Source organism: Chlorocebus sabaeus, chromosome X, assembly GCF_047675955.1.
Source record: "Chlorocebus sabaeus isolate Y175 chromosome X, mChlSab1.0.hap1, whole genome shotgun sequence".
In the NCBI taxonomy this organism is placed as follows: domain Eukaryota; kingdom Metazoa; phylum Chordata; class Mammalia; order Primates; family Cercopithecidae; genus Chlorocebus; species Chlorocebus sabaeus.
In genome coordinates, this window is record NC_132933.1 from 143,907,908 (window position 1) to 143,979,996 (window position 72,089).

At 38.2% G+C, this 72,089-nt stretch overlaps 1 protein-coding gene across 1 annotated transcript; it reads left to right on the top strand.

Annotated features, from left to right (window-relative positions):
* Nucleotides 1–37,758: 37,758 nt before the first annotated feature.
* Nucleotides 37,759–47,658, top strand: FAM9B (family with sequence similarity 9 member B). The gene is made up of 9 exons (XM_037986320.2): nucleotides 37,759–38,018; nucleotides 38,767–38,883; nucleotides 39,371–39,491; nucleotides 39,671–39,702; nucleotides 41,482–41,581; nucleotides 42,428–42,539; nucleotides 43,926–44,024; nucleotides 46,304–46,404; nucleotides 46,512–47,658. The coding sequence occupies exons 2-8, from the start codon at nucleotides 38,856–38,858 to the stop codon at nucleotides 46,370–46,372; spliced, it is 561 nt and encodes a 186-aa protein (XP_037842248.1). The 5' UTR covers nucleotides 37,759–38,018; nucleotides 38,767–38,855; the 3' UTR covers nucleotides 46,373–46,404; nucleotides 46,512–47,658.
* The last annotated feature ends 24,431 nt before the right edge of the window (nucleotides 47,659–72,089 follow it).

Sequence of the window (72,089 nt, forward strand, 5' to 3'; positions counted from 1 at the left end):
TCTCACCAATCTTTCGTTTGAGTATTTAAAGATGGCACTTTATGACCTAGCCATATTTTAAAATGTGTGCTATTATGATGCTCTTCTTGATTATTGTCATATGGTCTAAGTATAAAAATGGACTCTGCCAAAACCTTGCCGTTATTAGTTTATTCATATGCCAAGAAAGCAGAAGCTTCCAGAAATGGGTGTGGGGGAGCAAAGCATCCCTGGAAAGGCTTTTGAAAACAAGATTGGATGGGAAAACTATTGATTCATGGAGAAAACTGATTAGGACAGCATTATTAGCCCAGTGGATGCAGTTTTCTGGGGAGATCAGGTAGATCAATAATAGAGAAACTAAGGCATGCATATAGATATAAAAGGGGTGGGATGAGAGAAGCAAGGTGGAAAGATGTTGTCTGAGCTCTGTAAAGAACTGGGTAGGCTCACAAGAAAACAGCAATTTGGCCAGGTTTTCCTGACATTCGTGGTTATTGACTTTCTGCTCCAGCTGTTATTAGCACATGCATGAAAACCTTGCAGTTTAACTTAGTTGTGGCAGTGCTGTCTCTCCTATTCTGAATTGGATGAGAAGATTCCCTTACCAAGATGCTAAATAATTTAATGACATTGGTATTCTGGTAGTGGTGCTGCTGGTCAAAAGAGGAAGAGAAGTCTGCAATTAATGGAAGTGGTGGCTTTTAGCACGAAAGGGATAGTTGAGAGGAAAATGGGAGAATATTTGTATGAATGGAAGAAACAAGGAGAGATGATGAGTGATTGGGGAAAGGCTTGGAGCATTGGGACGGGTTGCAGTGGGGGTGAGAACAGCACAGAATGCTGAAAAGTCAGTGCCACTGTCCTCCATGAGACAAGGAAATTGAGGGGTCTCATGGGGGAAAATGAGGGTGGCTGTGAAGTCAATACTTGGCCAATGGACATTGCAACTTAGTTCCTCAGCTGAATCATATAAATTGTCATCACCTCAATTTCTACATCCTTGTAAAAGCCAAATTCCTTCCAATGACCCACACAGCCCGCCGTGCTCTGCCACACTGTGCCAAGCATACTTTTAAGATGGCCTCTAATGATTCCTGCATCCTGATATTCATAACCTCATGTGTTCCCTTCCCTTTGAATGTGGTCTGTGACTCTCTTTTAAGATACAGAATACAACAAAAGTGATGGGGTGTCATTTCCATGAATGGCTTACAAAAGCCTGATTGTCTTGTTAGAAGTTCCTTCCTTGCTGGCTTTGATAAAGCAAGCTGCTGTGCTGGAGATACTCATATGACAAGGGACTGAGGGTGGCCTTCAAACAAGAACCTGTGAGGCCCTGAGTCCAACATCCCTCAGAGAACTGAATCCTACCAACAACCACATGAGCAGATTATTCCATGGTCAAGCCTTCAGATTAGACGCTCAGATGAGAACATAACCCTGTGAGAGACCCTGAATCAGAGGATGCAACTAAGTCTTGCCCAGACTCCTGACCCATAGAAAATGTGAGATTATAAACGAGTATTGTTTTACGCCACTGAGCTTCTGGTAAGTTGCTACGCAGCTATAGATAACTAGTATAATCCCATACCGGTCTGACAACTCCAATTTCTGTCTTCTTGGTTCTCTCCATTGCAGCCACAGTAAGGTCCTTACTTATTCCATCACTTCCTCCAGGCATTTCCCAAAAGGTCACATGATCAGTGAAGTCATTGGGATCATCCTTATTATAATTACTTCCCATTCTTATCATACATTCTTATTAAAATTATTTCTCTTTCCTGCTTTATTTTCCTCCATATTATTTATCACTATGTAATATTCTATTTATTTAACTTCTTAATTTTATTTATTGTCAGTTTTCCCCCATTCATACTACAATGTAAGCTAGTAAAAAGAGATGGATTTTTTTGTCTGTTTTTTTAACCAATGAATTCACAGCTCCTATAATCATGCTTGCCCCACAGTATTTGTTTAACGTACTGGTTGAATGAATTAACACATTTGTAAGAATGGTACAATTAAACCAAATTCTTTCCAGATAAGCTAAAAACTTTTATGTACAAATAAATGTCATCTTTCTTTGAATGTATATTACATATGATGTTCATTCAAAAACATAAATATTATGAGTATATAGACAAATACATACACATATATTACAAATACATATCTATAAGTTGGATATAGATACAAACCATTTCCCTTTGCATCTGAGGAAACAATTGCAACAAAGATGTTATTCAGGAATTCAGTTGGTATTTCTGCTCCCCAATTCTCTGTTTCACATGTTTTTTCTCTCAATTTTCAGAGTGTAGCTGTGCCAGTACAAAAGAAATTAGTGGATATGGAAAGCTGCTTTACTTTGGAAGGCAACGCCTTCGAAATCCAGGCTGTCCTTGGCATTTAAAAGTCTGATAGGTATGAAATGGAGGTTGCCACCATGGGGATGTCATAGGCCTAAGGCTTCCGTAGCAAGGTGAAAGGACCTCTGGGGTATGGGGCTGGCAGGGCCACGTGGGCAAAGGGTGAGAGAGAAATTGGGTTGATCTAATGAGGGCTTCTCTGTGGAGGGAGCAGAGCTCATTGTAATGCAGATATAAGTAAAAGCATCATCCCATGAGCCATGTGCTGCTTGTTTCTCATGAGGTGGGGGGCAGGGGTGCATTCCCATCAGAGCTTGTATAAGTTGGCTGTCCAGAGCTGGCTGGCCATCGGGAGTGTCAGACGTGGATTGTGGTGAATGAGAAAGGAAAGTTTGCATTGGCAAATGACTTTTCATGCCCTGGTCTCTTTCTAAAATAGTTTACAGAGATGGAAATGACGCTTGGAGGGAGTAGGCATCTAAATTGCATCACTCATTTGAATATGGCTTTTTCCTTCTATTTCCACAGAATACCTTAAGGGGTAGTGGAGTCACTGTCTGCAACCCTGCAAGTACAGACAGTGACTCCACTACCCTGACACTGCTGTTTCCCATCCCCACCGATCATAGCAGCAAAGACTCATGTTTGCCTAGAGTGCAAGACCTCTTAGCCTCGACACAGAAGTTGGATTTCCACTGCTCTCTGGCTGGCCTCCTCTGTTGCCACTCTTTCCTCAAACTCCTCCTCCCACACTATGTCTTTTTAACGCTGCCCCTTTGCTTTGTACTGGCCAGTGAATGCTCAGTCATAGCTGGTGAATGCTCAAAAAAATCACTCTCATGGGCAATGTGAGCTTTTGCACCCAGGACTCTGAAAAAATGCAAAAGCCGTCAATGCCCAACAAGGCATACATTTGCAGAGATAAGGGAATAATGAACTGGGTACTGGATCATAGTAAGAACAGCCATCCAGCGTTGACTCTGTGCCAGCCTCTCTGTTTTACACGCTGCATTCCATCTCATCCTCTCAGCAGCCCTTGGGGTTACTGCCATTTTTACCCTATTCCATAAAGGTGGTAACTGAGATATTGAGAGTTAGATGAGTGGCTCCCAGTGACACATTTAGTAAGTGGCATATACCAGATTCACATCAGTGTTACTCTGACTCCAACATTCACTTTCCTTTTTTTTTTAAATAAAAAAAAACACATGCACATGATTAGAAATGAAACTTAAGTGTGCAAAAGAGCTCATCAAATGAAAGGTAACAGTTTTCTGTCCTCTGTCTCTCTCCTAACCCTTACGGCCATTCCTCAGACACAACTTCTTTTTAATTGCTTTGGTTTTTAATTCTCTTATACCTCTGTGACTTTAAAAACCATTTTTATTCTTCTATTTCTTGATACGTTGGGTTTAGATAGTATCTCTGACAGATGTTATCTCTGCCATCACGGCTGTTTTCAAGCTATCTATAACACATCACAAAATGCAGAGTTGGCAAGAGATGAGCACATCAGCTCTTGGAAGTTGCCAAGTCCTGTTCATCTTTGGTTTTCTTCTTTCTTTTCTTTCTATGTTTCTTTCATTAAAATAAAAAAATTTCTATCCTCCTTTTTAAAGAAAGTTCATTACTTCATGTCAGGCTTATTACAGATATTTTACTACGAAGGTTGTCTTTTGTTTCTCCTTTTCATCAAATTAACCCATTCAAAATCTAGATTAGTAATGAATTGCTTGGAGAACAAATATTTATTAAACAAGTGTCCCTAGAGTCTTGTGGCTTACTGACTGTTTGTTCTAGCTATCAGACAATGCATTTAGTGGAATTATTCACAGACACACAAATACACACCACAAATCCAATCAAGGATAATTTACTCAAATAGCAATGTTAACATTTCTCCTTTCTAGCGGTGATCATAAAACATGGAGCAACTTGAAAGCTTCCATTCCTAGCCTTTTGGATTGAATTTGGCCCTCTATCCATTGTGACATTCAGTGTAACCACAGGCGGTAATTTGCTGTGGCTACTGCCTCTGTCTCAGTTACTGTCCCTTCTCAGCTCTTGTTTCCTGCTGCTGCCCCTTCTTGTGCCTTCAGATCTCTAGTTCTGGGTTTTGGATTTCAGTATGCCTATCTAACCCCTCTCATTTCAGTGATCTGAATGCTTTTTCCTTTTCTGTCTGTATGAGCTTAAATGTCTTACTTTCCACTGACTATTCACACTTGATTTTAGCATCCTTTCTGGACAAAGGTCTTCCCTCTCCATGTCCTATACCAGGGTTGGCAGTTTTTCTGCGAAAAGCCCAATAGGACATATTTTCAACTTTGTGGGCCACTTTAGTGTGAAGACCGGCATAGGTAATATGTAAATGAATGGATGTGGCTGCATTCCAGTCAAACTTCATTTACAAAAGCAGGTAGCAGGCTGACTTTGTCCCTTGGGCCACCGTTTACAGACCCCTGCCTAAACCTGTGGCATCCTCTCTGCTCTGGCTAGCTCCCTGTCCAGCCCAACCCAGGGGGGAGGATTCGGATAGAAAATATTATAGCTATTTCTTTTTAGTTGTGATAACTTACCAAGGAGATGACTGAGAAAATGTAAAATGTTGACCCATCATGGATCAAATCGTGCCCTGTGGCTTTTCAGCTGTATGACCCTAGATGTGTTTATTAATCTCTCAGTGTGCGCACGTTGGTGATAACATTGCCTATCATAGATGGCTGACACGGTTTGGCTTTGTGTCCCCACCCAAATCTCATCTTGAATTGTAATCCCCAGCTGTTGAGGGAGGAACGTGGTGGGAGGTGATTTGATCATGGGGGCAGTTTCCCTCATGCTGTTCTCCTAACAGTGAGTGAGTTCTCACAAGATCTGATGGTTTTACGTGTCTGGCATTTCCTCTGCTTGCACTTCTCCCTCCTGCTGCCTTGTGAAGAAGGTGTCCGCTTCCCCTTTCCCTTCTGTCACGATTTTAAGTTTCCTGAGGCTGCCCAGCCATGCAGAACTGTGAGTCAATTAAACCTCCCTTGTTTATAAATTAGTCAGTCTTGGGTAGTATCTTTATAGCAGTGATGACATGTTGGGTATGATTTCTTTTGAAAATCTGGATAATATTTTTCAGTTAAATGGATGATTAATTTTCTCTGATTGTAGAAGGTCTAACAAAGTATGGAGGCTATGATGTGTGGCAGAGAATCTAGCTTTGAAGCTACAGAGATCTGGGTTTTAATTTGTAGCTCTGTCCTCACACTGTGATCTTGGCCAAATTGCTGCATCTTTTTGAGGATAAATGATTCATCTAAAAAATGGGAATAATAATTTCTGCCTTTCAAAATAGCCATAAGAGTAAGAAGTAATGTAAATAAAGCTACTCACATAATGCATTGCACAGAATACTTGCTCAATAAATGGCAAGTAGTATTACAATAAGAAAATGTGAATGTGAGTGGAATACAATATACATTGTACTATTCGGAGGGTGATGAAAATTCTTGATTTCATTAAAGTGGTGGAGTAAACCCATTAAATTAAGAAAGTACATTGAAAGCAATTAAAAATTTATTTATTAAATTCACAAATTATAATTGTACATATTCATGGGATATCCCATTTGTTTATCCCAATACACAAATGTGTAGTGATTGAGCAGGGTAATAGGCATATGCATCATCTGAAACACATATCATTTCTTCGTGTTGGGAACATTCAGTGTTCTCCTTCTAGCTATTTAAAGCTGTATAATATATTATTGTTAACTGTACTCATCCTACAGTGCTATAGAGCACTAGAACTTACTCCTCCTGTCTAGCTATAATTTGGTATCCTTTAATGAATCTCTCCCTATCCCTTTATCCTTCCCTTCTCAGCCTTTAATATCCTCTGATCTACTTTTTACTTCTATCAGATCAATTTATTTTAGCTTCTGCACATGAGTAAGAACATTCAGTGTTCAGCTTTCTGTTCCTGGCTTATTTCACTTAATGTCCTTCAGTTTCATTCAAGTTGCCATGAATAACATAATTTCATTTTTTTAATGGATAAATACTATTCTATTCATCTAGATTGTTGGACACCTAGGTCGATTCCATATCTTGGCTATTGTGAATAGTGCTGCAGTCAACAGGAGGCTGCAGCTGTCTCTTTGATATAATGATTTTTGGTCTTTGAATAAATTCCCGTTGTGGGATTGCTGGATCATATGGTAGTTCTATTTTTTGTTTTTTGAGGGACTGTCATACTGTTCTCCATAGTGGCTGTACTAGTGTGTATTTCTACTAACATTGTGTAAGAGTTTCTCTTTGTCTGCAATCTAGCTATCATTTCTTATTTTTTGTCTTTTTGATAATAACCATTCTAACTGGAGTAAGATGTACTTTACTGTGGTTTTGATTTGCATTTCTCTGATAATTAGTGATGTTGAGCACTTTTTCATATATTTGTTGGTCATTTCTATGTCTTCTTTTGAGAAATGTCTGTTATGATCTTTGGCTCATACCAAAACCTGGATTGTTTTCTTGCTGCTGAGATGTTTCAGTTCCTTGGATATTCTGGATATTAATCCCCTGTTGGATGAGTAGTATGCAAATATTTTCTCCCATTCTATAGTTTGTCTTTTCACTCTGTTGATTATTGCCTTTGCTGTGTAGAAGCTTTTTAGTTTGATATAATCCCATTTGTTAGTTTTTGCTTGTGTTGCCTGTGCTTTTGAAGTCTTATTCATAAAGTCTTCTACTAGACCAATGCCCCGAAGCATTTCCCTTCTGTTTTTTTTCCTAATAGTTTTATTATTTCAGGTCATACACTTAGATCTTTGATTGATTTTGAGTTGATTTTGTATAGGGTGAAAAGTAAGGGTCTAGTTTCATTCTTCTGCATATGGATATTCAGTTTTCCCAGCACTACTTATTGAAGAGATTGTCCTTTCCCCAAGGAGTGTTCTTGGAACTTTTGTCAAAAGTCAGTTGACTGTAGGTGTGTGGATTAATTTTGGGGCTCTCTATTCTGTTACATTGGTCTATGTGTCTGTTTTTATGCCAGTACTATGTTGTTTTGGTTACTACAGTTTTGTAGTGTATTAATATTTTGAGGTCTGATAGTTTCACAGCTCCAGCTTTGTTCTTTTTGCTCAGATTGTAAAAGTAACTTTTTAATTCATGCTAGTGAGGTAGCAAGGAGCATAAGGTAGGAGAACATAAACAACACTAATTGTTCACTGTTTTAAATTCACATTAACCAGTAATCAGCAATCTTTTAAATAGGTTTTTGCTTACTAAAAACAGTAGCAAAACATTGCTACTTAGATTCTTACTCTGTGCTCAACTTTTGCTATATCCTGAGGAGCACAGCCCTGGCCCCAAAGCAGGGAGAAGGGGTTTCCCAATGAACTACCTAGCAGTCGTGAATAGACAATTACCCTTTGAGCACATGAAACCCAATCCTCCTTCTACTGTGCAAGGACAGCATACATTGCTTTAAGGTGACTAGACAACAGCAGTTTTGGCGAAAAGGACTTCAGTTCTCTGAGTTTTAATTTTGTCATTGGTACAACAAGAATGCTTGGTGCCTTTAGCCTCTGAGGCCTTTTTTAGTTCCAATATTCTATGGTTCCCAGCCATTTCCATTGCTGAATTCAGGAAGGTTAGATTTTATTTCCAAACACCCATTTTCATGACTCAAACAAAATTTTATTCTTGGCTCTCTGAGGCAAGGGAACCGCTTTGTTCTTTATTCTCTCTTTCCTAGTATCTATTTCAGTGCTAGCAATTTATAGGTGCCTAGTAATAAGGAGAAGGTGTCAAAGGAACCAAATAATATAGAGTTGACCCTTAGACGATGCAGGGGTTAGAGGCATGGACTACCCCATCGGTGTGGTAAAAAATCTGCATGTATCTTTTGACTCCCACAGAACTTAACTACTAATAGCCTGCTGTTGACTGGAATCCTTACCAATAACGTAAACAGTCAGTGAAGACATATATTTTGTGTTTTATGTATTGTGTAATGTTTCTAGCAATAAAGAAAGTTAGAGAAAAGAAAATGTTATTAAGAAAATCATAATGAAGAGAAAATATATTAGTATTCATTAAGTGGAAGTGAATCATTATAAAGATCTTCATCTTCATTGTCTTCATGTTGTGTAGGCTGAGCAGGAGGAAGAAGAGGAGGGATTGGTCTTGCTGTCTTGGGGTAGCAGAGGTAGAAGGAAATCTACTTATAAGTGGACCCATGCAGTTCAAGCCCATGTTGTTCAAGGTTCAACTGTACCTCAGTATTGACTAGAAGAAAAGATATTGAAATAGGACCCCAGCACTGGGATTTTACCGCCTTGCATGGAAATAGCCCTTATATATCTTGAGGCAAAATGAATTTTAGAGGCCATGCTATATTGTCCATTCTACCCTCAAACAATGACTTGAAGCTGCATGGTTTCCAGGCATGATTTAATGATGTGACCATTACCCAACCAGTACTTACTCCTCTATGACCTCATGCTTGGAAGGGCATTGGTTTGGCCTTTATTTCTTCAATTAAAAACAATTTAAAAACCTAGCATATGACTACATGTCTCCCTAACAGTTCATAACCTTTCCAGTAAAAAAAAAAACCAAAGCAAAGTATTTTGATAGACACCCTACAGTTTCAACATTTGGGCTCTCAGTGCTAATACCAAACAATAGAAGGGTTGTTTGATAAGTCATTTCACAGTTCATTTTCAAAATTTTCTATTAGCATGTGAAAAGCCAAAGTATTCCATTATCATAAAGCTGTATTAAAAGTCAATTTATATTTATGCACCTGTTAAATAATAATTAAGAAAAAAAATCTCTGCAATGTATTAACTCCCTTTGCAGTGAAAAGTAATTGGTCATGGGAGATTATCATCAGCCAACACTTGAATTTCAGACATATAACCTCTGCAGAAAAGTTTAAAAACAATTAGAAAAATGCTATCACCTGCTTTTTACAAAAGTTATGCAGGAAACGTCAGGGGACACACATTTATCTCCTAGATTATTCACCCATTTCCCCATCTTCCTGCTCTTAGTTCGGCTGATAGCGGCAATTATTCAGGGAGTGAGAATTCATCACATCATGTTCTTTGACTAAAGTCATGCCAGGAAATTATTTTCTAATCATTGGAGATCGTTTAAAATACCGTTGGCTATGGTGGACTCATTTGGCACTCGAATTGCATTTAAATCAGTCATTCCTCCATTGCTTGTTTGTCTTTTCCCTTATTTTCAATAAAAAACAAAGCGTCCTCTGTCCAGCCCCCACCCCCACCATGCCTCCTTTAAGATCTCTACTGTGACAGCTGCAGAACCCATATGGCAGCAAGGTTCTGACTCCTGTACTCGCTGGCTGTGCTGTCCCTGAAGCTCTGCACTGTGAACTCAACCCAAGATATTCATTGTCTCCATAGCAACTGGGGAAACCTTGAACGGGTTACCATCAAGACAACAGAGCAGCTACAGGTCCTGGCATTTCCTTTTGCCAAATGGGATTGTGGGCAGATAAGTTGTTTAATAGATACGTGTTGCTTAAATCAGCTCCTTGAAATCCTGAAAAACCAAGTAAAATGTCTGCATATTAGGAGTACTTGGTTTTGAGAGGCATTCAATGAAGAATCCCTTAATAAATCAGACACCTCCATTCTCCCAACAATTTCTTTTGGTATACACTACGCTGAATATGAGCACAGTACACCTGTGGAGATCTTATCCAGTTCCATTCTGCTAAGTCCTAGTGGTTAAAGATAGACCCTGTAATTGTGGAAGAAAAAGAATTTTCCACTGACTTCCTTCTGATTGTTGTGAATGGCATATGGCTATCGAAGCCTTCATGTCTATCAGTGTTTTTGCTTCTCCCTGAATCTCTGACTGTAGTTTCTATCCTTTCCTCTTTTGGATTGTAAGTGAAGAGTCAACATAATGAGGTTTTCACATCTGTTTTTCAGATAATTTAGTGTCAATTAGACATTATTTAATAGGAGGAGACTCTCCAGAATTATGCATACAATTGCAGTATAACCCTACCATGGCCAGGGACCTGATTTGGATCATGCTGACATTTTCAGGCGCATCCTGTGTTTCAGGCTCCCGTAAAGGCACTGCCTCTTGATCCTTTGATCCTACCAGCCCTGTGAACTAGGGAGAGTTGGTTGTCAACTAATGCCCCTTGGTGTGTGGCTGCCTCCACAGTGGTCTATATGGCCCACGTGATTTTTTAGTGCCCCTTCTCCTTTATTGGTACCTGTGCTATATGATGGTTAAATATTTTGAATATCATACCTAGAAAGAGGTATTATTATCCATCTTTCATAGAATCTAAAGAAAAACCTAAACTTACAGAAAAGGGCTCTTGTAGAAAGTTACCTTCTTATAATGACTAAACTGTATAGACTCACTTTTTGGATTCAGTTAGCAGTAATGTCCCAGTTACACATTTTGAGAACCATATTGCATTAGAAAACTTATGTAACTTTTACCTCTTTCCTCAACATTTAAGGATGAGGATGCTTTTTGTATTTTTACACGAACACAACCCTCAGACTCTCTACTGGAAATTACTATATATATGTGTGTATATATATATATATATACACACATATATCTGTATGTATTCTTCTTTTCTCCTTGTTGATTGTTGTGTGGTTACGTTTAGAAGAATTTAAGATTTGTGATAAGGAAGAAAGACTGTGTGCTATTGATCAAATGTCCAGGTGAGGGACGGTTATAATAGTGACAGATGGATAATCAATATAATTCAGACTCACAGAATGAGTGAGTCTGGGCAAAGATATTGGGCAAAGATATTTGCTACAGCTCCATTTGCTGAAAGGCTGAAATGCAAGTTGATGAGTAGAGTTAGAGAATATAAAATGATCTTTTGATTTAAAGGAAGAATGGACTTCATTGTCTCATTGAGAACACACTCAATATGGTTCAATTTACAAATTTAGATTGTGGTTTGATCATTTTATTTTAAAAGCACAATAGTACTTGGAGAGTCCATGCTAACCACTTTCTCCACGCCTGACAAGTAGATAAAAATGTGTAATAAATCCAGTTGCTCTGAGATGGAAAAGAATGTGCAAATCATTGGTATTTTTAGAATATCATTATACTTCCAACTCCTCGTGTGCTCTCATCAAGTGAGCACAATTCGCAATGTTAAGGCAATTTAAACAAAGTATTTTTTGGTAGAACCACATTTGAGATGGAATCCATAAAAATATGTTCAAAATGAAATTTACTAGCTCTGAAATTATAGAACTAGGGTTTACATAGTAAAAACCACCCTGAAACCTCTAATATTGATTTGAATCCCTTCGGCATTGTCTTATAATGCATGTTAGTCATTTACAATGCATGTCAATTCTTTTCCTATCTACCAATTGTCATTTCTAAAGAGTGGGAAAGACAGCCTGGCATTTGACTCTGGAAATAAACAATTTAGAAAACTTAAGGGGGAAACTGACTTAGAAATGAAATATTCATGTATGTTTTTATTGCTCATTACTTTAAACCATTCCTTGGATGCAAATGTTAACTTGCTGATTCGTGATTCTAGTTGCCTTTTCTATCAACGAGCAAGCAAAAAGGTAATTGGTGATGAAGTTTAGCAGCAAAGAAAAATCTATTCTTCACCCTCCCATATTTGCTGACTCCCTTAAGAGGATAGAAATTGAGGAATCAGATAACCTTTGAGAAAAAGCAATTGTTGAAATGTGTATTGGTGAACTTATTTGCATATATATATTATTTTGGAATGGGACTAGCAGGAAATTATACACTGCTAAAAGTGACCTACAGAGAGCATCTAGGAAAAGTTCACTTTAATAGTCAATGCAAGGAAAGTAAACTCTGTTGAACGATAGGAGTGGATCACAGATGGGTAAAAGTACCCAGATGGAAAAGCACAGTCAGTGGAAAATTGAGACTCTCAGTAGCAACATTGGAAAGTGCAGTCAGAAACTTTTGGTTGTGAAGAAACTAAACGAAGACAGAAGCTGACATTCCCTGCTGTGGTCACTGGGGCTCCTGGTCAACCAGAAGGCTAGGAAGTCAGTGGAGGGATGGCAGGTCATGACTCTGACCTCTCAGCAATCCATCCCTCAAGAAGACCTGGAAAATGAATCCTGCTCAAATGTATACAGTTTATTAGTTTATAAATCTGAAACATTTTTTGCTGAGTGGATTTCTGTTTCGGTCTTTCAAATGCACAATTGTGGAGTGGTTTTTTTTGTTATTGACAATAGAAAACTCTGTCAAGTTAAATATGGCATAATGTTGTACAGGAGATGTATAGAATTTTTTTATCTTGTATAACTAAAACTTTGTGCTTATTGAATAGCAATTTTCCATTTCTTCTCTGCCCAATTATCAGGAATCACCACTCAACTTTCTGTTTCTGTGAGTCTGACTACTTTAGAGAGCTCATGTAAGTGCATCGTGCAGTCTTTGTCCTGTGACTCATTTCATTTAGCGCAGTGTCCTCCAGGTTCATCCATGTTGTCGCAGATGGCAGAATTTTCTTCATTTCTAAGGTTGTATAATATTTCATTGTATGCATATACCACATTTTTGTTATCATTCATCTGTTGATGGACATTCAAGGTGTTTCCATGTCTTGGCTATTCTGAATAATGCAACAAATATGGGAATGCAGATATCACTTTGGGATATTGACTTCAATTATTTTGGCTATGTACCCAAAGGTGGGATTGATGGAGCACATTTCCAAATTTTTGAGGAACCTCCATACTGTTTTCCATAGTGGCTACATCATTTTACATTCGCATTTACATGCACAAGAGCTCCAATTTCTCCATATTTTGATAACACTTGTTATTGTTTGTTTTTGTTTTGTTTTGTTTCAGATGGAGTCTCATTTTCTCGCCCAGGAGGGACTGCAGTGGCACGATCTCAGCTCACTGCAACCTCCACCACCTGGGTTCAAGCAATTCTCCTGCCTCAGCTTCCCAAGTAGCTGGGACTACAGGTGTGCGCCACCATGCCCAACTAATTTTTGTATTTTTAGTAGAGACGGGGTTTCACCATGTTGGCCAGGCTGGTCTCAAACTCCTAGCCTCTAGTGATCTGCCCTTCTCAGCCTCCCAAAGTGCTGGGATTACAGGTATGAGACACCGCGCCTGGCCTATTGTTAGTCTTTTGATAATAGCCAACCTGACAGGTGTGAGGTGATATCTCATTGTGGTTTTGATTTGCATTTCCCTGATGACTAGTGATGTTTAGCTCCTTTCCATATACCCGTTGTCCATTTGTATGTCTTTTTTAAAGAAATACCTATTAAGGTCCCTTGCCTATTTTAAAATCAGGTTATTATTTTTCATTTTTGCTACTGAGTTGTAGAAGTTTCTTATATGTTTAGATATTAACTTATCAGATATGTGGTTTGCAGATTTTTTTTTTCCATTCTATAGGTTGCCATTTCACTCCACTGATTGTTTCCTTTGCTCTGAAGAGGATTTTTAGTTTGATAGAGTCCGGCCTATTTCTGTTTTTGTTGCTTATGCTATTGGTGTCATATCCAAGAAATCATTGCCTAGATCACTGTCATGAAGCTTTCCCCCCATGCATTCTTCTAGGAGTTTTAAAGTTTTAGGTCTTACGTTTAAATTTCTAATATGTTTTGAGTTGATTTTTGTGTATGCTGTAAGATGCGGGTCCAATTTAATTCTTTTGCATGTGGATATTCAGTTTTCCTAACACCATTTGTTGAAGAGATCTGTCAAGTTATTCAAAGCAGAAATAATGGAGTACTTATAACACCAAAACTCTTTGGCTAATGATTTTGCTGGCTGTGTTACGCTGTTGCCATCAGAGAAGCATGCAAGGAAGCCCCAGTTACAAGTGTACACACACACATTAGTTCATACACAAGCACACAACACACATGCACACTCTGGAGGCAACCTGTAATATGTGCCCATAGCTGCTGGAACAGCCTCAGGTTGCTAGTTCCAAAGCCATAGACTTTCTTTTTCCTTGCAGAAGATCAAGTTTTCTTCCTCTTATTTGTTTTTGCAGATTCTATAATTCCTTAAATCTGGGGATTCTTCTTCCCCCAGCTTTATTATACAATAGGACAAAGAAGCTCATAATGCCTTTTTCCTTGCTGTGCCATACTGCCCTAGACACACATAGAAACATTTTGTTTGCTTGTTTCAGGTTCATATGCTTGTAACTATAGGAATTTTTAAAAATTGATAAAACATTAGAGAAATTTTCCAGTTTCTCTTAAGGTCATCAGCTCTTACTTTCCTTGGGTTTCACTTCTCACCCTATTACCTCTGAAAACCAGTAGATAACTTATTGCCATAAATTGTGAAGAAATTCCACTACTTTTATCTGATAGAACTAGAGAGAACATTATAGATCTCTTGGTCAACATGAATGCAGGTGCAAAGATCTCTCTTCTGCCACTTCCTTTCTCTTAGGTCAGAAATAGAGAGTCTCTAAATATATACAATTTTTGTTTATTAATTTTTCCTCGATAAAGAAAATAATGAAGAGAAGCAGGGTCTACAAAGCAAAGACGGAACCATACCTTTTTACGGTAGCTATTGTAAGCCCCCATATTTTTGTCTGAAAACTGCATCTTAGAAATATTTGGCAGGAAGAGGATTTGGGTGGAGCTAGTGGCTGCATGCAATATCCTGGGGTGGATAGTCAGCATAAACCAAATAGAAATGCATCTAGAGAACTGCAGCTTTTCACGGACTCCTTTGGAATGGCGTATGAATACTCTGGCTTTGGAAAACCAGGAAGATCTCATTTCAGTATAGCAGGTAAATGCTAAATGCTAAATGAAAACTTGCTATACATTGGAGTTCAAACCAGGAGCAATGTGTATCAGTCAGTTGGTCTTAATAGAAGGATGGAATTTGAAAAACATTCCCAGTGGATATAAAGATGAGTGCAATCTATGCAGCCTGTTTGTGGGCAGAAGCTACAAATGGGTAAGTCCTTTTATACGTATGACCAGGAGACAAGAACAAAACAAAACAAAACAAATGTGGATGCTGTGGGAAAACCTGCAGAATTAGCAAACAATATCATTCTGAAACCTCAGAGGGAGAGTGAACCTCTAATATGAATCAAATCAAGAAATATAAAAGAATTCTAGAAAACTGTTCAGAATCCCAAAAAATGATGTGAGGCATTAAGTCAGAGAATAAAGTAATAAGAGGAAAATAGGGTAAGATTAAAAAAAAGTAACGAAACCAAAGGATAACATGAGGAAACAAGATGGGTGAGACAAGAAGGAATACAAGGAAACTAAAAATCCAATAGCAGTATTAAAATTGGCATCAGAGGTAGTTAAGATTGTTTTCAGGGGAAAAAATGGAAAAAAAAGACTAAACTGAAAAATTTCTTTAGTTTATGGAAAGTACTTCTAAGAAAATGGATTGACATTTTACGCACTTAAGGAGAAAAATACAATTTATCTACAAGGTATTAAAAATTCAGTGGAATTTCCATCTCTACTTGCTGATCAGTTCTCCCTTTCCTTCTTTAGGTAACGTGGCCCTTCATTTATTTTAGGAGTTCTTCTGCCTGGTGTTATCAATCAAATGAAACTGTCACCTAGTGCAAGATTAACCATGGGATTCAGGCTCATCAGTTAGGAAGCCCATTCTCTGAACAGAGTTGAGCATGTGACTCAAGCCAGACCAATGATATTGAGTCAATATTTCTTCTTGTTCTTTTTGGGTTATATTAAGTGAATTGGGTTTTGTTGCTTGTAACCGAAATACACTCACATAATCTCAGCCTCTCCTCTGAAAACACGAATATCCGAATATAATGGAGAGGCATTTACAGATTTTCAAGTAAAGCATTATAGGAAGGGTATTCTTAGATATGCAGAGACCCAGAAAAATGGCCTCCACGAATCCTTCCTGAACAATGCTTGATGTCTTAGTTCAGCTTATGTGCATTGATTGAAACTGCAGAACTTGGTCTGGTTGACCTGTTGCTTTCCGTCTACTTTGAGAAGATTTGGGTTATCTGCTATGTCCACAGCCCCCTCTGAGATGGTCAGAGGTGGTTATACTTGTTATAATGTGAGCCCATGAGACCAGTCAATGTCTTTAGAACCAAGGAAGGGGGATTAACACAAGTGAAACATTCTGCGCTTGATTTACATCTCTGCCCATAACCAGCCCTCTCAACTGGGTGTTAACAGGCTTACTGATGAAATATTGTTGAGAAATTTAGGTCTGATATACTTAGAAAAAGTAGGCAGAAACAGAGAAAGCAGAAGCCACGGAGTCATAGAAGACAGGAAGCCAGCAGCACACTTGATGGAAAGGCACAGAAACCTATCTTGAAATGCTTGAAGCTGAAAAGGGAATTTATTCTTTCACAACTGAGAAGTTCAGGAGGATTCTGGTTTTAGGCACAATGCATCCAGGCGTACCAATAATGCCATCTTTGTCACTCTCTGTTCTGCCTTGTGTGTTGGCGTCATTCCCAGGTACGTTTCCCTCAGCCTTCATTCTCTAAATCCTAAGTCAGCAAGAAAAAGATAGCTTCTCTTTTCTAAGAGTTTCAGCAAAAGTCCCTGCAGAATGCTGCGCTGCCTCAGACACACCCATCCTTGGACCGACTGTGATTTCTTGGGAAGTTGCACTCTGCATAAACAGGTTTGGATGGAGTATCCCAGCTGAAGCTCATCCTTCCCCATGGCCTGGGGACAGGGGAGATCATAAGGGAGCTGTTCCTTGTAGGAGCTGTTCCTACAAGATGAGGAATGATTATCCAACAGGCAAACACTAATGAACTTCTGGACCCCTTCCATAAGCCTAAGACATAGGTTCTTAGGTTTATGGAAGAAGAGAGATGAAGAGTGGAAAGGCATTGATAGAAATATTAGAAGCAGATAAAGAGAGTGTGTCTGAATCATTAACGTAAGTTTTACAGGTGGAAGAATTGCACAACTTTGAGCACATATTGATTTAAGCTGGTTGACTGGGAAGATGGCATTTCATGGTAGTCAATATCAGGATTTCTCCACCTCAGCACTACAGATGTTTGGGGCAGGATCATTCTTTGCTGTACAGGGCTGTCCTATGCGCTGTACAGTGTCGAGCAGCATCCCTCGGCTTTCACCTGCTAGAGGCCAGTGGCACACCCTCCCCAGTGGTGACAGCAAAAAATGTCTCTGGACATTGCCAAATGTCTTCTGGGGGGCAAAACTTGTTTCAGGTTGAGGACCACTGCTTTCTATCTACAAGCGGGATAACTGGAGTTTGTGACTGTTTTTTAATTGCCTCTTGGCTTTTGTCTTTTTGACTTCCCCATGTATCATTATAATAAACCCAGCCAACTGTGGTCACCCTAACAGTATCTCAGCTGTATCTTGAAAATTATATTTAGTGACAGGTTTTATTTAGTGTTCTTTGCTTTGAATAGGGAAGTACTCTGGAATACCCATAATGGATGTGATCAATATTCAAGTCTTTATTACGTCACCTTCCATGCAGGGTCGGTGAATTCCTATAGACTATTTCTACATATTTGAGATTATTCTCCATGTACTGATTTTGGCTTTTATTTATTTATTTATTTTTATTTTTTTTTGAGACGGAGTCTTGCACTGTCACCCAGGCTGGAGTGCAGTGGCATGATCTCAGCTCACTGCAACCTCTGTCTCCTGGGTTCAAGTAATCCTCCCACATCAGCTTCCCGAGCTGCTAGGATTACAGGCATGCACCACCACACCCAGCTAATTTTTTTTTTTTTTTTTTTTTTTAAGTAGAGATGGGGTTTTGCCATGTTGGCCAGGCTGGTCTTGAACTCCTGGCCTCAAGTGATCTGCCCGTCTCAGCCTTCCAAAATGCTGGGATTATAGGCGTGAACCTCTGCGCCTGGACAGCTTTTGGCCATTTTTAAAGCTTTTTTGGGGGGGAATTTAAAAAAAAAACAGTAAACATATGTTATTTATAAAATTATAGGTGCTGATTTTTAGAAATATGTGCAATTTTGAATATGCCGTGTTATTATCACACGTAAAATATTCATAGCAAAAATCAACTATATTCAGGCACTAACAGTGTGAGTGTTTATTATCACTATTTTTGTACTTTTTGGTATTTTTCCAATTTCCAAAATAAATTTGTCACTCAAAAAACAAAATAAGATAGCTGAAGAAGGGAAATGGCTACCCAGGTGATACCTGAAAATGCCCAGTTGAGGAGCAGACCTGGATTTCTGGCCACATGGCTTGTTAGGGGAGTCCTGGCTTTCTCTGTGCACCTGGAGGGGATGAAGGTGATAGAGTTTCCTTGGCAAAGAGACCTGCATCGGGGCTTTGACAAGCGTGAATCCTCCTTGTTTTGTCTGCTGATTAATGAGGAGACGCTGCCATCTTTCTTTAATTTCTTTGTCATGTGAGCACTGCCCAGGGATAGTGTATCATTACCCATATATATATGAATGAATTAGTTACACTGTGATCTTTTCCTAAACTATTCTAAGTTCAGTTATCATCATAGAAAGCCAACACTCTGGGATATTTTGCAATATTTCTAAATGTAAAAAGAATCTTAATTAACAACTGTTTGAGTATTTACACACTTTCTTTGTCCCATGCCACATGTTTTTTTATCCAAATAGTATGACGAAGTCTTGCCCTCAAGTCAAGGAACTTAATTTAATTGGGATGACAGACCAATGTAAATTACATAGCATAGCATCAGTCATACAAATTAACGTGTAGTTGAACCTTACAGCTTATTCTAAACTCTAGACATTATGCAAGTCCAGAGAAAGAAAGGTGATAATGCTAAAAGTATAATTCAAATATAATACAAATTGAGTTAAAGAAGAGAAAGCGGCCGGGCGCGGTGGCTCAAGCCTGTAATCCTAGCACTTTGGGAGGCCGAGACTGGCGGATCACAAGGTCAGGAGATCGAGACCATCCTGGCTAACGCGGTGAAACCCCGTCTCTACTAAAAAAATACAAAAAACTAGCCAGGCGAGGTGACGGGCTCCTGTAGTCACAGCTACTCGGGAGGCTGAGGCAGGAGAATGGCGTAAACCTGGGAGGCGGAGCTTGCAGTAGGCTGAGATCCGGCCACTGTACTCCAGCCTGGGCCACAGAGCGAGACTCAGTCTCACAAAAAAAAAAAGAAGAAGAGAAAGCTAATCATGGGAATGTGGACACCCCACTCATCTGGGAAACTCTAGATACACATCCAGAGAAACCTAGTGAAAGTCCACACCTGTGTGTTTGCTCTTATTTTGTAATACTTTGCAGACAAAGTTTGTTGCTTGGGCATCAGCTGTTTCTGTCTTGGGGCTCAGGCAGGAGAGGGAATTTTTGTGCAGGTCTGAATGGATGGGCTAGTCAGCCTCCCACCAGGCCTTCTGACACTTTCCACACTATGAATATGATCAGATTTAATGAATCAGAAATTAAAAGAAAAATAAGTTTTGTGGCTAATGAGCATTTCAAATGATATGCACTTTTTATGGATTTGATGATCTTTGCATAATTACTGACAGCTCAAATCCTAAGGATTCAAGGAAAATGAAATTCTCTCTTCAAGTTGATTAAGAAATACATAATGTAGCTCCTAAGTCACACATGGTAAAGCCTTGTATTGTGAATGCAACGATGCTTGTAATTGACCAATAATTGCTTAGTCATGGTAACTAGATCTATGTCTACAAGGCTGGCAAGAAACTACTAAAATGGGTTTATGTACTAAAAATATAATTTGATTGATTTTTTAGTCTCCCCTTCAGTATAGCTTCTTTCTATTCCTGAGTATAGGCATTCCTCAAGGAACTGCCTTTTTTGGTTGTAGCTTCCTTTTCCTCAGTTTGCCCTTTAATGGGTATGGTTAAACCCAAGGTTTCAAATATCTTAGTTGACTCCCCAATTTTTGCCTGTAACTAATTAGCTCAACATCTATGTATTGAGTATCTGTAATGAGCCAAGATATTTTCTAGGTGTAGAGGAAACAGCAGTGGGCAGGACAAAGTCCTTGCCATTGTGAAGCTTACATTCTAGCAGGGCTATTCGGAGTATATGAGAAACTGTATAAATTAGTATTCCCTCCTTCTCTGCATCTCTACCTGCCATAAATGTACTTTAGGATAATGAGGCACAAGAGAAAGAGAGAAAACTATTTAAGTCCAGGGAGTGAACTTTCTGCTTTCTATGTGGGTATTTCTACATACTTCCAGAACATCTCCATCTGGATATCCATAAGACACGTCAAATTCAACCTGCCCAAAAGCAGACTTTCCAATGTTGGGAAAAAACCACAAAAGAGTCTACACTGTCTGGTTTCATTTATATAAAGTTCAAATTGGGCAAAGCTCATCTGTAGTGATAGAAACCAAATTAGAACTTACTTTTGGGGGATGCAGGTAATCAGAGGGTGCTTCTGAAGTGCAAGTAGCATTTGTTTCTCGACTGGGTGTTACTTAAATGGCACTGGTCACTTTGTGAAAATTCAGTTAGCTGTACACTTAAAATTTTTTCATTGTAGTGTAATGTACAGAAAATGCACGTACTTCATGTATAAAGTTTGATGAATTTTCACAAATAGAACACAATCATGTAAACAGCAACTGAATGAAGAAATAGAACCTTCCTAACACCTTAGAAACACCTCTTTGCACCTTTCTGGTCACTAACTTCCATCCTGCCTTCAAAAAGCATAAGTTAATTGTGTTCCTTTTTGTACTTTATATATGATAGAGTATGCTGTCTTTTGTATCTGACTTATTTCACACAGCATTACTTTTGAAATTCATGCATACTTGTGCATGTGATATACTGCTCACTCTTACTGATGAATAGCATTCCACGGTGTAAATATAACACAATATATTCATCCATTCAGGGTTTGACGGACATTTGGATTGTCTCTACTTTTTTGTCATGATAAATGCATCTGCTGTGAACATACTGTACATGTCTTTTGGGGAACATATGTCAGCATATCTGTTGAGTATATTCCTAGGAATGGGATTGTTGGGTTATGAGATATGCACGTGTTCAGTTTAATTAGATACTGCCTAACAGTTTTCCAAAATGCTGCACCAATTTATACCGTAGGAATGTATAAGTATTGTTGCATAACTTTGTCAACAGTTGGTATTGTCTGTCTTGAAATTTAGACGTTCTGCACAGTTTGAATTTGTACACTTTCCTGTATATATGTTACATTTCAGTAAGAATTTGTTTAAAAAAATAAACTCCTAGATCTTCACCTTTCCTGTAAAACTTTATCCTTCTTTTGCTCTCTTTTTCTATAGTAATGGCTCACCACCATTCTTGGCTTCTAGGCTAAGCTTCCTTGAATTGTCCTACTCATCTCACATTCTCTCTTTTTATCTAAATCAAGTGCAATCTTATTGATTCTATTACCAACGCATCTCTCACAGACCACAGGCGCATAAGTTGACCTTTCCTGGGGATTCAAGGAATGCTTCAAAGAGAAGAGACCCTTTGAAGTTGTGCTTCAAAGGACAAGTAAGATTACAAGGTAGGCGAGGGTCTCATAAAGGCATATTTGGAAAAGAGAACAGCATGTGTAAGTGTGCAGAGGAAAACAATGATATGGTGTGCTCAAGGGTACCATCTGCTTTTCAGTGTGACTGACGTTTGGGGAAAGATGGGAGATGGGATTGGAAAGAAGGGCAGCAGATTGTGCAGGAGGTTCTATGTAATGACAATCAGTTTGGACTTTTGTGATTACAAAATGCGGGTAACTAGTAATGCTTTAAATAGGAGGAGGACTTGATTGTGCTTGCATTTTAGAAAAATCGACATCACAAGAAAATGAAAAATAGATTAGAATGGCAAAGCTGTTCTCAAGGACACCAATTAAGAAACAATTACAATATTCTAGATGATCCATTTTGAAGATCTTAGCAAGAACAGTAGCAGTGGATATCACAAGGAGAAGGAGGACATGTGGTGTGAAGATGATGGAATTGAAAAAAGTTAGTGACTGGAAAGGTGATGAAGAGGTAAGATGGTATGATGATTCTAAAATTTTGGAGGGTGGTTGATTAAGAGGGTGATGGTGCCATGAACAGAGATTGCGACTGGAGGGTGATGCAAGTAAGGGAGGAAGAAAAGATAATGCCTTGAGTTTTGGCTATTGTGGGGTTGAGATAGGAATAAAACATTCAAGTGGAGAAGTCCAGTAAGCAGTGTAAAATACCAGCTTAGGAGGAGAAATGGACTAGGGGCACGTCACTGGAAACTGTAGACATTCCATGGGTGTTGGAAATGACAGATGGAAGGAGATCCCTTAGAAAGGATGAGAGCAAGAAATGAGAGTGGAAGGTCGAACCCTGGGAAGCACCAACATTGAAATGGCAGGCAGTGGAATGGGATCTCATGAAAGAGACAAAAGTAAAATGGCTTGTTGCCTAGACAATCAAGGCAGTAAAAAGTTCCCAAAAGATGGGAATGGCTAACAATGTCAAGTATTGTGGAAAGGTCAAGGAAAATAAGGGCCAAAAAGCAGAGCGGTGGTTTTGACAAAAGCAATTTTAATGGTGTGGTTGGGGTGAAAGCCAGGTGGCAAAGATCAGAAGAAATGGGAGGTGAAGAAATGATGACTAAGCAATGCCTATTCTTTCAAGAAGCTTCTCTCTGAAGAGGGGTGATATAAATAAAGGGTCAAGGACACTTTTCCATCTTGTTTCCCTAAAACATGTAACATAGTGTCATACAAATAGCAAGGATTCAATACAAGAGTATCAGAATAAAACATATTATCTCTGTTCCTTTTGCTTGTTTATTGTAATGATTTTTACTGGTTAATGGGTATGAGATCACCATTTAAATATATTCTCATGTCAGTAGTTCATAAATTAGAGTTCTGAACTTATATAATCTAAATTCATACACTTATAAACCTCTGGCTGGCTTTTTCAAGAAATATTATTTAGTGCTTACATGTAAATATTTTGTGGGACATCCATATTTCATTACATAAAGAAGCACATTTCATAGTGACTATTAACATTATAACTGAGGAATGATTTGAATTGAGGAAGATTTTGAAAAGGCAAATGTAGAGAAAGGAACATTGATTTAAAATTTTCACTAGAACCATTTCAACATTTTAGAGGAGGTAGAATCCACATCAAGGTGGAAGTTTCTCTTTTATTTAGGAAAACACCTAAGAAAATTGTTCTTGTTAATGAAAAGTAAAGCTCCTTGCCTGGATTGAAAGGAGGAGGCTAAAACAATGGGAGATAAAAAGTCTTGGTGTACTAGAGCTACACTAATTTTCATGGTTTCTTTTTGGCCCAGGGGGCTTCAGAAGTTCAAAGGCTCAAAAAAAAAAGAAGGACTAGAAAGTGTAATTTATTGATGGTGGAGTTTGTTTTGTGTAGTTGCCGCTGAACCTCTAGCACCTAGAACCACGTCTGGCAAACAAGCTTCCAATAAATATTGTTTTGATGAATGAAAGATTCTTTATAGAGTAAGGGCAGGTCCCGGAAATACGAAAAGATTCTAATAAGGAATTTTCTGGGTGAGAATGGCTGATGGGCTTTCAGTATGGTGGTACCTGATGCTCAGTTTGAAGTATTATAGTCTTTTTATTCTTTGCTACCCTTCCCTTTTTAAAAATCCCTGAATCTTTAGCAAGTTCTGTTAGATGTAATAGGGTTGCATTAGTGGTGCTATAGGAATAAGGACAGGGCCCATGTGTCTGCAAGAGGTGAAACTGAGCCAAGCAGGTAACAGATAGATAACATGTAGCAGAAGTACCCCACCTACTGTGAAAACAAGCAAGGAGCAGTGACTCAGGGCAAGAGGTAATGGACAATGGTCCAGAGATTCTCAACCCCAACTCTGGAATCTGAAGAGATATTTCGTAGGAACCCGAGGTCCCCACAAAAATGAGGTGCACATTTACTCACCTGGATATCAAGGAAAACAGTGACACATGATATATGTAGGCTTATACAACTGGAATTTTAAACACAGCCACCTGCATATGCATGTCACCATACACTCACTGCTGTCCCCACTCAGCCACAGACTCATCCATACTTCGAAGTGTAGGGGAGCAGGGAGGGATCTAAATCGTGGGGCCCTCAGTTCTCTTTATCATTGTGGTGTTATGTGAGAGCAATGTAATGGAAGGGGCACACGGAATTCTCCACTTCCCGAGATCTCAGTGCCTTGCCTGTTTTGTGCAACATCTTGAAGCAGAGTTCCTCTGGATTACTAAAAGATGAGGGAGAGCGGGCTTCCCTCTCACCACCTCCACAGCCATTTCTCACGGGCATCATGAGCTGAGTTTAAAAACCACTGGATTCATGATCCATTGCTGGTAATGCATTTACATTGTAATAGATGCTTTCTTAAGGCTGTATTTGCCAGGCGTGGTGGCTCATGCCTGTAATCCCAGCACTTTGTGAGGCTGAGGCAGGTGGATCACCTGAGGTCAAGAGTTCAAGACCAGCCTGGCCAACATGGTGAAACCCCGTCTCTACTAAAAATACAAAAATTAGCTGGGTGTGGTGGCAAGTGCCTGTAATCCCAGCTACTTGGGAGGCTGAGACAGGAGAATCACTTGAACCTGGGAGGCAGAGGTTGCAGTGAGCTGAGATCACGCCACTGCACTCCAGCCCAGGCGACAAGAGAGAAACTCCATCTCAAAAAAAAAAAAAAAAAAAAAAAAGACTATATGTACTTCTAATGCCACCCCCAAAATTTCAACTACTTGGTGGGATGTGAGTGGTGCTGGGGAGGTAGTTTGTGGAGAAAGAAATCTCAAAGTATTTCTTAAACTCTATATGGATACAAAAGACAACCTGCCATGTTGGGAAATGTGTATGTTTGGCTTGGATAGGCCTCTAATTAACTGAAAGAGCAAGTCAATGGAATCTCTGCACCTTGATGTCTAGCAAGATGGAGAATGTGCCTTGTTTTCAGATACAGTCTGACTCCTTAGCATTATGTGAAGCCAGATGATTGGGCAGAGGGTGTTGGTGGTGTTTGTTCTCCTGTGCACCAGTCTCCTGAAGGGGCCCTCAAGAAACTCCCTAGAACTCCTGGGGCTTTCAGAGCATGAAGTGAAGCTCTCTGAACTAGTGGATCTCCAAGGTCTCATCAAGCATTAGCAGTCCAGGACTGATTGTTACTCCATCCGTAGGTGCTTGATCTACCTGCATAGCACCTACCTAGGTTAGATTAGAGTCCTCTGAGTTAGGAACTAGAGAGTTTTATTTTATGCTGGATAGGTGAAAGTTGATTATCTCCAGTGATATATTTTGGCTCTGTGTCCCCACTCAAGTCTCATCTTAAATTGTAATTCCCACATATCAAGGGAGGGACCTGGTGGGAGGTGATTAGATCATGGAGATGGTTTCCCCCATGCTGTTCTCATGATAGTGAGTTCCCATGAAATCTAATGGTTTAAAAGTGGCAGTTTCCCCTTAGCTCTCTCTGTCTCCTGCCACCATGTAAGAAGGTGCCTGCTTCCCCTTTGCCTTCTGCCATGATTGTAAGGTTCCTGAGGCCTCCCTCCCCACCCATGCAGAACTGTGAGTCAATTAAAACTCTTTCCTTTAGGGAGTCTCTCTTTGTGGCCCAGGCTGGAGTACAGTGGCGCTATCTCAGCTCACTGCAACCTCCTCCTCCCAGGTTCAAGTGATCCTCCTGCCTCAGCCTCCCGAGTAGCTGGGATTACAGGTGCCTGACACCATGCCTGGTTAATTTTTGTATTTTTTGTAGAGGCAGGGTTTTGCCATGTTGGCCAGGCTGGTCTCAAACTCCTGACCTCAGGTGATCCGCCTCCCTTGGCCTCCCAAAGTGCTGGGATTACAGGCGCGAGTCACCAAGTCTGGCCTCAGGTAGTTCTTTATAGGAGTAAGAAAACAGACTAATATATCCATCCACCTCAAACACCGGGGGACAATCATTACCAAAAACGTGAAGCATGGTGTGGGTCTTATTGTCTTGTGTATAATTCATCAAAAGAAGGATTGCATAAATTCCACCTATTATTTGAGGCCCCGATGGAGTAGAAAGTCAACAATTACCTTCCTTTTGTTTTTCCTAAGAGCCTTATTTTCTGTGCTAGGGAGTGAGTTATACACAATGATGCAGAATGAATGACTTTCCCTAATATAAGGGATGTTTTTGAAGGATATCTGAAGAAGATAGGATACAGGAGTGTTTGGCATTTTAATCAGATGATATGTCAGATTTTGTTCCTTAAGCAATCAGTCAAGCGGAAGAAGAAAGAAAGCAAAACAAAAGCCAGTTTTTGGTAGATCGAAGAAAAATAAAATGATACTAAATATCTAGAAATACACAAACAATAGCAAAACATAGCTAGACAATTCTTTAGCCTCAAACTGTACATTGCAAGTCTGTAGTGAAGGGCATAAAATTATGCTTAAGGGAGAAAAAAATATGTGCTTTCACGTAACTGGATTCAGGAGACAATAGGACTTCCGTAAAAGACAAAGAATGAGGATGACCTGGGACAAAAGTGGAAAACGTCGACAGGGCACATCCATTCAGTGACACTGCAGGTTTGTTCCTCTAAGCACAGTTTTAGCTGTACCCCACAATATCCAATATTTTATAATCGTTATTCACCTCAGAATATTGTCTAACTTCAACTGTTATTTCCTCCTTGGGCTTTTGTTATTTTGGAAGTATGTTGCCTAATTTGAAAATAATTGGAGGTATGATATTAATCTTATTTTGTAATTGATTTCTATTTTAATTCCTTTCTGTTCTGAGAACATAATCTGTAGAACTCTCATAGCTTGCGACTTGCTTTCTGGTCAAGTATATGATCTATCCTGGTGAACTTCCCAAACACTCTTGGAAAAAATGTGTATTATATAGTTGTATTTTGTATATATGCCTTCTACAAATGTTAATTCAGGCAATGTGGTTAATAGTGTTCAATTTTTTTGTCTTAGCTGAGAAGAATGTAGAATGTTCAGGCAGTCTTCAAAGACACAGTCAAATGATGAATGAGGATAACTGGATAATTTTTCCAACAAACAAAAACACCTGCTTTTTCAACAATGCCAAACTAAACCCATATTTTTGTTACTGAGGTAAGAAATAAGGATATTTGATTTAGATTATGTAAATTGACTACCAATTAAACTTCCAATTTACTTTTCCTGTTAAGTTATGGTGAGAGAATTATTCTGTACTTTATAGTTGAAAATATCTATTCTAAGGACATCAAATACTGGTACCTAAGTATCTGTATTATGCCAAACTGAAAAAAAAACAGAAACTATTTGCATAAAAATATATTTTACACTTATAACAGAGAGACATCTTATAATTCTATTACCAAGCTGCTCCTGGACCATATAAAATGTGACACAATTTTCAAAACTCTTACATGATAAATTTTTCTTGTTCTCTGTTGTATAAAGTAGTTAGCATAAGTACATTAACTAGACATATATTGTTAATGGTGGTCTAATACTACTGAAATATATGTTATGACAATGTCTATTTGTTATATGCTGTCCCTAATTTTGCCTCCATCTCCTCAACTTAAAGTGTTTTTCTGGCCACCAGAGAAATGCAAATCAAAACCACAATGAGATACCATCTCACACCAGTTAGAATGGCGATCATTAAAAAGTCAGGAAACAACAGGTGCTGGAGAGGTTGTAGAGAAATAGGAACACTTTTATACTGTTGGTGGGACTGTAAACTAGTTCAACCATTGTGGAAAACAGTGTGGTGATTCCTCAAGGATCTAGAACTAGAAATACCATTGGACCCAGTCATCCCATTACTGCGTATATACCCAAAGGATTATAAATCATGCTGCTGTAAAGACACATGCACATGTATGTTTATTGCAATGCTATTCACAATAGCAAAGACTTGGAACCAACCCAAATGTCCATCAATGACAGACTGGATTAAGAAAATGTGGCACATGTACACCATGGAATACTATGCAGCCATAAAAAAGGATGAGTTCATGTCCTTTGTAGGGACATGGATGAAGCTGGAAACCATCATTCTGAGCAAACTAAGACAGAAAACCAAACACTGCATGTTCTCACTCATAGGTGGGAATTGAACAATGAGAACACTTGGACACAGGATGGGGAACATCACACACGGGGGCCTGTAGTGGGGTGGGGAGATGGGGGAGGGATAGCATTAGGAGATATGCCTAATGTAAATGACGAATTAATGGGTGCAGCACACCAACATGGCACATGTATACATATGTAACAAATCTGCATGTTGTGCACATGTACCCTAGAACTTAAAGTATAATAGTAAAAAAACAAACAAACAAAAAAAAACAAAGTGTTTTTGTTGAATTTTATGCTTCACGAGATATTTTTTTTTAAATGCACCTTCCCAGCACCATTTGCTGAATAGGAGGTCCTTTCCCCATTGCTTGTTTTTGGCAAGTTTGTCAAAGATCAGATGGTTATAGATGTGTGGTGTTATTTCTGAGGTCTTTGTTCTGCTCCATTGGTCTATATGTCTGTTTTGGTACCAGTACCATGCTGTTTTGGTTACTTTAGCCTTGTAATATAGTTTTAAATCACATAATGTGATGCCTCCAGCTTTGTTCTTTATGCTTGGGATTTTCTTGGCTATATGGGGTCTTCTTTGATTCCATATTAAATTTAAAATAGTTTTTTCTAATTCTGTGAAGAATGTCAATGGTAGTTTGACATAGCAAAGACATGGAACCAACTCAAATGCTCATTGATGATAGACTGGATAAAGAAAACATGGTACATGGTACATGTACACCATGGAATACTGTGCAGCCATAAAAAGGAATGAGATCATGTCCTTTGCAGGGATATGGATGAAGCTGGAAGCCATCATTCTCAGCTAACTAACACAGGACCAGAAAACCAAACATGTCATGTTCTCACTCAGAAGTGGGAGTTAAACAATGAGAATACATGGACACAGAGAGGGGAACAACACACACCAGGGCCTGTTTGGGAGTAGGGGTGTAAGGCGAGGGAACTTAGACAATGGGTCAATAGGTGCAGCAAACCACCATGGCACACGTATACCTATGTAAGAAACCTGCACATTCTGCACATATATCCCCCCCCCCATTTTTAAGAAAAAATTAAAAAAATATATCTTTTGGAAAGAAGAAACACATGTAGAAATAAGTTCAATTTTTACACTTGAGCAATTGTGGTCAGGAAATTTTTTTTTTTTTTTAATTTTAAATACTTTCACTTAAGAGCCCCCTTCTAAATGTGCAGTTATTTCTAATATCATGAACTGCTACAGTCAATAAACTGTTATGAAATGACAAAAAATGCACCTTCCTTCTTGTTCAATTGCACAGTTACCGTTCTCTGATATAACCTTAGAAATGTCCAAATTGTTTGGAATTTAGAACTCTTTATTATATAGCTGCACTACATATAATTTGGTATCTTCCCCTTTCAAGCACTACTTTCCTGTTGCAGTAGCAAGTAGACTGTTTATCTCAGGGGTGCTTTGCCTAAGCGAGTCAAAATAAACTAAAATTTGATATGATGCCAAAGAGGAAGGTTTTCATGAGATCTGTCCATTTTTATGTTTTATGTGCCAATATGCTGTCCATACAGAGAGTTCATTTTGCAAACTGTGAAATGTTGTGGACCATTTTTGGATCTTTGAGCTACATAAGATTGCTCCAAAGTCACAAAAATCCTGCTACATTAAGAGAATAGAATATATATTTAGTCCCAAAGCATAGGTAGCTCCTATTGGATGGCTGTCTTTGCAAGCACTTGGCCTTACCTTTGGTATTAGAAGGAGAACGTAGCTCAAAGGCAGTGGTATGTATGAGGAGCCCAACCTCTGTGGCCTGTTTAACAGATGCCAGCAGTATTTCTCAATGTCAGAAACTCATTCACACTGGATGGCTTTCTAATTGATTGTGACACACGAAGCATGTTTATCAGAGCCCAGCGTGTTTAATGCTTTGGAAATAAAAACCACGTTGCTACTAGTAGTTAACCTTTATACATGACTCAGTTTATTGAAGAGGTCATTCAAGACAAAAAGACTTTTTGTCGTAAAACCCAAATATTTAATACATTATAAGGCAATGAGTTGTAATGAAGCTTGGTGGTTCCCTGCTAGGGAACTTTTGGGTATTTATAGGGTAATTTTTAAATTGTCTTGATTATTAGAGGATTACACTGCATCTTATGCGGAGTAAGGTAGTGTCCAACAAATACATTGAACAATGCAGCATGACAATTCAGGTGGCATTTGACATCAAAGTAAGTGAAAAACTGTTCATAATTATCAGAAAATACAAATAAATAATTTCATGTAAAGTAAAAATATTTTCCCCACAATTTTAATATACATTGGACTTTTCCAAGATTTAACTCTTATATAATTTGAGGGTAGATTGTACACCGTTTTGTTCATGAGTTTACCAAGAGTATTTCTCCATTTTGAAAGATTAAGTCCACAATATGCCATTCATGGTCACTGAGTTGCCCATAAAAAGTAGCTGAAGTCAGCCTGAATTGGTAACTGCTGTATTCATGATGACTCTGTGTATATATGCAAGAATCAGATATTTACAACATGTTTTTAATATAGACATGTCAGATAATTATACATTGAAGAATATATTAGTGTCCTTTTAAATTTCACTTTTGTTAGACCATGTTTTTAATGTTGTTGAAAGTCTATATTTACAAATTTATATTACTTCTCAGTTTCCTGTAACATGTGAGCAATGCGTTTTAGGGAATGGAAAAGTAACCAACTTTCCAATAGATAACTATGAAATCCAAACAACATACTTCAAATGTTGAGACAGTGTTGTATTGGACAAAAGATGGACACACAGACAGATAGAAGAAACTGAGTACACAAATGTCGTCATACAAATGTCATCAGTTGGGTTGTAGACAAAGATGCAAAGAAACAATAGGGAAAGGACTGTCTTTTCAACAAATGATGCTGAAACAATTGAGCACTTATTTGCCAAAAAAGTTATTTCACCTAAGCCTCACACCATATACAAAACTTAACTCAAAATGGATCACAGATCTAAATGTAACATGTAAAATTACAATGGAAAATCTTCATGACATGAGATTAGGCAAAGATGTCTTTGATATGACACCAAAAGTATGATCTAAAAAGAAAAAAGTAATAAATTGAACTTCACCAAAATTGAAAACTTCTGCTGTGTGAAGAAATCACAAATACAATAAAAAATGTTTGCAAATCAAGTGGTCTAGAAAATATGGAATACAGTAGAGATGAAAGAGGAAGGTATTACTGCTGATGGGAGCTTCCTAAGTCAAGCAATTGTGTGTGAGCTTAATGTGTGTGGGATGAAGTCTGAGATCTCCTTGCCTGAATGAGAAGCCTGTATTATAGATTGGAAGTGGGAATGGAAATGATGTTTTTAGATGACACTGATGGGTGTAGCTTTTCTTGCATGACTGTCAAATAATTATGGAGTAGAGGGGATTGAGTTAGTGTATGACCCAACCCCCTCATTTATTGCTGAGTTTACGGATGGTGACATCTTGGTTGATAGCATTTGGCTGATTAGTGTCTGAGTGTGGTCCAGCCTCAGCCTCCTATTTCAGATACAGCAGCTTCTCCATAGTATCTGTGACTTAGCCCAAAATGTGCCCATCACCTCTCTTTTGGCCATAGTTATTGTTTTCAAGAGGTTTCAACTAGGCAATGGCTGTCTGGGGAGTCATTAAACCTGTTGAACTGATGTTCTTTCTTCAGCATAATACTACCATATGCTGATCAATAAGGCAGGTGTTGAAAAATGATATAGTTTAGCCAAACTGTGATGGGAACACACTGTAGTAGGTAGAATAATGATCTCTCAAAAATGTCTAGATCCTAATTCCCAGAATCTGTGACTATATTAGTTTACATGGCAAAGGAGAATCAGTCTTGCACATGGAACCAAGGTTGCCAATTAGCTAATCTTAAATGGGGGAAATTATCCTGGATTACCTGGGTGGGTCCAATGTAATCACAAAGGTCCTTAAAGGAAACAGTGGGAATCAGAAGAGGGAACCAGTGAGCTGGCAGCATGAGAACGAATCGGCATGATGTTGCTGCCTTTAACGATGGAAATTGGGGCCATAAGCCAAGGAGTGTAGGAAGCCTCTAAAAACTGGAAAGGCAAGGAACTGATTCTCCTCTGGAGACTTCAGAAGGATCTGGCCCTACTGACACCTTGGATTTCGCTAAGTGAGATGCATTTGGGATTACTAACAGCCAGAACAGTAAGATAATCCATCTTTATTGTTTATGACACTTACTTTGTTGTGAGCAGCAGTGGGAAACTAATAGACTACTGTATTCATCAGAATTGATTAACTTCTGAAGGGTTTAGAAATACTTTTGCTTTGTCTCTCTTTTTCCTTCCTTTCTCTTTATTTGCTTCTTACATAAGCAAGAAATGCATATGGAAAAATTAGAAAATATAAACAATAATGTATTATAAAATGTATCTAAAATTCCCACACCCAGGGATGGCGAGATGTATCATTCTAGTGTTTATTGTTCCATGCTTCTTCCTGTGCTGATATAGAGATAAAAGACATACTCATGCATACATCTGCATGTTTTCACCCATGCACATTCATATCCATGCACATGAATGCACGCATATGTGCACATGCCCACACACAAGCATTCACCCTTGCAAATGTGTAAGCATTCGTACACACATACCAAAGTTGGGATCCTGGCCCCAGAATTGATTTTTAACAACTTTGGGTATTCAGAAAACCCACATGCCCCTCATATTTTGGAGATTTGCCACCTTTAGGAATGTTTAGAGGAATGTGCCCTAGCTGCTGAAAGTGCTTTAATAAGCATTTTGATTAATGATAGCATGGATGTATTATAGGTATAGCATCTCATATAACTTGGAGGACAAAGAAGCGTTCATTTACATTATGCCATCTAAGTTCTATTACTTTGTAGTCATACTTGATAAAGAGTTTTTGTTGACTTCTGAGTTCCATTCTTTGTAGTAACCTGTGATTGTGCCGGGAGAAAGCACATCAGAAACTCCATCATGTTAACAAGGAATTATGGAGAACTTCAGGGGTTACATAAAGACACTAATTCACTTAAAATATACAGACCAGTGTTGTCTGCACATAATTTAGAAAGGAGCTAGCCTCTACTATACAAATCAGGAATCTGTTTTTCTATGCGGAGAAAAAAGTTTTTTTTTAAACTAGCAGGCCAGAATCCTGTACCAACGCCTCTCTGGGAAGCCCAGGCAATTATTTGCAACCTTGTCTTTCATTAGCATAGTGCAGAGCATTTAGGACTCATAAAAATGCCACTTAGCAGAACAATGCAAGTTCAAGTACTCTGTGAGTTGTGGCTTTTTCGTTATTATTTTTCTGTTTTAAAGACAAAAAGCTCCATTAATTTCAATTTTGTTGGATTCAATATGGTCAGTGTACATTGAGTGCTCCATATTATACAGATACCTGCGAAACTGTTCTTGACCTTCAGATGTAGTTTAATGGGGAATATGACTTCCCAGATAACTGCAATAAAAGGCAAATTTCCCATGACAGATAAAAGCTCTAAATGGGTTGCAAAGAGAAAGAGTGTCTCACTTATTTAAAAGCACTGGGTGAACGGCTGCATTAAAGAGGAAACATTTAGGGTAGGTTTAAAATTCTGATAGGATTTGTCTGCCTAGGAAGGAACGTTAATAATATCAGAGGCATGTGGGGTAAAATTTGGTTTTCCTGGAGAGCAGTCAAATAAAAGGAGAGCCATGTGACAAACTTGAAACGTGTTTGAAGTCCTAATCTGGAGGTCTTTGGAGGTTGGCATTTGGAAAATGCTAATCTACCTTTGTTCGGATTTGGAACATTTGTGCTTTGTGAAGAGCTCGACTTTGTGCCTGACATGGTTTGGCTCTGTTTCCCCACCTAAGCCTCATGTCAAATTGTAATCCTCATGTTGGAGGAGGGGCCTGGTGGGAGGTGATTGGATCACGGGGTCAGACTTCCCCCTTGCTGTTTTCGTGATAGTGAGTGAGGTCTGGTTGTTTAAAAGCATGTAGCACCTTCCCCTTCACTCTCTTACTCCTGCTCCGCCATGTGAAGATGTTGCCTACTTCCCCTTTACCTTCCACGATAATTGTAAGTTTCCTGGGGCCTCCCCAGCCATGCTTGCTATACAACTTGTGGAACCGTGAGTCAGTTAAACCTCTTTTCATCATAAATTACCCAGTCTTGGGTTCTTCATAGCAATTTGAGAATGGACTAATACAGTGTCCAAGCCACTCATTAGTCTGGTACATCATTTTCCCTGACCCCTTTCCTCATGGACCCAGTCACAACATATTTATGCCTCTGATTTTCTGTATCTGGATATAATAATTTCTTTTAAATTATGTTTTAATTTAATTTCCCTATAATCTAATTCCTTAATACATTTAGATTGTTTTAATAAAACAAATGCTAGTTTGCACACAAAGATAAACGAAATGTTAAAGCATGATACAAATATTCTTACTGGGAAAGTGTTCACATCAGAATTTGTTAAAGGAATGTAAAACATAGAAAATATAAAAAAAATCTTTCTGAAATTTTGAACTTAGCCTTCTCAGATTCCTACTAACTGCAACCAGGTTTAGGCTCCCTTTATACCAAAACCAAACAAACTAACAACAAGAAAAGACAATACAAAAGAAAGATAGAATTTTGAAGCACTCTCAAAGACTTCAAGGAGACATTGTTAAAGTTTCATTTTAAGAACTGTGAAGAAAAGTAAAAGGAGTTTATGTTATTTAATCTGTAGAAAAGTAGCTGAGGTATTCAGTACAATATCATGGGCCAAGACTGAACTCATTCTCTGAGTGTGGTGCATAGCTTCTAGGGCAGGAATTTAAAATGATCTGGAATTTAAAACAGCCTGAAACAGCTCTAAGCTGGCTTTTTGCAGTGCTCTGGGCAACAGTTTCCAGACCACAGTTCCCTTTCTCTCTTCTCAAATACAATACCATTATGCTTTAATGCACCAGAATGGAACATTACCTTCCATGCTTTACTCACACTGAATGTGAAAAAGAGATCCTGTGAACATTTATTTTAAGTTATGAAGATACTTTGAAGATCACTTAGTGCTGGCTTTCATATTAAACAAACAAACAAAAAACCAGGCCAGGCGCAGTGGCTCATGCCTGTAATCCCAGCACTTTGGCAGGCTGAGGCGGACTTGAGGTCAGGAGTTCGAGACCAACCTGGCCAACATGGTGAAACCCCATCTCTACTAAAAATACAAAATTAGCCGGGCTTGGTGGCGGGCACGTGTAATCCCAGCTACTCTGGAGGCTGAGGCAGGAGAATCGTTTGAACTCGGGAAAGGGAGGCTGCAGTGAGCCAAGATGGCGCCACTGCACTCCAGTCTGGGCAACAAGAGCAAAACTCCATTTCCAAAAAACAAACGACAAACATCACACACACAAACACATTTACAAGCAGGCGTGTACACACACAACAACAACAAGAAAACTTTTCTCCTATTTGCTAATGTAAGTCTTTCTAATTTTTAATCTTTTGGGAAACTGTAGGTAGAATAGAAGACAGTAACAGCCAAGGAATTACTATAGGATGTGATGAGGGTTCGTTGGTTGAAAGTGAAAGAAAATGCTCACTCTACTTCCAAGAGAGCAATTTAAGATACTATGCCTGTGTCCAAGACAATACATTTGTATTTGGTCTCTCCTGGACAGACAGAGTTTAAACTCCCATATCACTCTTCATTTTCATTGGTTGTTTTACTTTTATTTTCTACGGTTTTGGGTTTAGGCATGTTGATGCTGTGTTAAGCACAAAATGATTTATGTCAGATTGTCAGAGTAGATCATGCCCTTCTCTTGTTCTGTATACTCTGCCTTTAGTTTATTCATTTATTTTTTGCATTATTTTACATTTGCGAGCTATCAATTCCCAGATCCATATTTTCCTTTTCTTCATATTTGTCTGACATGTATTTTTTGTATCATTTTGTTTTAGCTCCATTCTTACATACAGCATATACTTAGATTTTTATTTTGATCCAAGTTGGAAGTCATTTCCTTTAGATTCTGAGTTTATCTCATTCATATTTCTTGCTCAACAGATTCACTTGGCCTTAATTTTGTTCCTTTATGTTATGTTATGGTCTCTGGAGTATTTTCTTTATTTTCCAACTTTTACTACAGGATTTGTGTTCTTTGTGTGTGCTCTTTTTGGTTATATAGACATTTAAGGCTGTGGATTAGTTTTCCTGATGACTGCCTTTATAATTTCTTTTCTTTTCTTTTTTTTTGAGGTGGAGTCTCGCTCTGTCGCCAGGGTTTCACCGTGTTAGTCAGGATGGTCTCGATCTCCTGACCTTGTGATCTGCCCGTCTCGGCCTCCCAAAGTGCTGGGATATAATTTCAATAATATAATGAAACTCCGTATCTTGATTTACAAACTTTAGGCAATATTTATTTACTCCTAACTCCAAAACAACTCTCCCCCTATTATAGGGGACTGGAGGTGGGAAAAAGCTGAGTTAACGATAAGTATTAAGGCATTAATTTGTGGGTGAAGGTTGTGGCATATGTCTGGATAAGTCTGGAGCATGAGGGTTTGTGGGCAAGTCTGGGGCATGAGGATGAGAAAGAAAAGTAGTGAGGAAACAAAAATGGTTATGGGCAGGGCACGGTGGCTCATGCCTGTAATCCTAGCACTTTGGGAGGCCAAGGCGTGCAGATCAACTGAGGTCAGGAGTTCGACACCAGCCTGGACAACATGGTGAAACCCCGTCTCTACTAAAAAAAAAAAAAAAAAAAAATTAGCAGGGCTTGGTGTTGGGCTCCTGTAATTCCAGCTCCTCGGGAGGCTGAGGCAGGAGAATCATTTGAACCCGGGAAGCGGAGGTTGCAGTGAGCTGAGATCACCCTGCTGCACTCCAGCCTAGGCGATAGAGTGAGACACAGTCTCAAAAACAAACAAAAACGATAAAAGCACAATCCATTGATTGAAAAGGATGCAGCTGGGCATGTTGGAAGCACACAGGGCATGGGAGGAAGCCTGGGCCCAACCCATAGGATGATGGCCATTCTAGCCAAAGGGGCAGGGGTGGCTGGAAAGAGCCCTAGGGCGAGGTTCTAGGCCCTGTCCACTTGGCCTCCATACCAAGTCCTGTGTCCCTCCCCAGGAGCAGAAGCTGAAAGAATGTGGGAACAGAGGCCCCAAAGGGCCAACCCCACCTCAGTCCACAGCAACCACTTGCTGTCACTTAGGGGAAGGGGGAGGGCGTGCCAGCAGGGGGCGTGGCCCCACACGGCCTGTCACACGCATGTGCACTGAGTCGACCAATCTGCGAGGAGCGTAGGAAGTCCTGTCGGCAGCTCTCACGAGAACTGAGTACCTGTTTTCTTTTCTTTTTTGTTTTTTGTTTTTTGAGACGGAGTCTGGCTCTTGCCGCCCAGGCTGCAGTGCGGTGGTGCGATCTGGACTCACTGCAACTTCCGCCTCCCGGGGTCAAGCAATCATCCTGCCTCAGCCTCCTGAGAGGACCCGTTTTCTAAGAGATCCTAGTGGTGCTGTTGTCTGCAGGTTATTTGAGGGCGCCACATCAGGGGTCCCTCAGGTGAAGCACTCGCGGTGGGGAGGAGGAAACGCAGGCACGAGGCCCTCTGGGAACCAGGGTGTGAAGCGCTGGGCCGCCCGCTGACCTGTGAGGAAATGCCCCTGGCGTGGTCGCCTGGGGCCTGGGTCAGGGCGAGGCCCTGAGGGTAGGCTGGGGTGGGCCAGGGCAGGGAGGGAGCTGGAGCCGCCTGGGTGATCCCTAGGGCCCAGGAGGGCTTGTGCACGTGTTGCGGGGAGGTGCGGAAGGTGGGGGGAAGTGGGGGTGGGGCGGGGGTGTTGTTGGGGACAGTCTGAGTGGGGCCCTCCTGCCTGGCCTCCCGTCAGGACAGGACACTTGGGGTCATCAGGGGTCCCCTGTGCATTCAGGCGGGTGAGTGACAGTGCAGCCCCTGACATTCCTCTGGAGGTGGCTGGGGAGATCCTGTGTCACCCGGCGGCCCTCCCAGCCACACGGGGTCGCTGGGGGACCCAGAGGTAGGGCTGAGTTCTGTCCCAAAGGTGCGGCGAGGATCCCGCAGACGCCGTGGAGTTCAGGTGTGAGGGGCAGCTGTGAGCTCTGCAGCCAGTCCCGGGGACGGGCTGGACGGGCCAGGACAGGAGGGGACACTGGCATCTTTTCGGTCCCCTCCTGCTCCCACAGGAGACCCAGGGCGTGCCAGCCCCACCCTTCTTGAACCTGTGATCCCAATGGCTTTCCTTTCCGATGCCAGGTTTCCTTTGCTTCCTTAATGTGCCTTTGCCCTCATCAGGTTCAGGGATCACCTGTAGCTTCCCAGGACAGCCAGCCACGGATCCTGTGGGCAGGAGGGCTGCCAAGGCCCAGTTGGAGGCTCAATTTATGGCGGCCCAGGGGAAGAAGCATGCAGGTAAATACAGCCCAAGGTGACCCGGAAGAAGGTGCACGCCCAAGAGGACGGTCTGTCTGCTTTCTGTGCTGGGGGCACAGGGGTAGCCCAAGGACCCGGGCCCCTTCGTGGCTTTGGAGTCCATCGTGCACGTGCTAAGATGCCCCAGGTTTTCAAAGCAGGCTCAAGGGCCTTAGGCTTCCCGTGAAAGGCTCCCCTCATAGCGGGGTTACAGATGCTCCCAGAGCAGCTCTTCTCCATGAGTGCAGTCATGACATCCAAGGGGTCTGACGTGTAGTACGTTGTTTACTGGGACTTGAACCCGAAGGGCTTCCAAAAGTGCCTTGATAAAATGGTCAGAAGCCGGTGATTCCATGTACAGCTCTGCTTTAAAGCCTTAATTGGCAGATAGCCAAAAAAAAAAGTCTACAACTAGTACATTTCTCCACAAAAAGTCCACAACAGTGTCTTCCTCTAAAAAAGGTTTGTCTTTTAAATTTTAATGCAGGAAAGGATCCAGTCAGTGATGAATGTGAGGAAAGAAACCCTTTTACAGAAACAAGGGAGGAAGATGTAACTGATGAGCATGGGGAAAGAGAACCTTTTGCTGAAAAAGATGAGCACACAGGGTAAAGTGTTTAAGTCACTTTTGCCTGTCGGATAGGGTCTTTTAGGAAAAGTCACCTTTGGACCATGTCATCACTGTTCTATTCTGTGCAGAACATTTCACATAAGACATTTCTTTTCCCAACAAACATGGCATTTTGTGTAGTATTATGCTAAAATTTTGATGTAACTTTTTTTACAGGGCTAATACCAAGAAGCCAGAAGATACTGCAGGTATGTCTTAGGAGTTATCTGTCGTTTATGAACATTGTTTTCAATCATGCAACTGTTGCAGTAAGTTATATGAATTAGTGGACGACAAGACTGTCTTAAATGGCTTATCATATGTAGCATTTAACATACGTATTTAATGTAATCTGTTTGATAAATTTTTCTTACCTCTTTGAGTGTTGATGTGGAATGTGAGAATGCTTCTAATAATGGTGAAGTGAGATGGATGGCTTTTCTTTCATACACGTGGAAATTTAATTGTTTGGAGAATATTAGAGGACATTGGAGGAGAAACAGCTCTATTTGTTCCTTTTAGTGTACGCAGATTAAGTCATATATCAGGTTTTTTTTAAGCTTTCACTTTAAGTTTGGGGGTACATGTGCAGGTGTGTTATATAGATAAATTGCATGTCACAGGGTTTTGGTATACAGATTATTTTGTCACCCAGGTTATAAGCATAGTACCTGATGGGTGGTTTTTGATCCTCACCCTCCTCCTACCCTCCACTCTCAAGTAGGCCCAGTTGTCTGTTGGTCCCTTCTTCCTGTCCGTATGTACTCAGAGTTTTTAATATGAGTTTTTCATGTTCTTAATTTAGCTATTCTATTGTCACAGCTTTCTGATTTTGTTTTCTTTGAAGTACAAGAGAAAATTGAATTCTCTAAAATCATTTTCTATTATTATTCCAGTAATAAACTGTGTAGTACAAAAGTAAGGACAACTTTTCTATCTAGTGAGAAACATGTAATTGGATCCAAAAACTCATAAACTTTATATTGCTGTGTGAAATATTAGTTGCACTGTTATAGGGACCATATTTTCAAAAAAGTTTGAGAAAATTTCTGTAAAGATGATGGAGACAATACTCTTATTTTTGAAAAGCTCAATTCAGTTTTCAGCTCTTCGATAGCGATGATTCATACAAGCAGTGTATTTGGAAAGCTTTGCTCTGCTTGGTGACAAAGTGCCAGTTTTGTGAGCTGCCTAATACATTGGGCGTTATAGATGGAGACTGTATGTAAAAAATATTTGCATTATGGTACAAATCTTTTATGATTGCTGAAAACTGTTTCTAGCAATTGATGGTAGATCTCTGATGTGAAATCATGTTTAGGAAAGCATTCCTTGCAGTATTACAGTTTTCTGAAACATAGCACTATGGGTACAAATGTCATATAAAAAGCTGCAAGAAAATATTTTAAAAGTGTTTTTGAGTGTATTTCTTTACCTAAACCTAAATTTTCATACTCATGGCCATGGCTTCTTTTATTAAAATACAGTTAATAGCATCAATCACTAGATTGCTTAAAAATGCTTTTCTTACTGTGTATTAACTTATTTCTACCCTTTGGATGGTTTTATTATATGATACTTTTTTGTGTGCTTTACATAATGAGTTGTGCAGTATTTCATGGAAACATCTCCTTTGAATTGTAGGACATTTTGTAAATGTAGAAATTAAAGTCTGTGCTTATAACCCTTTCTGCACATTTAAAAAATAGAAACTTTCAATTATTTGCTTTTTTTCATCATCCGTCAATTAAGTGATTTACAGTTATACGAATTGGAATTGAAATACGAATATTAATACCTGAAATGTTTTACAGAAAATAAGTGAGTAAATCTTGCTTTTTGAAATGATTTTTGAATTTTATATTTTAAATATCCTTCTTGTATTGCTGAACCATAATGTCCCATATTGATGTCAGTATATGCAAATAAACTGCTTTTCAACATTAACTTTTAATCCATTTTCATTTACTATCTAACTGACATTAAAGAGGATCTTACTGCAAAAAGAAAAAGGATGAAAATGGATAAAGCTTGCAGCAAAACAAAGAACAAAAGTAAAAGTGCTTTGAGAAAAAAACAACTTAAAAGGTATGACTGTTGGCTTTCTTGTGTAATGATATTTATATCATTTCTTTGTATTCGTTGGTGCAAATAATTTCAAAAACTACCCTGTACATATTGGTGTCTCTAGTGAACAATATATTTTACTTGATTGTTCTCTAAGCAGGTAAGTTTCTTTAGTTTTATAATCTCAGTTTAACAGAATCAAGAGATATTACCTAGAAGTCAATGAAGATGACCTCTTTTTGCCTTCCAGATAAAAATAGTCTTCCTGTAAAATTAATGTTTATCCATTTCTAGAAATATGGTAGCTGCATATAAGATAAATGTTCTCAATGTTTAGTCTGTAGATCCTTAACGATACTCAATTATGTAGAAAGGGATAACCTTATGTTGTAAATAAGTTATCTATTTTAGTTAAATTGTTTTCACTATTTCTTTTACAAAATCATTGGTGTGCCAAAGTGGAGAAATAGTTAAGTGAAGCATTTCTTCTGGGAAATCTTACGGGATGAATGGCTATGATATTCTTGAACCTACTTATGAGAACCCATATGTTATTCAGTAAAAGGAAATGAAAAGTAAACTGCTCTTAGAGAAAATGAATGTTTCTGGGAAACTTATAGTGCAGTAAACCCTCCTTTGTCTTCAGCAGGTAAAGAATATAAGATAGCTGCTCTAGTAGTCAGGAAGGAAGGAATCCTTTCAGAATGAGAGCAACTCATTTCACCTTTTTCCAAAAAGAAGATTTCAGCTGCTATTACTCCCTTGCTACTTTATAGGATAAATTGTGTCAAGTCAGTTTTGGTTTGAATAGGATTAATTTTTCATCTCTCTATGAAGTTTGACCGTGTTACTTATTATGTGTTACAGGCAGAAACGTGATTATAGACATTCTCTGAAGTTGCTGAATGTCCTTGAAGAATACATCACAGATGAGCAGAAAGAGGAAGAAGAAGAAGAGGGAGAAGAAGAAGAACTAATTGTTGGTATCAGGCTTAGCTTTATGTTTAACCTGTTGTATCAATGTCTCAGGGAGTAATTGTTCATGCAGAAATTCAGCAAAGAAGGAAGAGTGCATGAGCCCAGAGAGGGGGCCCGTTAGTGGACTCATGTATCAGGGGAATATAATTGCCATGCAGCATTAGGGGTCCAACTGAAGTCAGCATCATAACAATGAAGAAATTGAAGTGAGCCCAGTTGGAGTATTTGTGTAAGAGCAGCTGTAGGGTTGGAATTTCCTGGGTTGGGGTCTAGCCGAGCAGATTGACAGAGGGAGAGTTGGGCAGGGAGTAGATGCAGGGATGAGGATATGATGACTGGCTGTGGAATTTCAGCTGGGACTGAGTTACCTGAGCACATGGGTGGGCAATGGGCAGTAAGCAGTGCTCCATTCAGTGGGTGTCAGGTCCCGACAGACTCCTGAGCTATAGTACTGAAGTGAGTGACCTACAATGGCAGGGAGGTAGTGGCTGTATGGTGGGAAGATGGAGAAACAGCTGACTACAGTGGTTCAAGGGCTGGGACTATGCAGCCACACTGCTTGGGATCCAACTCCAGCTTGACCGTTGCTAGCTCGGAAACCATGGAAAAATTATTTATCTCTGTGCTAGCTCGGAAACCGTGGAAAAATTATTTATCTCAGCTTGACCATTGCTAGCTCAGAAACCACGGGCAAATTATGTATCTTATCTACGAAAGGAGACATGGCAAGAGTACCTACGTCAGAGTTGTTGGAGGATCAAAAGGTTTCTATGTAACGGGTTTATTTAAGTTTTTCGGGATGTGATCTGACCTACGGTTGCTCCTTATCATTGCTATTATTAATATTACGTAGGTGTTGCAGTCATTGGGAATGACAAAATCTAGGGGATGACTGTGCGAGTGAGTGCCACATAGAGGAGAGGAGAACACTGTTGTTGGAGATTAAGTCAAGGTGCAGAAAGGCCATCATTATTGGGTGGTTCATCTATGTGCCTGTTGAAATGACCAAGATTTAATACATGCTTAAAATCCTAGAAAGAATGTTTCTTAGTTAATTTCTGTATAGATCTTACCTATCTGTGGTCAACAAATTGTAGGAAGGTTCATCAAATACTCTTCATTGGAAATCAAGAAATTAGGACATACGTGTTGAATATGTAAAAGTAAGAAAATTATTTACTTAATGACTGATGAAAAAGGTTAATACATCATTTTTAGCATGTGATTGGCGAACACAATTGTTTAAAATTGGTCCTAAATGTTGTCTAAAAGAAAGTGTTCAGAAGTATTGATTTAAAGAGTATTCCTTTAAAGCTAATGGAGAACTGTGTTTTGTAAGTATTAAAATTTACCCAATTTTTATCACTATTTTGTTGTGGGATTCTAGAAAATATTTCAAGAACAACAGAAGAGGTGGCAGCAATATAGAAGTGTTAGGAGAGAGAGGCTGAAAGAGATGAAGCTGCTACGTGACCAATTCTTAAAGGTCTGTTCTATTTGGTAATATAATACATTATAAAATACACCACGTGCATAATAGTAGAAAATCTGTTTGTTTCTGAATGTATGGAAAGACATTTTGGTTATACATTTTAAATTACTTACCATTTTCACTTCTAATGTATTGTTCCAGATCTAATAGTATTGGTAAATGTATTTTTAGGATTCATGAATAGTTTGTAGGAGTTATTTAGAACAGGAAAAGGTAAAGTGGAAATTTTACCTAGAAATATACATCTTATGTATAAAATTGACACTTTATTAACACATTAACTTATTTATGCCAGAGGTTGCAAATTGTTTTTGTGTATGAAAAATCAGACCTTGGCAATGACCTTGAGCAGTAGGATATACATGATTCCCACAAGGTTAGCGTTCCTATATGGAACACTAGGCATAAATGGGTTTTAATGAAGATACTATTTTCAGTTTTCAGAACATCAATGACAGATCTATGGTGGAAGGCAGGAAGTCCATAAATCCTTTCCGGATATCTTTTTTACTTGTGTTGTTTCAAGAGTTTTAGTTAAATAGGAAGTAGGCAAGTGTAACTACTGAGTGTCTCTTTTATTTCCTGCTGTAATACAGGAGCGTTTTAATGGCATATTCACTCACAAAATTATTAGTAATTGTTTTACATGACAATTTATAATCATAAGAGATGGTTCAGATGTATAACAGAATGGGAAAGCCAGCAGATTATTAACACGTTGTGAATTGTGAATTATCTGCTGTCGTATAGCATGTTAGCAAATTATCGTCAGACAATAACCTCTTCTTCATGTAGATGTAGATAATTTAGGAAGCAATGGAATTCTTTTTTGGGAGGCCAGGTATTCTTTTTAATAACCTTGTGAAAAGACATGTTCATATGTCACTCCTCTACACTAACTGAGATGTGTTAAATAAACTGAGAAAAGAGTTTGAAAATAAAATTTTCAAGCAACTTGAGGATGATCTATACACAGTTATTTAAATAGAAGTTACAAGTAGAGAACATGTTGCTATAATGCTCCCCAGATACCATTTATTAATTGGTAGGAACATGAAACTAGAAGTTTTCCTGTCAGTATTAATGTTCCATGTTACCACTTACGGTAGGAACTTTGCTATCATCTTGGACTCTTTTGAGTCCATTATCCTTCCCATGCAGTTATCATGAGACAAGTTTTACCTCTGCAATGGTCCTTTAATTTCTTTCTTTAAATTCCCACTGCGGCTGCCCTAGTTCAAGACCTCATTCTTCCTTGCTTGTACTATAACTCTTTTCTGAGTTCTCTCTTCTCTTCTGAGCCATCCTTCACTGATCGGCAATATTACCTTCCTACAACCCTCCCCTTCCTAAAATGCTTCCTAACCCTTCGCTCTTCCCAGCCTGTCAGTGGTGCCCCGTCTCAGTTCTTAGATGTTCAGAGACTCCCCTTTACATGACCCTCTCTTAGGCTTGTTTTGCAGTTGTCTGTCTTTCCTCCCACTTCCCCAGGCTGACCGCCTTCCCTGAAGGAACTCACTGTTACTCCCATGCTTTGCTCATGCTCTTCCCTCACAATGCTTTTAAAATCTTTTTTTTTGACTGATTGAAACCTTTTGCCAACTAAATCAACATCAGTCTCCATTTTTGGCTACATGTCTGAGTGAGTTGCCCTTCCATAGCAGTTACACGAGTTTTGTATTCCTTTTTTTTAAATTTGTGCATTTGCTCATGTCACAGGAATATGGAAGATTATGTATTCATTTTTTATGTCTTCCTCAACATTAACATACAACATTTTAGGGAGTAGGAACTGTTGAACTATTTGTTGAGTAAAGAGTATATATTTCAAACATAGTTACATTTTCTCTAACTTGATGAGGTCATATCACCGACCATTTTATCCCTTCAATGGAAACCATGTTACGTAGACTCTTGCTGATAATATATGGGTCACTACCTGCTGAAAAAATATAATATTTCATGATATAAGTCTGCCCGTCTTTTTCTGTCTTTGCTCCATCTTGACCTTAAGATGTTCTTCAACCCATTGTATTTAAGCAAAGTACATGACTGTTGAACCTGCTAAAAAAATATGTCACTGAAATCTGGCATTAAAAAATTTAAGTGGGTATTTGGAGCTCCATGTATTGATTATAGTTTGTTCTATTTGAAATGAATAGCCAGCATCCTTTGAATATTAAAAGCTGTTTCCTTTTGACATTTAATTAACTCTGTTTAAAATGTGAGATGTAAAGTGGTGGTTTGTCAGTGAACTAGACTTTTTCTTTTAGACTCTTGAGGACTTTGAAGACCTTTGTGACAGAGTTTTTTCTGATGAAGACAGTGAACTTGACAACTAGACATGTTTTTAAATAAAATTGTGTCGGAGACTGTAAGTAGTGCATATTTAATATTAAAAACTCAGGATTGATGTAAGCACTGGAATATTTTATTTGCAGAAATGTGTATCACAGTTACTTAAATTTTTTTTTGAAACAGCTTTTGGAAGAGTTGGCACTTACTCAGTTGTCTCTTCAACCTCTGTTATTCTGATGACTGAAGAAAGAACTTGAACCTATGTTATATGATACAAGCACAACTTGAGCTACAGTAAACTACATGACAGTGTTTTGATAATTGTCATATAAATCAGTATAGCTCCTCTGTCATTTGTCTGTTACATGCCAGACCTCGTTTCTATGATCTGTTGAATGAACCCTAGACACTTCTGTGAGAAAGCAGCAATTGCACAGTTATGTACACGGTCAATTAAATTTTAACATTAAAGATAATTTAGATTTCACTTCACCTCTGTGGATCTGTATCAGTTCCAAAAGTGTAGAAAGCACGGGCATAGAAAAGTACATTTTTCTCTAATAAAAGAAGACAAAGCCTGCCAAGTGCAGTGGCTCATGCCTGTAATCCCAGCACTTTGGGAGGCTGAGGCAGGTGAATCACTTGAGGTCAGGAATTTGAGACCAACTTGAACAACATGGTGAAGCCCCATCTCTACTAAAAATACAAAAATTACCTGGGCGTGGTGGCACACACTTGTAGTTCCAGCTACTCAGGAGGCTGAGGGAGGAGGATCGCTTGAACCCGGGAGTCAGAGGTTGCAGTGAGCCAAGATTGTGCCACTGTACTTCAACCTGGGCGACAGAGCAAGACTCTGTCTCAGAAACCAAGAAGAAGACAAAAGCTGTCTTAACTGTGCATTCTTTTGTATTTACTCATTAGGATAAAGAGGCAATTCCAATGAAAGCAGGACTTCAAAAAGTAGATATACTCTATGGCCATATTAAAATTATTAAGAGCACCTTACTGTCTGTGTTCTTGAAAAAAAATTATACTACTGTAAATGATTAAGGCAACTGAGCAAGATATATTAATGTCAGTGCTGAGCCACTGGTTTGTGGGTTTGTCATTTCCACAGATATCAAAATGCCATTTAGTTTGTTTTGGTCCACCATTCAATGATACCTCCCCTCAGCACTGAATGAAAGTATTTTATTAACATTTATGTATGCTTACAATTATTTCACATCTGTGGCAAGGTGAATTATGTAGAGTGCTTTGTTTATTCAGTTTAATATTCATGGATTATGTGGAAGTTTAAGTATATGTGCATCTAAAAACTTGAATGATGAATTCGCCTACCTTTCCTTTTTTTAATGTGCAGTTTTCACATGCAACAACATATAACAACATGTAAAAAAGATTTTTACATGCATGTAAAAACGTTTTGCATGTAACAACATGTTAAAAAGATGTACATGTTTTTACATGTAAGATTCCTTTTTACATGTAAAAATTTTACATGTAACAACATGTAAGAAAAGAAATGTTCATTTGGAAACACTTTATTTAGTAAATATGAAATTCAGAATATATATGGAGTAAGCGAAGTAAATGTATTCTTTTGCCAGGTTTCTGAAATTCCATTCATGAATCCTTCAAAACACAACACTCCACTGGGAGGAGAGGAGCGACTTCCTCTCATTTTTCCTTGTGCTTTTTATGTTAATTGGCCCCTATATACCACTCATCTTTTCTAGGTTTTCCAAGTTTAAGAAAAAAAACCATTTTCATTCAGATTGTGTTTTTCTGCCTGCAGTCACTTATACAGCTATAAGTGAGTCCCTATGGGGAGCATTTATTCCTAAAGTTTGCATTTTCATAAGGGATTTTCCTTTTCCCAAAGCATGTGTTGGTAGTACTAAGTACTATTAAGTACTACTTCAAGTTTCTAAGAAGATCCTTATTTGAGATTTCTTTCAGTAGTTACAGAGGCAAAGCAAGCACTGCAGAGGTTCATGTGCGAGTTCTGTTGTACACACTGGGCTATCTGACTACTATTTACTCTATAGTGGAAGGACAAGAAAGAGGCCACAAAGTACTTAGTGATGGAACAGTTGATATTTATGCCACCCCTTACTACCTCAAATGAGTAACTGTGTACTTGAAGTCATATTATTTTTGGAGACCAGGTGTCGCTCTGGCCCAGCCAGAGTGGTACGATCATAGCTTATTGCAACCTTGACCTTCTGGTCTCAGGCGATCCTCTCACCTCAGCCTTCAGAGTGACTGGTACCACAGGTGTTTGCACCACACCCGACTTATATATATATGTATACAATATATATAAAATATATAGTATAATTATATAATATATAATAATACAAATTATACACACACACACACACTTTTTTCTTTCTAGAGATGCAGTCTCCCTGTGTTGCCCAGGCCAATCTCAAATTCCTGGCTTCAAGTGGTATTTCCACCTCAGCCTCCCAAATTGCTGGGATTACAGGCGTGAGCCACTGAGCCTGGCTGCATTATCTCACTTTTATGTGGAATCTAAAACAGCTGAACTCACAGAAACAGAGAATAGAATGATGGTTACCAGGAGCTGGGGGAGGTGGAAGGTTGGGAATATGTTGGCCAAAGGGTACAAGATTTCAGTTAGGAGGAGTAAGTTCAAGAGCTCTATTGTAAAACATGGTGACAACAGATAATGATAATAGTGGATTTTTAAAGATTGCTAAGAGGGTAGATTTTAAGAGTTCTCACCACAAAGAAAATTATACTTAAGTGAAGTAAGGCAAATGTCAACTAGCTTGACGTAGCTATTTCACAATATATACATATTTCAAAGCAACCTATTGTAGACAGTATATACCATTTAAATTTGTCAATTAAAATAAGTTAGTGAAATGTTTATAATTAAAAATAAAAACTTACACTTATTGCCCTGCAGTTCTGCAGTTTCATGTAAAGTCTGGAATGAGTGTCTTTGGGTTAAAAATCTAGATGGCAGTGGGGCAGTGTCCCTTCTGAGGGTTGTAGGGGAGGACTTGTTTTCTTGCATTTTTTGGATTCTGAAAGCTCCTATCATTCCTTATCTCATGGCCTCTTTCTTTGTCTTAAAAGCCAGTATTTTGGGGGGTCAGAGCCTTCTCATGTGGCTGTCTGGTTCCTTCCTCCTGCCTTTCTCACACTTAGAAAGACCCTTGGGATTCCACTGGACTCCCCTAGAGATAACCCAGGATAATATCCATGTTTCAGGTCAGCTGATTGGTACCTGTCATTAGCACCTTCCAGTTCATTTCCTCCCTTGCCTTGTCGTCTCACACGTTCACAGGTTCCAGGGATGAGTTCCTGGACATCTTTGGAGGGTACTTATTTTGCCTACCAAATACACCCTTTCTTTAAATGCACCTCACCTGTAAAATGGCATTGTTTTAGGTGGGCACAGCAGCTCATGCCTGCAGTCCAGCGCTTTGGGAGGCCGAGGTGGGAGAATCACTTGAGGCCAGGAGTTTGAGACCACTCTGGCCAATATAGCAAGATCTCGTCTCTACAAAATAATTTTTTAAATGGCACCATTATAAAGAGGGAGGTAGGATGGATTCCATCTTCTTCTCAGCCCTTGTCCAAAGGTGTTGACTTGCATAAGCCGAGAAGCTACAGTGACAATAAAAAGCTCATCCTTGCTACCCCCAAGGAGAAACACCGGCTCCCATAAGCAAATGGCATGACTGTACGTCTTTGTGTGTGTGTCCGTGGGCTGGGAAACGGGTTCGTTGAGTTAATGGAGGCTTTGAATTCTGTACTCTCTTCCACCTGGCTGCAAACTATATACAATGGTTCAAGGGATCCTCTCACTTCAGGCCTCCTGAGTACCTGGGAATACGGGCATGTGCCACCATGCTGGCTAATTTTTTTGTGTGTTTTGTGAAGACATGGTCTCGCTGCATTGCCCAGACTGTTCTTGAACTCCTGGTCTCAAGTGATCCTTCTGCCTCAGCCTCCCAAAATGCTGGTATTACAGGCATGAGCCACTGCATCCAGCTGACCTATGTGCTTTGTTTTTTTATTTGATTATTTCATTTAATTTTAATTTTTATTTTTATTATGAGACAGGGTCTTGCTCCGTCACCCAGGCTGGAGGGCAGTGGCACAATCATAGCTCACTGCAACCTCTGCCCCCGGCCTCAAGTGATCCTCCCATCTCTGCCTCATGAGTAGCTAGGACCACAGGCACACGTCACCATGACCAGCTAATGTCTGTATCTTTAGTAGAGAAGGGGTTTTGCCATGTTGAAATAGACTCTCTTTATTTAAAACATATGTCTATCTATTCCTGAGTACAGTTTAAAAACATCATTTTTTGTTATTTGAATTTGTAAGAGTCTTATGTGTAAATAGAAAAGAAAATCTTATGATAAAATTAATCATAATTAAAATTAAAATTATTGCATAATTAATATATTAATATAGTTGCTTAACAAAATGTTAATATTCTCTTAAAATATCATTACTAACACATAATCCACAAAATCCTACCTTGGATTTTATTACATAGTTTAGAAGTTTTATTGCTTATTCTAATTTTTGTAGTACCATAAATGAATTTTAACATCTCTAAGCACAGGAGAAGATCATATACGTCATTGCCCTTACCTTACAGCTAATAAATGATTGATCATTTCAGAAACCAGGCATTTGAAGCTGTGTGAACATGAACCATTCATCATTACAGATACCCCTGATCACATAGATACATAGTATCCAGCAATTGCAACTTACAAAGTGTATCAGTCCAAGATCTGATAGGTTCTGCAAATTTAGATGACTCATTTTCCAATATTTTTCAAGTTGCAGCCCCATGTTTTCATACATGTCATTTCTGATTACCCATTAAGCATGTTCTGGTAAATTGTTTCTCTCGACTGCTCATGCAGTGTTTTGAACTGGTGCCATAGTAGATTTATTTTCTTCCCTTCAGTATAGACAGATACATGTGCTTATTTCCAAACCTCATCAGCTACCACTAAGGACCAGGAAGCAAAATCTAAGTGACTGAAAGCGGTTTCAAGTTATTCTTTGATTGGCTTTTGGAGTGAGTTTGATGCAATCTCCTCGCTTTTCTAGCCAAGGTGATTTGGCCAAGTTATCTGTCTTCAACCATTCCCGTTTGGGCTGTAATGCTGTTTTGCCAAACACGGAAACACTAATGTAGATAGCTCACACTTACAGTTTCCAGAAATTTTTTTCACACAGGGAAGTTTTCTTAATGTATAAATCTCTTTTTTTTTTTTTCTAAATCCACAAACAAGATTGAATAATATATCACATATACATTTTAATACATATTGTAAATATTTGCATATGAATATATACAATATATGATTATTGTAAACCATTTTATTTTCCTTGCATTTCTTAAAATCAAAGCCAATGAAAAACATTTTAAGTACAATCATATAATTTACTGATAAAAGAAAATTATTTTCCCCTCTTCTGTAAATTTACAGAGCCTGGGATTTTCATCAAATAAATTTTGGATACCTTATAGCACTAGCATAGTCCTTTTTTAAAACATGTTTCTGGAATTTGGCTATTATTTTTAGTAGAGACAGCATCTCACCATGTTGCCTAGGCTAGTTTCCAACTCCTGGCTCCAGTGATTCTCCCACTTCGGCCTCCCAAATTTCTGGGACTACAAGGAATGAGCCACCGTGTTGGCCCAGCATAGTCCTTTACAAAAAAAAGGCCACTGTAAATATTTGCTGAGATATTGAGTGAGTGGATGGATTAACAAATGAAGTAACCAATGAAGCGGTGTCAGAACTTAGGAGAAATTCTTTTTTTTTTTTTTTGAAGGAACATTAGTTAAAATGTACTAAAGAGCTCCATGCAATTTCTCCAGAATGATGGACATTGCCCTATAGACATATATGAAAAATGCATATGTTTATTTATAACAGATATATAACTTTTTTTATTACTGTATTCACTTTATGTTGTACTTTTTTTTTCTACAAATGACTACAAAAGCCTGTTTGTTATAATACAATTTCTATAGGCACTTAAACAAACGAAATACCTCCATCCTTATTTGTGTTCAAAATTTGAAAGTTGCTATTTTGGGGTCATTTTTAACTATGTTCATATCTCTGTTTCTGAATTTGACTTGGTAATGCTTTCTTATTTTTTAAATTTATTTAATTTTTTTTCTTTACATGGGTTATTGGGGAACAGGTGGCGTTTGATCACATGGTATTTGGTAACACAGGAAAGTTCTTTAGTGGTGATTTGTGAAATTTTGGTGCACTCATCACTCGAGCAGTATACACTGAACCCTATTCGTAGTCTTTTATCCCTCACCCTCTTTTCACCCTTTCCCCCTTAAGTCCCCAAAGTCCATTGTGTCGTTCTTTTGCCTTTGTATCCTCATAACTTAGCTCCCACTTACGAGTGAGAACACATGATGTTTGGTTTTCCATTCCTGAGTTACTTCACTTAGAATAATAGTCTGCAGTCTCATCGAGGTCACTGCAAATGCCATTAATTCCTTCCTTTTTATGGGTGAGTAGTTTTCCACTGTGTATATATATACCACAGTTTCTTTATCCACTCGTTGATTGATGGGCTTTAGGGTTGGTTCCATGATTTTGCAATTGCAAATTGTGCTGCTATAAACATGCGTGTGCAAGTATCTTTTTCGTATAATGATTTCTTTTCCTCTGGGTAGATTCCCCGTAGTGGGATTGCTCGATCAAACGCTAGTTCTACTTTCAACTCTTCAAGGAATCTCCACACTGTAATGCTCTTTTAAAATATGTGCTTTTGATTTCTTGCTTGTATATTTTTGTATTTGGAAATTGATTTAGAAAGTATATATAATCCATAGAGACCCCAGCCCATTTTTAATGATTCATGTTACAAACCCTCCAATAGCTTCCTGTGGGTTCGGCATGGTAGGAAGTACAGGTGAAAGAAGACAAATAAGACAGAACTGGTATTCTGGAACTTGAGAAAATGAAGAACCCTGGCAATCACAATGCAGTGTGAGAAGTGTTATTAGAAATGCATTTGCGGGACCCCTCGGGGCACATGTCTGTCTCCTAGTGCAGCCCAGGAGGTATTGTCATGGAAGGCATCCCTCTTAAATCATCTCCCAGAGGATGGCATCTGATGAGGTAGGACGCATATTCCAGGCAAAGGAGGCAAATGCACTGGGTTATTAAAGTATTGCAAATAACTCCTGCACACTTCTGGGACAAGTATAAATTGGTACAAATCCCTGAGGAGAAATATTTGGTAACATCTGCCAATATTAAAATGTATTAATGATCAGATATGGGACCCAGCTCTCCCAGCTGTTCCATTTTTGAGAACGCTTCCTGCAGAGACACTTGCACCCGGGTGATGTGGCAGATGCACCGTTTTGTTCATGGCAGCCCTAAGCCTTCGCACAGAGTTGCAAACACCCTAGATCTTCCTCAGGAGAGGAAGGATTCAGTAAAATACTGTGTGTCCAAATGGTGGGAATGCCATGACAATCAAATGATAAGGAAGATTTTCTAAGATATGATGTTAGGTGAAAAAAGTGGGTTGTAAATGGATGTGTATGATATACCATATATTATGTGAATAAGGGAAAATATATATATGCCTTTACTTGTTTCTTGTAAATGTATAAAGTCATATCAACGTGTATGTAAGAAGCTGACAAAAATATTTGTCTCAGTGTGTGGTGTTGTTATATGGGACTAGATGCAGGCCTCATTGGGGTGAAGGATGAGAGGGAGAGAGTGGTCCAAGAAACAGCTACAGACCTTCTCCAAGCTTCCACAGTCATCAGATCATGGCCCATCCCATTTCATCCGAACTCCTAGACATTTCTCCCTGCCCCACAGTAGAATATCTTGTATATATACAGATGCGCGCGCACACACACACACACACACACACACACACACACACATTCATGTGCCTGGCTTATGGCCCAAATAAGATCCATGCATAAAAATTAAAGGTAAAATTTTTCTTTTAAATATGTACTTTGTCAAACTTCTGCAACAATTATAAAAGCCTTAAATTATGAATGGAGTAAAGGAAGTTTGTTATTATTATCAAACTCTCCTAGACACAATTATATTTTTATTATGATTTTTCTTTTAACTCATAGTGATCTTTGTGTGTCTTTTTACATTTTTAAATATACAGGGCCATTGAAGGTTTTCTTTTGGTATTAACTTTTTAATTTTTGTATTATAGTTAGAAAACTTCAGATTCTTTGAAATTTGAGAAGACATACTTTATGTCAAGTGGGTAACCAAGTTTTAGGAAATTTTCTGGAATGCTTGAAAAGGTTGTGTGTTCTCCAATTATTTGGTGCAGTTTTCTCTATATGTCCATTACAAGGAGCTTATTAAACTATTAAATCTTTTATATTTATATTAGTTTGGTCTCTATGCCAGTCATAGACCATTCTCACAGCTGGTGAGAATATGCTGAATTATCCCAGTATGATGGTGGATTTGTTCATTTCTATTTTTATTCTGTTAATTTTTCTTTTATGTATATTATATATAAATGCCATTTAATTAGATGCATATAGATTTAAATTGTTATAGCTATCTGAGAACTTAACAGATTTTCCCATAGGGATAACTGTTTTACCCATAAGAATGACTTTTGCATTAATATTTAATTAATCTGATGTTGATACAAGTAAGCCTTTTTCCTTGGGTTAATACGTATATGGTATTTTGTTTTCCATCTTCTTCTTTTCAAACCTTTTGTGCCTTTATCTTTTCTTTATAGAGTTTAATCTGTTTGTATCCATTGTGTTTATGGATGCATTTCTATCATCTTATATTGTACTTTCTATTAGTATACTTGCTGTTCATATCACTTTTATTCTATCTTGTTTGTGTTTGTTTTATTTTAGCTTGATTAGTACCATTTTATTTTGTCCTTTACTGGGTCAGAAGTTACATCCTCTAATTTTATTATTTTATTGGATATTATAGAAACATTAAAATATATATTTTTGAAGTATGTACACAAATAAAGTGAATGAGTAACCTGACTCTTCAGAAAATATAAAGACCACACAAAGTGGGCACATAGCTGTGGAGGGACAAAGGTGATGCTGTGGCACACAGACTGAGCACACAGAGCTGGATCTCTTCCGCAATGATGTATGTCTGTGTGAAGGATGCCAAGGCACACTCTAAGATAATGTTTGTGTGTGGGGAGGGGGGGCAGCGTGTGCGTGAATGCGTGCATGTACACCTGATGCATGCTTAGGAATATGTGTATATCTATGTACATCATTGTTTTTAATTCAAAAAGTACATAGCTTTCATTTTCACAGGAAGTTATGATGCAAAGAACATGATTCATACAGCAAATATCTTTGGCACATTTGGATGACTTTTTAAGGTAGCATCTCATTTTTTAACCAATTTAGCAGCTGTCTGCATCCTAAAAAGCTGGATTCAACTTTAAAACTTCCCCAGTCTAGTATAGTATAGTGTAAACAGATCAATCGCCATAGGAGGGGGATTAAACAGGCATATTCTGAGCAGGTGACTGGAACGCAAAACCATTTATAAAAGCAGAATTGGGCCTGTGTGTTTAAAAGCATAAAAGAAACTGTGAAATATCTGAAATCCAATAGCTAAGAGAAATTTCACATGGAGAGACTGAGAAACTTCTGCAATAATTATGAAAGCCTTAAGTTATAAATGGAAAAAGTGTTGCAGAGATTTCCGTAGTAATCTCCAAAAATGAATCTGTTGCCCACTGAAACTCGGGACAGTAAGGAAGCACAAAGTTATGGCAAGACTGGGCTGATTCTAATTCCATTGGCCATGCCTAACTAAGCATTTCATTAATTCTTTAGTGAGAAGAGATTTGAATTACAGTTGACATCAAGAAGTAGTTACATTTCTATTTGCCAAGATCAATCATTCAGCAGCATTTAATAATTGATTCAGTAATATGGAGTTGGTCATTCCTAAATAATGTTTTCTGTTTGCTTTGTAAATTTCTGAAGCAAAAGGACAAAACAATTATTAAAAAAAAATCAAAGGTCAGTATCAAAAAGGCAAAGTCAAAATTCTACAAGAGTTTGGTGCTGAGCCTGGGTGGGCCAGATACACTTTATTGCTTTTGGAAATGGTTGTCAAGTGATTCGTGTAGGAAATAGTGTAGAAATATTCTGGAAGGGTTTTCTCTGCCTTTATGTGAAGATTTCCAGTTTCCAGGAGCCACGGAGCCTGATTCAGTTGTCTACACACAGATTATTATTATTATTATTACTATTATTATGCTACTGAGTTGTTTGAGCTCATTATAGATATATGATATATATATATATATTCTGGTTCTTAATTTCTCATCAGGTGTATAGTTTGTAAATATTTTCTTCCATTCATTAGGTTGTCTCTTCGTTGATTTTTTTTTTTTTTTTTTTTTTACCATGCAGAAGCTGCTGAGCTTCATGTTATTCCATTTGTCTACTTTGCTTTTACTGCCTATGGTTTGGACGTCTTACTCAAAAAGTCTTTGCCCAGACCAGTGTCCTCAAGCATTTCCCCACAGTTTTCTTCTAGCAGCTTCATAGATTGTGGTGATAAACTATGAGCATGTAGTTTTGACTCCATTTGCCAGTGTGAGGACAGAATGCTTTGTGTTTTCATAAGTTTTCTGTGCAAAGTTGATTTGATGACAGTGGCCTCCTAAGAAGGAACTTTCATCAAAACACTGAGGTCTCTGACCAAGCAGACAATGAAAACACTCCTTAATGTGGGTCTTCAGTACCATATAAAAGGTGCAAATTAGCAACCTTTCTGTCCGAGTATTGAGCTACAAGATTCAGCTCTGGAATATTTTATGGTTTTATGCGTTTTTATATTTAATGGAGGAGACACATTTTTGCTTGTAAAGGAATAAACTCGTGTCTAATTATATATTAGGAAAATGAGGTCATTTCCTTCTATGTGGCAATATATTCACATATGGGGGAAATGCCATAATATATGGGACAATAAGATGGATAATACTATACTAACAAATATAATAAAATGAATAATATGAAAAAAAATCAAGAGCTAGAATTAACTTTAAATACAGGGCAGATATATTTTTATCAGCTTTCTGGGCTAGCACTTTTCCTTACTCCTCTCCCTGAAGGGTCCTCAATTCTGTTTCTATTCTGTGTCTTTTTTCCCCTCTTCTGTGGACATGTGTCCAGGGCCCCTTGCCGCCAAAGTCCTTCAACTAGTTATTCTCCAGCAGAACATTTTTCTGCCAGTGAAAATATTTTCTTTCAGGAATTGACTGAAAGCTGTTTTCATATAAACTTCCCTATGTGAATTGAGCTTATAATTATCTTGCTCTTCCTTAGGATTTCTGCAGAGCTTATGCACACCTAAAGCGTGCCAATTCACACTTGGTTCTGGGCTCTATAGTAAAGTCACAGAAACATGACACCTGTCATGAATGCAAGCTAGGAAGTGGTCCCTAAAGCAGGGAATGTGTCTCGAATGCCTCTTCAGTCCTCGTACAGTGTGTAATACAGTGCTGCTTCCACAGCGTTGAGCAGCAGTCCTTAAGAGGGTGGAGTTTAGAATTTGATCTTTGCAGCCCTGAGTTTTAATCCTGACTCTATAACCTATAAGCAGTATAAGAAAGGTACCCAAACTGTCTGTGTCATTTGTCCAGTGGGGACGCTACCCATTTTACAGGGTGTGATGGTTAATTTCAGGTGTCAACGTGACTGACTGCCTTAAGGAATACGTCAGGAACTGGTAAAGCATTGTTTCTGGGTGACTGACTGCCTTAAGGAGTACGTCAGGAACTGGTAAAGCATTGTTTCTGGGTGAGCCTGCACATGTATTCCCGGGAAGATTGGCGTGAGCTGGTGGACAGAGTGGGGAAGATGCCCTCAATAGAGACAGGTGCCATCCAGTTCTCTGAAGGCCCAGACAGGAGAAACAGGGCAGAGGAAAGCACTTTCCTCCCTTTCTCTCCTGGAGCTGAGACTCTTCTTTTCCTGCCCTTGGACATCAGAACTTCAGGCTCTTTTTATACTGAGAATTACACCATCCACTTCCCTGGTTCTGAGGTTTCTGGGTGTGGACTGAGTCACACTCCTGGCATCCCAGGGGCTCCAGCTTGCAGATAGCCTGCCCTGAGACTTTTCACCCCCTAATTCCCCTAATAAATCCCCTCTCATCTATCTTTGCTGATCACCTGGTGGTGTCTCTCTAGAGCCCCAATTAATGCACAGGGGTAATGTGAGGGAGAAATGAGGACGTGCTTGGGGAGCATTTCACACCCTGCCTGACACATGCCCAGGTCCAATGGGCTGCAGCTGCAGTTATTCTAGAACTTGGCATCAGTGTTCAAAACAGCAGAAGGCCTTACCTCTGATACCCAGCCATGGTGTTGAGCTTCTCCGGTCATTTTTCAATTCTAGAGTGTTTTTGAGAGCAATTCTATGTCCCGTGTATCACTGACGTGGGGCCAAAGACAATCCGTACGCGTGGGGATCTGAAGCTGGGAATGACCAATGGGTCAGAAAGTTCTTAGGAGTCAGGAGCAGAGGAAGCTGCATGGTCAAGGGGAATCGACGTGAGCCTTCCTGCCATGTGTCCTATTTCCTGTGGTCTAATGAGACAGAGACATATGTATGTAGACATCATCTCATGCTGAGCTCTTTAATATGTACAAGGTGTTTTCAAATTTTCCCACCAACTGTCTTTGACAGCTGAGAATCTGCAGATCACCTGTTGTTCATGACTGTTGTCAAGGGGATCCTCCCTTTAGGGACACAGGAAGATTTGCCTAAAAACATCAGGAAGCTTTGATATCTATTATTTTATTATAAAGGCCAACTAAAGCTTTAGAGTTATATTACTTCAGGTCTTTACTCATCCCACTGTTTATTTTAAGCCTGAGCTTGTGGGTAGTGGGAGAAGGAGGGAAAATGTTTAAACTCTTATTTATTAATTTAACTGTGTATGTAACACGTGGAATCAAGAAAGACTTAAAGGAAGATGTAGTATTTGTGAATGCTCCAACAAATTAAAAGATTATTTATATTATTGATTTCTGATTAAATCACTTATTGTCTATAATGAATTAAAAGTTTGTGAAAATAAATTCAGTGACATTTTTGCATCTATAATTTCAAAATCATAGTAACTTTCCAAAGCCAAAAATTCCTGAAACACAAGTCTGCCAATCATCACAATAAAATATGAAACCACAGTGAAATAGCTCATCAGAATGCGTTCCCAACAAATAGCAATTGAAGCTTCAACTGCCATGAAATCATGAAAGAAACATGGTGTAAGAGCCATGGATAATTTTTTCAATGCCAAAAGAATCATCGCAGACTGTTTTGGCTTGCAGAGCTTGAGGGAAATAAGGCATTAAAATAAGGTGTATGAAATTAATTCTTGAATGTAATTTTGAAACACACTGCAGAATTGCTCCCTAATATACACCAAACCCAAAAGTGACCACTGACAAGATTCAGTTTATTTCAGTTTTATGCTGTCATTATGGAAAAAACTATAGCAGAAAGTTCACCAGTTTCCCTTTGGAAAGAGATATACAACCACAGCCAATAGGCTTTCCTAAAAGACAGCAGGAGCTTTTCATGCAGACTTGTTCCCATTCATAACATACAAATATTTATTGTTCAGGGTCAATACAGCCTTGCAAATAAACAGGCTTTGAGTTATACCAAGCATGCTCATCCTTATATGGTATTTCCATATAAGAAATGCAAAAGAAATACACCACAAAATGATGGCGTTCAGGACATGGGGCAACGCCCTATTTCTGTGGTATAGTGGCCTAGGTTTCGTAGGATTCCATAGGAGGCAGCTACAAGGTCAGCATGCAAAGCTCTGAAATCCCTTCCTAAGCTAATGAAGTGAAGCCCTGACCACACCAAGGAAGGGATGAAGTAGAACTCATCTGTTGTTTCTCAAATGATGCTACCATCTCTTCTAAGCCACCATTAATTTTAACATCTTTAACGCTATAAGAACAATCTATGTAACAAGTGAAAACTGCCTATAAAGTTAGTGCTTTACATCTCAAACCCTTAAGTTTAATGTGCTGTTCATTATAAGATTAAAGGACATGAGTTATTCTGTCTGCGTAATTATTAACAACTGGAAATTAAATCGTGATAATTTTGTACTTTATTCTTCTTAAAATGATAATTTCCTTTCTCCTTTTGCCTGAGAAGCATGCTTCAACAATACTAATAGCTTACCTTCTAAAATAAATGATCACATATAGAATAGATATTTCATCTATAATATATATTTATATTTATACATTATATATTTATGTAATATATAAATATAAATATGTTTATATGTTTTATAGATGTCTTTAAATATTTATATATAAAATCTATCTATGAAATCTATCTATATAAATATATAAAATAGATACATAAATACATAAATATACAAATATATAGAAATTGTATGTACATAAATATCTAGAGATAAATATAACATTTATATATACACATTAGAAATACACCAATCTTTTCTGCATATAGTAAAGACCTGTGTGTTCATATAAAAACCTGCATATTTATATAAATATTTATAAATATAGATTATATATGTGTATATATACATTTTATATATATACACATTAGGAATACAGTAATAAATTGTACTATATATAGAAAAGACCTGTGCATTTATATAATTATATCTAAATGTAGATTACATATATACACATTAGAAATACACAGGTGTTTTCTATACATAGCGAGTTCGGCTATATTATTCTCTCATTGCAATTATTGACAGCTGGGTATTGAATCGTGATAATTTTGTACTGTATTCTTCTGAAAGTGATAATTTCCTTTCTCTTTGCCTGTGAACCATGCTTCAACAATAATATAACACCTTATCTTCTAAAATAAATGATTATATATCATACATACATATAAATATATGTTTTATATATTTATATAGAATATAAATATTTCTGTATAAAAATATAAAAATAGACATGTTAATATATAAATATATAGCAGGTTCTAGTATATATGGAAAAGACCTGTGTATTTCTAATGTATGGAAATATGAAATGTACTTTCTGTCTCCTCAGTTGCAAAAATAAAAAGGTTTTTTTCAAGTGGATAGATTTTGCTCTACTTTGAATTTTTCTTCTCAATCATATTAGATTGTAGGGAGGGGACGCTGAAAGGAAAGAGGATGGAGACGATTCTTCCATCGGTTTCTATAAATGAAAGGTATTTTAACAATGAAACCTAAGTAGGTAGAATCCAGTTCTTGGTACTTCGTGTATGTGCTAGCAAGATTGCATAATCTTAAAAACTGGATATCCCTATGCAGAATAATAAAACTAGACTCCTATCTCTTGCCATACACAAAAAGCAAATCAAAATGGATTAAAGACTTAAATCTAAGACCTCAAATTATGAAATGACTACAACAAAACACTGAGAGAAGTTTCCAGGACATTGGTCTGCGTAAAATTTTCTTAAGCAGTACCCTACAAGCACAGGCAACCAGAACTAAAATGGGCAAATGAGATCACATCAAGTTAAAAGCTTTTGCATAGTAAAGGATACAATCAACAAAGTGAAGAGCTAACCTACGCAATAGGAGAAACTATTTGAAAACTACCCATCTGACAAAGGATTAATAACCAGAATATTATATAAGGAGCTCAAACAACTCTATAGGACAAAATCTAATAATGTGATTAAAAATGGGCAAAAGATTGGAATAGACATTTCGCAAAAGAAGACATACAAGTGACAAACACACATATGAAAATGTGCTCAACATCACTGATCATCAGAGAAATGCCAATTAAAACTACAATGAGACATCATCTCACCCCAGTTAAAATACCTTATATCCAAAAGGCAGGCAATAACAAATGCTGGTGAGGATATGGAGAAAAGGGAACGCTCAGACACTGTTGGTGGGAATGTAAAGTAGTACAACCACTATGGAGAACAGTTTGGAGATTCCTCAAAAAAATAAAAATTGAGCTACCATATGATCCAGCAATCCCACTGCTGAGTATATACCCCAAAAAAGGAGATCAATATATCAAAGAGATATCTGCACTCCCATGTTTGTTGCAGCAGTATTCACAATAGCCAAGATTTAGAAGCAACCTAAGTGTCCCTCAGCAGATGAATGGATAAGGAAAATGTGGTACACATACACAATGGAGTACTATTCAGCTATAAAAAAGAATGAGATCCTGTCATTTGCAATAGCATGGATGAAACTGGAGGTCGTTATGTTAAGTGAAATAAGCCAGACACAGAAAGACAAGCTTCACATGCTGTCACTTATTTTGGGGAGCTAAAAGTTAAAATAAACTCAGAGAGATAAAGAGTAGAAGGATGGTTACCAGAGGCTTGGAAGGGTAGAGGTGGGATGGCGGGAAGTAGGGATGGTTAATAGGTGCAAAACAACAGCTAGAAAGAATGTATAAGACCTGGTGTTTGGTAGCACAACATGGGTGCTATAGTAAAAAAATAACTGTACATTTTAAAGTATTTAAAAGTATAATTGGATCGGTTGCGACACAAAGAATAAACATGTGAGATGATGGATTCCCCATTTACTCTGATGTGACTATTATTACCCTTTGCATGACTCTATCAAACTATCTCATGTACTTCATAAATATATATACCTACTATGTACCCACAAACATTAAAATGAATAAATATAAAATAAAATGTAAAGAAACCATGTGGCTTTGATACTCTGTTTTTCTGAGCCATAGTTAGTAAATACGTAAAACTGGGGTGCAAATATAATTTATCTCACAGATTATTGTGAAGTTAATTTAACTGATAAACGCAAAGAATTCTGAATAGTGTCTGGCTCATAATCAGTGCTAAAAATCTTTTATTTATGAGAGAAGGGAAGAAATGAAGTTTCTATTCTACTGAAAAAACAAACAAACAAAAATTCTAGAAATACTGCTGGAACTTGGTCCTGAAGGATGTGTATACTTTGAATATTTAGAGTCATGATTTAGGGGCCTTGTCTTTTAAACAAAGAAAAAGCACATATACATTTGGGGAACGTGATAGAAAAAGTGAGCCATCCAGTTGGGCTCTCATGCAAGGATCCCGCAGTAAGGAAGGGAGATTAAATTATAGAGGCAGTAAATGCTTTATGGAGTTTGGAATGTGTTCATTAGACAACGGTGAGTGATAGAAGGTATTTGATCAGGAGAATAGCTTAGTCAGTGCTTTGTAACAGGAAGATTAATCCTGTCGCAGAGTGCAAGCTGGATTGAAGAGGGGAGAAAGAGAGAGAGAGAGAGAGAGAGATCAAAGAGACTGCACAGGATGTTATGAATATATAAAATCAGGAGACTATGGCGAAGCTAGTATGGTAGTCCAGTCATGAATTCATGAGGGCCAGAACTAAGGTAATAACAATGTGAATGAGGAAGAAAGAAAAAAATGAGATGAAGAATTGAAAGAAAGATTATCTTTATTAGTTTTCTAGTTTCGGAAGCTAGAAATCCAAAATGAAGTTTTGGCGGGGTCATCCTCCCTCTGAAACCTGTAGAGAAGAATCTTCCTTGCTTCTCTCTTTTTCTTAGCTTCTGGTAGTTTGCTGACAAACTTTGACATCCTTTGAATTGTAGCTGAATCGTTCCAAAACTCTCTCTTCATTTGGTAAAGTCTTCAGATATCCCTCTATGCAGATCTATCTTTATGTCAGATGACACCAGTCATCTTGGATTAGGGCTCACCTTAATGTGTCATTTAATTTGATTACCTCTGTAAAGACTCTTTTTTTTTTTTTTTTGAGACGGATTCTCCCTCTGTCACCCAGGCTGGAGTGCAGTGGCAGGATCTCGACTCACTGCAGCCTCCGCCTCCTGGGTTCAAGCAATTCTTCTGCCTCAGCCTCCCGAGTAACTGGGATTACAGGCGTGCACCACCACGACTGACTAATTGTTGTATTTTTAGTAGAGACAGGGTTTCACCATCTTGGTCAGGCTGGTCTTGAACTCCTGACCTCAGGTGATCTGCCTTCCTCGGCCTCTCACCTCCCTTGGTGGCTCACGCCTGTAATCCCAGCATTTTGGGAGGGCAAGGCAGGTGAATCACCTGAGGTCAGGAGTTTGAGACCAGCCTGACCAACATGGTGAAACCCCACTTCTACTAAAAGTACAAAAATAAATACAAATAATTTAAAAAATAAAATAAGGCCACATTATGAGATACTGGAGGCTAGGATTTATATATATGTATTTTTTTTTCTTTTTTTTGGAAGAGAGGGGAAGGGGATAAAATTCAAACTATATTGGTACCTAAGTCAGTATGATGCAGATCCATACTCATTGTCTGCAATTACTGCATTCAAAAAAATCTGTAAGCTGAAAATTAAGTAATATCTCATTTGGCAATAAACACAACCAGTGCCAATGAAATCATATTATTGTTCTTTGTCTCACCTGGTGTGAATGTGAACATAATTCGTCACAAAAAAAATTGGTACTTGAATACGTGGTGCTGCTCCTCACCCTCCTGGAAAAGTTACTTAATATATGGTGTAGAGCAGGGGTCCCCAACCCCCATTACTGGTCCATAGCCTGCTAGAAATTGGGCTGTGTAGCAGGAGGTGATCCGTGGGTGAGCAAGCAAAGCTTCATCTGTATTTACAGCCTTTCACCATAGCTTGCATTACCGCCAGAGCTCTGCCTCCTGTCAGATGAGAGGTAACATTAGATTCTCATAGGAGCGTGTGTCTTATTGTGAACTGAGCATGCGTGGGATCTAGATTGCACACTCAATTTGACAATCTAATGCCTGATGATCTATTACTGTCTCCCATCACCCCCTGCAAACACTTCCACATGTGAGGTCTCAGTTGGCCAATGTTTAGAGAGAAGATTGGGACCCTGCCATAGCTTGAATATTTTTATCCCCCCAAAATGCATATGCTTTAACCTAATCCTCAATAAGGTGGTATTAAAAGAAAAAAACTTTCTATGATCATTAGCTCACAAAGGCAGTGCCCTTTTGAATGAGATTAGTGTCTGTATAAGGAACTAAAAAGACTGGAGTTCTTCCCTTCCGTCACAAGAGGCTATAGCAAGAAGCCACCACCTATGAAGCAGCAAGTAATCCTTCAACAGACATAAAATCTGCTGGCTTCTGGATCTTGGACCTCTAGAACTGTAAGAAATATCTATTGTTTATAAGCTACCCAGTTTATGGCATTTTTGTTATAGCAGCCTGAATGAACTAAGACCCCAAGATTTGAATTTGAACTATCAACAGATAATCACATAATGCTTAGTTGTCTTTCACTATGAGCAAGTCGCAAACAAATACATACAAAAAAAGTAATAGTTTCACACCATAAACCTCTCCCTTATTTTTTATTTTACCATTTATTTGGGTTGAACAAACTCTTCTATGAAAATCTGAACTTGATGTGCCCAAGTGATCAGAATGTTAAATTTTGAAAAAAGAAGAGAAAAGGTAAGAAAAATAAATTGATAGTTGAGGATTTGAAATGTGGACAACTGAAAGTGACCTTGCTCACAAAATCAGATTCCAGGGAATAACCAGTTCCTGACTTGCAGAGAGAGGATGCTATAAACACAGCCATGGGCAGAAAGTCTAGCTTCTATTTTGTGGCTGGGATATGGGCATGTTATGTGCTCACATAAATTTCTTGCTTAACAGTCCTGTCTCCTTCTGCTTCTCTGCATTCAGCCCTGCAAAATAATTCAGTGAGTGGCAAGGGCCCACTCAAAATACCAAGGAAGCAGAGGTAGAGTGTTAGTAGTCATTGCTTGAGAAAGTACTAGAAGTGAGAGCAGGAAACGGATCAGAATCCACCAGACAAGCCGGTAAGGAAGCATACACAAACTATCCAAGATCAGGGCAAGTAAAGAGCCCAAAGCTAGGTCAATCAGCATGAACCAGGAGGATATAAATAGTAGCGGTATACGGGGCAAGTCTATTCTAAGGCACACAACAGCCTAGTCAATGGGGAAAGAGAGGAACAGTGTAAAGCTCACGACAGATGCAAGCTCTGGAGAAGGAAGGCCAGGGTTTGCTTCCAATAGAGGCTTTGGCTTGCTTCATGGGAAAGGTGGGCTCTTCCCCAGTGTAGACAGGCTGAGGCTCATAGCTGGAGTCATTTGGGAAAATCTCTCCCGAGGAAGGAATGGGGTGGGAGAGAAGAGAGAGAGAGGTACTCCCTAATCTGCGCTGTAATTCAACCCATAGATCTTAGAGAAACACATTTGTACAGATGCATTAGTCATTATTTTTCTAAAAAGACAGTTGAGGATAGTTGTATAAAATCAATTCACTCCACATTTAATGCATTCAAGTCTGCTTAATGCATGTAATGAGTATGCTAACCACCCTGAGCCTCTCTCCTCCAACTCAACCACACTTCATAATAGGAACATTAGATAGCCCACAGACCTCATAATTTTCCTTCCATTTCCTTTCACTTAACTCATTCAGTGAGCAATTCTCTTATTTTTCTCTGGAGGTGTCTTCGCCTCACTCTCAACTTTGTTTTCTTCTACTGACCTATCTAATCATGAGTTCCCAGGAAGGCATATAACTTTCCCCTGCATCACTGTCTGAAGCCACGTTTTACAGTCTGATGGAATGCAACCCTCTTCTCTAGGTAAAAGAGTTTTAACATCATTCCTTCTTTGCTTATCTTTTTGTGAAGCTGTAAGAGAAACTCTTAAAAAACATAGCAATGACAATAAGAAAGTGGCCATTTTTCTTGTGTTAAAATGAAGTCCCAAGGAGTATGGTGGTTCTGTGATGCCATTGGGGAGTTCATTTTGCATCTGTTTTTCTACTCAGCCTCAGCAGAGTGTGTGGATGTCATCTCATGATTGCAAAGTGGCTGCTTCTTTTCTAGTATTGTGACTACCCCAGGCAAGCATGGAGAAAAGTTGATGATAAGCTAGAGCTACCCAACTCAACTTAGTCTGCTGCCATTTTAAAGATTACTCCCAGAAGCTTCACTGTATGCTTTTTATGTATCTCTTAATGGTCAGAATTATGCCACATGGTCATCTGAAGGTGCAGAGGAGCTTATTATATTTAGGTTTTAGCCAGAAATTTTTCACTCATTATAAAATAGAATCACTTTTGATAGAGTAAAAGTGGCAATAACTATTGGGTAGGGAAATGGCTATCTTGCCATAGACATAAAATAAATCATTAAAAGTATACAATCAATGAAAAGACTTGGTAAGTGGTAAAACTAAGTAGTTCAGGTTGATATGAGAGCATATCATAAGGCAATGTGATGTAGTCTGAGGTCTGAGGAAGAAAGCTTAATAAACATGAGACCAGAAAAACAAATAAGAATTAATTAGGTAAAGGGGTATTGTGGGATATGGATTTATAATTCTGGCCAGAAAGAATAATACAGGCAAAGAAATGCCCAGACTATGAAGAAGTGTGCCATTAAACCTAAATGTAATAAGCTCTGCATCTTCAGATGACCATGTATTCTTATATTTAGGACTACAGTCCACTTGGGGTGAATTTTTTTTTTACGTGGATTGACTAAGGTATCTAAATTTACCCTCTTTTATATGTTTTTGATAAAAATACATCTTAATTTACTATCTTTACCATTTTTATATGAAGAGTTCACTATCGTTAATTATATTTAATTGTTGTGCTATAGATCTCTAGAACTTTTTTCTTCATATATGTAACTTTATATCCGCTGGACAATTCACCATTTCCTCCTCCCTCCTAGCCCCTGGCAACTACAATTATACTTTCTATTTCTGTTTATGTCTCATAAAAGTGAAATCATACAGTATTTATCATTTTGTGACAGATTTATTTCACTTAGCATAAGTCCTATTTTTCCTTCTAGCAGGTTTATGGTTTTAGATACTACATTTATGCCTTTAATTTGTTTGTTTTGAGTGAGTTGATTTTGCATATGGAGTAGAATAAGGGTCTAACTTGGTTCTTTTGTATGTGGATATCCAATTTTTACACCACCATTTGTTGAAGAGAATGTTTATTTCCATTGTGTTGTCTAGGCATCCTTCTTAAAGATTGTTTGACCAGCTGCAAGAAGGCTTATTTCTCAGCTCTCTAGTCTTTAATTGGTCTACACATCTGCCTTTTTGCCAGTATTACATTTTTTGATTACTGTAGCTGTATAGTATGTTTTGAATCAGGGAGTTTGAGACCTCCAACTCTGTTATCCTTTCATTGTCAATACATGCATGTCCTTAGCTCAAAAGTGTGTCTTTTGTAAAGAGCATATAGCTGATCCTGTTTTTAATCTGTTTTGCTAATTTATGCCTTTTCATTGAGGAGTTTAGTCCATTTATATTTAAAATAATTACTTAAAAAGAAAGGCTTTCTGTTGACATTTTTTTCTTAAGTTCTTATGTAACTTTTTGTTTCTCATTTTCTCCCTGCTGCCTCTTACTGTGTTAAGTTGATTATTTGTAGAAACATGCTTTGATTCCTTTCTCATTTCCTTTCATGTATATTCTGTATAGTTTTTCTTTTTTGTTAGCATAAGTATTACAAATTACATACAAAAATAATCTAATTTATTTGAAAATGAAACCAAATTAGCTTCACTTGCATAGAAAAACTCTACTTCATTACTACTTTTACTCCTTCTCCTTTGTATTATTAATGTCATGAATTATCTCTATTTATTGGGTACCCATTAGCATAACTTCTAGATATTTTTGTGCTTTTGTCTTTCAAATTTTCTAGTAGAGTAAAAAGTGGAGATACCAAAATTACAATAATGCTGATTTTTCTGCAGTCAGCTTGTAAACCCTAGGAGAGGGAGCTGCTTTTAAAATTCCCAATTGTCAAAAAAAGATTACAAGAAACGCAAAGAAACAGATAAAAATGGCCTATTCAAAAAAATTAATAAATTCCCAGGAACTGACTATCCTCCTAAAAAAAGCTTAGCCTTACTAGACAAGACCTCTAAAACACAATCTTAAATATGCTCGTATAACTAAAGAAGCATACAGACAGAAAACTAAGGAAAATTTTCACAGAATAACATATGAACAAAATGAGAATATCAACAAAGACATAGTAATAACAATAATGCACAAATAAAAATTCTGGAGAAGAAAAATATAACTCTGTATACATTCACTAAAGATTAACAGCAGACTTGACCAGGCAGCAGAATCAGCAAACCTGAAGACATTATTTGCAATTATCTGTTCAGAGGAACAAAGACAAAAAAGGAAGAGAAGAGTAAACAGAGCCCAGTGTACTTATAGAACCCCATCAAATTGAGCAAAATACAAATTACGAGAGTCCTTTATAGAAACAATTTAATTTTTAATAGATTTTCTATTAAAAATGAGAGAAAAGAGAGTAGAGGGAAGAAAGAAGGGAGAAAACAGCAAGCAGTTTATTTGAAAAATTCATGAGTGAAAACCTCCCAAATTTAAGAAAAGAACTGAAGATACAAATCTAATAAGTTCAGCAAATAAAGTAGGATAAACTCAAAAAAGAGCCACACTGAGATATATTAAAATCAAATAGTTGAAAGTCAAAGACAAAGAGAACATCTTGAAACAGGAAGAGAAGAGCAAGTCATCACATACAATGATTCTCAAAAAATTATCAGCGGATTAGTGGCAAAAACCTTGCAGGCCAGAAGCCTGAGGATGATATATTTATTGTGCTGAAAACAAAGCAAAGCAAAAATACCATCAACTGAGAATTCTATATCTATCAAAACTATTCTTAAAATGAGTGAGAAATTAAGATATTTCCAATAACTAAAAGTTAAGAGAATTCATACACCAGACCCACCACACAAGAAATGCTGAAGAATTTCTTCAAGTTGAGACTGAGATGCTAGTCAGAAAATTAAACTTATGTAAAATATAGTTTCCTGCTAAACCTTAATACATTGACAAATATAAACGCTCTCTTTATCTTTCACTTTCAACTGTTTGATTTTAATATATCTCAGTGTGGCTCTTTTTTGAGTTTATCCTACTTTATTTGCTGAACTTATTAGATTTGTATCTCCAGTTCCTTTCTTAAATTTGAGAGGTTTTTACCCATATATTTTTCAGATAAACTGTTTGCTGCTTTCTCTCTTCTTTCTTCCCTCTACTCTTTTCTCTCATTTTTAATAGAAAATCTGTAAAAAATTAAATTGTTTCTATAAAGGACTCTTGTAATTAGTACTTTGCTCACCTTGATGGGGTTCTATAAGTACACTGGGTTCTGTTTACTCTTATTCTTCTTCTTCTTTTTCTTTGTCTTTGTTTCTCTGAACAGATAATTGCAAATAATGTCTTCAGGCTTTCTGATTCTTTCTTCTGCCTGGTCAAGTCTGCTGTTAATCATCTCTAGTGAATGTATAGAGAGTTATATTTCTCTTCTCCTGAATTTTTATTTGTGCATGATTATTATTATTTCTATGTCTTTGTTGATATTCTCATTTTGTTCATATGTTATTCTGTGAAAATTTTCCTTAGTTTTCTGTCTGTATGCTTCTTTAGTTATATGAGCATATTTAAGATTGTGTTTTAGAGGTCATGTCTAGTAAGGCTAAGCTTTTTTTAGGAGGACTGTCAGTTCCTGGGAATTTATTAATTTTTTTGAATAGGCCATTTTTATCTGTTTCTTTGTATTTCTTGTAATCTTTTGTTGACAATTGGGCATTTTAAAAGCAGCTCCCTCTCCTAGGGTTTGCAAACTGACTGCAGAAAAATACCTTCAGTAATTACCCAGTGTGAATGCTTATGTTTTCTTCAGACTCCTTCTGTGCATGTGTTTTCTCTGGACCTGTATGTTTCCTCAATTTTTCACGTATATGTCTGTTTGAAATGTCTTAATTTTCCAAACACTCTCACCCCTGCTTCTTCTTAGAGGCTTCAAATGTATTATTGTATTCTTCTGCCTATAATCCTTTTGTTCCTATGTGTCCTCCTATCTGCATTTCCCTGTTTCTCATGCTCTACACTGCATTCTGTAATCTCCAACCTGATATTCGAATATGTCTTCATTCCCATCTGAGGTCAGAATGTTTTAAATGAGTTCCACTTTTACTTTTATTCTGAGAGATGAACTCGGTATTGGGCAGCTTCCTCCAAATTATGCTGTAACAAATTGGAAAGGAAATAGGACAAGGGAAGAAAAACACTATGAAGTTTCCTACCATTTTGAGTGGTCCCCCCACCCTACCCCACCTTGTTTGGGTGTTTGCTGCTTGCTTGCTGCAGATTCTTTACTTGTTCCTAGAGCTCCCACAAGACCATTTTCACCATTCTGTAGTTTACTTCGTGTTTCTATGGGGAAATAGCATCTAGAGCTTCTTAGTCCATTGTCTTATTGACAGCTGTTTACTTAGGTATTTTCTGAGCATGTATACTGCCCTGGATGCATGCCTGGATTTTTGACACACAGAGCTCTTCATAACCCTTTTGCCCCCAGGTTTTCCTCCCAAGCTTTCAGCATGTTTATTGCTTTCAACGACTCTAATTTTTGCCTTATTCTGCAAGGCCCACATTGTTTTTTTAAGAAATACCTCTTCTTAGCTGCTTTGCTTTTCTGAGAAAGTTGTGAAAAAAGCAAACAAAAGCAAGTCATTTGGATCATTCCTTCAGGGAACCCATAAATTAGTTAGCACAGACAAACTCAATTTTTAGGGGAAGGTTTACCCTGCTTCCTCAGAAACCTGTATTAAC

Bases quoted from the DNA above. Each gene is read 5' to 3' on its own strand.
- FAM9B (XM_037986320.2), top strand. From the start codon at position 38,856: ATGGCGGCCCAGGGGAAGAAGCATGCAG. The intron at 39,703-41,481 runs GTATGTCTTAGG...CTGACATTAAAG, and splicing joins GAAGCCAGAAGATACTGCAG to AGGATCTTACTGCAAAAAGA. The intron at 44,025-46,303 runs GTCTGTTCTATT...TTTTTCTTTTAG, and splicing joins TACGTGACCAATTCTTAAAG to ACTCTTGAGGACTTTGAAGA.